Source organism: Benincasa hispida, chromosome 12, assembly GCF_027475165.1.
Source record: "Benincasa hispida cultivar pf3 chromosome 12, pf3_genome.v1.1, whole genome shotgun sequence".
NCBI lineage: Eukaryota > Viridiplantae > Streptophyta > Magnoliopsida > Cucurbitales > Cucurbitaceae > Benincasa > Benincasa hispida.
Window position 1 is genome coordinate 71,489,999 of NC_143489.1, and position 72,089 is coordinate 71,562,087.

General features: G+C 33.5%; 2 protein-coding genes across 2 annotated transcripts; both read left to right on the top strand.

Annotated features, from left to right (window-relative positions):
- Positions 1–24,110: 24,110 nt before the first annotated feature.
- On the top strand, positions 24,111–28,180 carry LOC120092777 (uncharacterized). Its single transcript, XM_039050979.2, has 7 exons — positions 24,111–24,761; positions 24,968–25,061; positions 25,148–25,839; positions 26,038–26,146; positions 26,245–27,029; positions 27,455–27,553; positions 27,653–28,180. Exons 1-7 carry the CDS (start codon positions 24,231–24,233, stop codon positions 27,719–27,721), a joined length of 2,379 nt encoding a protein of 792 aa, XP_038906907.1. The 5' UTR covers positions 24,111–24,230; the 3' UTR covers positions 27,722–28,180.
- A 6,744-nt stretch (positions 28,181–34,924) lies between these two features.
- Positions 34,925–36,979, top strand: LOC120068541 (DUF641 family protein (DUF641)). Its single transcript, XM_039020355.1, has one exon. The coding sequence runs from the start codon at positions 35,096–35,098 to the stop codon at positions 36,608–36,610; it is 1,515 nt and encodes a 504-aa protein (XP_038876283.1). The 5' UTR covers positions 34,925–35,095; the 3' UTR covers positions 36,611–36,979.
- The last annotated feature ends 35,110 nt before the right edge of the window (positions 36,980–72,089 follow it).

Below are 72,089 nucleotides of genomic sequence, written 5' to 3' on the forward strand. Positions count from 1 at the left end.
GGAGTAGGAGTAGGATTAACATAGCAACATTCCTTCCATTCTTTTATTCAGACCGTCGCATGCACATCACCGCATACATATAGCTACAAGTCCCTGTGTTCGATCTCGGATTACCCGAGAAACTTGTGTTCACATTATATTTGGTGTGAGCACAAGAAAACTTATGGCAGGATGCATGGTCATCACATACATTCATTAACACATTATTAATCCAACGCATGACCATCGACGCATGACTATCAACGCATATCTTAGGAACATGCATCGCATACCGCATCCACGGGATTTTGGTTGTCGAGTAAAATTGACTTCTAAATTTCCGCCACCAAGGCACCATGATCCCACTATTTTGTGTACTCGACAATTATCACGCTCAATACTATGATAGTGTACTCCATTGATAATACATCCACTGTATGAACGCACTTCTGAAGCCGGCCCCCATCGCTAGTGAATATATATCATCAGATATATCTCCATTTTCACACAATAAAGAACCTTTTAATTCAATATAACACATTAGATCTTAAAAACTAATGTCACTCATATTAATTCAATGGAATTGTTACTTGTCTTTTAATATCATACTTATATGAGATTTGAAGCAATCAGGAAAGCCTCGTTGGTGCCTTCCATATAAATCATCCTGACTTTGAGCTTCATGTCGAATTAGTCTCAAATATTGCCTATAAGAAAGAGACATGTCTCAAATTTCTATTTCACGCTTTGTACCAAAATCATCAATTACAATAGAATGTTCAAAACATACTTTCGATAAGATTTTATTTCCATGCAATTGTTCAAGATGTATCAATGTACACTGCATTTCTCTTCTCTCGATAATATTCGTACTCTTAATGGTCCTAATGGTCGTGTATTTTGTTTCAACATTGAAAATTCACCATATATCTCATTCTCCTGGAGTTTATCATCATTTCTTTCATCTCTATTGAACCTTGTCTCAATTCCAATTACGTACAAAGAACAAAATACCAACGATTCATTCATTATATATGCTTCTGCTATAGAACCTTCAAGACGTGCCTTATTTCTTACGTATTATTTCAATGTTCGTAAACTTCTTTCGATAGGGTACATCCAACTATAACTAACTGGATCTGCAACTTTTATTTCATAGGGCAAATGGATTATTAGTGCACCATTACATCAAAATGCTAGTGGAAATATTTTTTCTAACTTACAAAGTATGATTATAATGTCTCTTTGTAATCGATCCAAATCCCCTATAGATATTGTTTTTGAACATAGATCATAAAAAAATTTATATAACTCAACAACAGTGGACACATCTTTTTTTAAGTATGTTTGAACACCAATTAGAAGAAGCCTCTGAAGCAAAACACGAGAGTCGTGAGTTTTTAGCCCCCATAGTTTTCCATCTTTCTCACTCACACATCTTGATATATTTGATACAAACCCATCAGAAAATTTGACTGATTTCATCCACTTACAGAATGCAACCTTGTCACTAGTAGTCAATGTGTATACAACGTGTGGCTTTACAACTCTATCTCTACCTTTTGCAGGTGTAGTTCTTTTTGTATATTTAGATCTTCTAAATCCAAACAAGCATTAGTTATATTCTTATTCTTTCCCTCAATATTTAACAATATGTCTACCAAATTATCACAAATATTCTTTTTGATATGCATAATATCCAATTTATGTCTCAATAAAGTTTCAACCAATATGGAAGTTGGAAAAATATTTTTTTTTTTTATTCCAATTTAAACTTCATTTCTATTTTTTTACATTTCTCTTGATGTTTGCTAAGCACGAAAAAGTTTAACAAGTTCACCTCTCGTAATATATTTTCTCCATCCATGAAAACTAAAAGAGGTCTCCATTCTACTTTTCCATTATGTTGTTTACTCTTGCACCAACTATGATTATCTAGAAGATAGTGTCGATGTCCCATAAAACATTGTTTTCCTCTTAGCCTTAATGATGATGTATCCTATTTATAAATAGGGCATGCTTAGTAACCTTTGGTACTCCATCCAGATAGGTCACCATATGCAAGAAAGTCATTAATAGTCTACAATAAGCTCATGCGTAGTTGAAAGTATTTGTTGCTAACACAATCATAAGTATGTACACCATCATTCTATAACTCTTTTAACTCTTCAATCAATGGTTGTAAGTAAATATCAATTTCTTTTCCAGGAGATTCCGGCCCAAGTATAAGAAGGGAGACAATGAAATTTATCTCTTTCATGCATTTTCAAGGTGGAAAATTGTAAGGAATGAGCACCACTAGCCACATACTATATGAAGTACTCATATTCTCGAACGGATTAAAGCCATCTAAAACTAGTCCTAAACGAACATTCGTGGGTCTGAAGTAAACTGAGGAAACTCACGATTAAAATGCTTCTACCCTTCTGCATCAGTTGGATGTCGCAACACTCCATTAGTTTCAACAAGTTTATCTTTATGCCACCTCATTTCAGTTGCAATATGTTTAGATGCAAATAATCGTTTTAATCTTGGTGTTAAAGAAAAATGTCGTAAAATTTTATGTGGAATCTTTTTACTTTTTCCATCTTCAACTTTTTACTAAGACTCATCACATATTGGACATCGTTGCCAATCGATAAATTCTTTCCAATATAGGATGAAATCGTATTTGCAAACATGATAGACTCATAACCTAATTCTAAGTCATGTAACTTTCTTTTAGCTTCATAAAATGAACTAGGTATAGATGCTCCAATCGAAAATGCTTCTTTTAACAATTCAAATAACAAATCAACCGACTTGTTAGTCCAACCGTTAAAAACCTTAATATGTATCAACTTGACCAAGAACAACAATGAAGAGAATTTTGTACAACCAAGGTACAACTAGTTACGTGTTTCATTTATTAAGTCTTCAAATAAGCTTGAATTGTTATCTCTTTCTTGGGCAGTGATATGCATCTCATTCTCGTTATCTTCTTCATTTACATCGGCAATTAGACAATATAGATCATTTATAATATTCAAAATTTCATTTTTTTTTCATCTTTAACATTCATCTTTATCGTACTTAATCCATCATCATGTGTCGATTGAGATGTGTGACTCTCGTATCCCCTAGACAAGTCGACTGGGTCTCTATGATATACCCATTGATAATACGATGGAGAAATTCTATTAATGAATAAATGTCGTTCAACTCCATCTATTGGCTCCCACATTGCATTTATACGTTTTTTGCATGGACATCTTTTTTTTTCCCGAGTTATGTACATGAAGTTTTGCAATTTCAAGGAATCGGGCTACTCCTTCTATATATTCAGTTGATAACTTGTTCCTAATCTTAATCAATTCTTTATCTATCCTTAATAATATATGTGATAAGTTAAACATGTATGATTTAGACAATTAGTTATATTAGAACACATAGTTCCAATTTCTAAATATTAATTTTTTGTTAAAAGAGTTGTTTTCCTTAAGAACAATATTCGATCACAAATAATAAATCCAAGTTAAAATATATATATTAAGACTTTTAATTTCATTTCATTTCTTTCTTGTTTGTGTTTTATTTTTGGGTGAATTTCCCCAATCATCCTTCAAAATAAAGTTTCTTTTAACGGTCTTTTTTATTATTATTAGTATTATTACAAGGGATTGCTATTTCTATTTAAGGTGTGTTTTTTCTTTCTTTTTTTTTTTCTTTTGTTCTTATCAATTGCATTGTGGTTTTTATATCTCAAGTCATTGGTTTGAATTTTAAACTGAAGCTAAGTGGAGCTAAAATTTCAAATGCAAAGTCTTTATCACATGTTGACAGTAAGAACTTAAATAAAAACTGAAGTACTAAATAGACAATAACAAAAAAATGAAAGAGAAAATCACATACAATAATTGAATTCGTAAGAATAAAAAAAAAAAAGCTAAGTGGAGCTAAAATAATTTGAAAGAACATGAGGTTGGTTCATTTGGTTTTTTCTTAAGAGAAAATGGCAATAATCATCTTAACTCTTCTCTGAATTGTGTTATAATTTGAAAAGGGTACCTTTAGTAGAAAAGAGAGGGATTAGTGATGCTCAATTTTATGAAGTAGAAATGTGGGTGATATACGTTGATGAAATTGTGTTGTGCACTCAAGTTTCCTCAGCAGAATCCAAGTGTAAATTCCACTGAGTTTCCTAGTAAGTCCAGGGTTGAACTCAGGGACTTGTGAAAATAGGTTGCGTTGGTAATTTTTATAAAAACTTTGCGGTAACCGGTAACTCAATTAATTGTTGGTTTATTGTTGATTGCGTTAATGAAAAATAACAAATGTGGTAGATTTTAGAAAAATCAGTTGTGTGATAGATGCACTGAGTATGCGATGAACAGGTTGAGAAGATCTTTAGCTAGCATTACTTGGGAATGCGTCAGACTATGTGATCATGCTACAACCATACACAGCAAGTCATTTTCCAATGCAAATACGATGCTCCTAAGTTTAGGATGCTTGTGTTTAATACAAAAGTGTCCATAGAGCTCATCCCTAAGTCTCTACTCTTGTCCTATGCGATGATGCAAAATGCATAAAAGCAAGGTGACCGCAGACAATCATATCCTATCTCTAGGATGCATGTGATGCGTTGATAACAAATAGTGCTTATTCCTAAGCTCCTATCTCTTGATTATGCGTTCTAACCTGACTCTCTCGAGTCTAAATTCTAACCTGACATTCTGAAGCCTAAATCCTATCCTTAGACTACCTTCCCGAGTATCTCTAATGGACGAATGAAGCATACATAATACAAAATAATCGCATAGAAAAAAGATTCCTTAGTTGTGCTAGCTAAATAATTTTCACCTCATTCAACTGATTTAGCTACTCATGCGTAAATAACAGAGAGTGAACATATATACAGAAGTAGATTCCATTTCAATAGATGAGTGGAGTACAAAATAACAATGGAAGTTAAAGGTAGAGAGCCTGGTAGCAATTCCTTGCTGACCGAGGCTTTTACATTGTAATCTCTATTCGATTCTAAAGATGTTCCTTCTTCCGCAGGTGTCGACCTTCTCTCTATCCTTAAAGCTTCCAGCGCTCTCCCAAGCTTACCGAAACGACCTATCGGCACAACCTTCTCTCTCGCGTCTACCTTAAAACGAAAGAAAACTATGAACGGGCGTATGAAATTTCGAACTAATGAATGGTGAACCCTTTTCTGAAGGAGGCCTCTGGTATTTATAAAACATCCAAGGTGAATGACGGCTTCTCTCTCATGATTGTACAGATGGGGCGGCTTTAATCCCTGACTGATGCGCCGAATATTTGTCACCGAAAAGCTGAATGTACTTGTGATCGTTATCAGCTGTAAACTTAATTCAGATTCGATTGTCATCAACTTTCTGTCTCATCGTAATTAATTAGCTTTTCACCCAGATGCGCCCACTATGTTACGCTGATCAAGTTGCGGCGATCCTTCTCGAGCAAATGTTTGCAAGCACAATCATCACAAAGCCTTGCGGTGAAGTTGCGCTCGATCAATGATTTCCTATGATCGCAATTTCCACCTTGCGTTCACTCATAATCTACATAAAAATAAAAAAAATCAATTGTTCTAATGCGATGAACGCATGCGACCACAATATTATGAAATTGATGCTTAATGGACGCAATTTAACATATTTTATCAACACAATCCAGCATTGTTTAAGAACTTAGTACTATGATAACGTACATTTCTGCCTGTTATCACACCCCTAAATTTAAACAATGCTTATCCTCAAGCATAAGCTAAAGATTCCTTTAGCAAGTCAACCGCAATGTTCTTTTCCCAGATTTCTCAAGGATACTTCGTCCAAATCCTATATACCAAAGTTTCCTTAAGTCTTGTTCAAGTCTCCTCTCAAAATATTTCTAAGACCTAGGGACCGCAAGCTTAACCTTCAAAAAGACTTTACTAACTTCCGGAACATCGCATGATTTATTTCAAAAAGAAAATTTTCCACCGGGGTGTCAAATGATGTTATCCTTGCATATTTCTTGACATTATTATTTTTTTCTGGCCTTGCGCTGATCCTAGTGACTTACTTTCGTTTTGGCTTGCCCCCACGTGTGTCATGCGAACATCCAATTACGGGTAAGTGTCTTTCACAACTTAACTCTTATCAACATGGGTTTCCCATTGCATTGACAGTGGAGTTGTTACTCTCAAAATTTTGTTGACAGTGGAGTTGTTATTCTCAAAATTTTCCTTCTCTCTTTTTTTTTTTCAAAATAGCAAGGTCGAAAATAAATACCTCACCCCTAAATTTAAAATGCGGCAATGTCCTCATTGCCATAAGATTGAGATAAGTCATACGATGTTCTTAGAATGCTTTGTAAAGAGAGTTTGAAAGAAAGCTGGCAAACCCATAACTTCTAGAAATGTTTCATGAGGTGACTATCTTAAGATTAAATTGACTCTAGTATATACGAAAGAAATAGGAGCATGTTTTTCATCATTAAAATCATAATTGGCAAAGAGACAGCATGCGGTAACCTACTAAAGTTATCCATGTCAAATGATTGCGGTAATCAAAGAGGATGCGATGATAAAACTTTTAAAACTAACATGCGATGTGATAGCGCAAAATTTGAAATAGAGATAAGGAAGAATACACCCCCAAATTTGCGTTGTCACCCGCATTGTGTATTGATGCATCCAACTTTGCGGTGATCTCTCTTCTTTGGATTGTGGTGATGGAGTGAGATAATTTGCTGCTTTATGTAACATCTCCGCAATCCAGTGCCTTAACCGTTGTAAACAAACAGTGAGAGGGTCAAATGATTTTAAATAAAACAACAAGTTTTTTTTTTTTATATAGAAGTAATAATGAGTAAAATGAAGATAGATAACAAATGATTAAAGTGACGAAGAAATGAGAGTTCAAGGATCAAACAAAGGGTATTCCAGGTTTTTCAGCTTCATGGAGGTCTTTTCTGGCTGGAAACCACCTCCGCAATGTGCCTTAACTCGTTGTCCATTAAACTTAAATGTACGGCTTCCATCCTTAGTGATCAGCTCAACCGCACCATGTGGGAATATTTCTTTAATGATGAAGGGTCCGGACCAGCGTGATTTTAATTTTTCCGGGAAGAGCCGCAGACGTGAGTTGAAGAGTAAGACCTTTTGCCCGACTAGAAGGTTCTTTCCGCATATGCGTTTATCATGCCAGTGCTTGGTGCGCTTTTTGTAAATCTTCGCGTTTTCATATGCGTTAATCCTCCATTCTTCTAGCTTGACCAGTTGTATTTTTCGCGCTTCTCCTACTTTCTTCAAATCAAATTTTAGCTTCTTTATCACCCACAGTGCCTTATATTCCAGTTCCAAAGGCAAATGACATGTCTTATCAAATACCAACGCATATGGGGACATACCTATGGGTTAAATGCAGTCTGGTATGCCCACAACGCTTCGTCAAGCTTTGTTGCCTAATTTGTTCGCGAAGGCCTTACTACCTTCTCAAGTATCAACTTAACTTCTCGATTGGACACTTCAGCCTGACCATTTTTCTGCGGATGGTATGCGGTGGCCACTTTGTGGAGAATGTTGTATTTGCGTAGTAGCTCCTTGATATTAGATTGATAAAGTGAGACCCTTCATCACTTATGATGGCATGAGGAGTGCCAAAACGAGTGAAAATATGTTTCTTCAGGAACTGAGAGACTACCGCCGCATCACTTGTGGCGCATGCTATTGCCTCTACCCACTTGGATACATAATCGATGACTAATAAAATATAATGCTTACCATTCAAAGGAGGGAATGGTCCCATGAAATCAATCCCCCATACGTCGAACAATTCAAGCTCCAAGATGGTGTTCATTGGCATTGCATGTTTCCATGAAATGTTACCTATGCATTGGTACCGATCACACTTCATTGCGTAGTCTGCTTCATCCTTGAACAATGTAGGCCAAAAGAATCCACTCTGTAAGACTTTGGTTGCGGTGCGTTGCCCTCCAAAGTGCCCACCATATGGTGAGTCGTGACATTGTGATAATATGCGTTGTTGAGCAGCATTTGGTACGCATAATCAAAAAATCTGATTTGCCCTCTTTTATACAGATTCGGTTCATCCCAATAATAATGTCTACATTCATGTTTGAGCTTCTTCTGCTGGTGGTAGGTGTAATCTTCAGGAAATGCTCGCAAATCAGATAATTAACTATGTCCTCATACCAAGGAAATTCTTCAATATGGAACAGCTGCTCATCTGGGAATACCGCACTCACCTCAGGCTCATTACGGTTAACCTCAGGATTTTCCAGTCTAGACAAGTGATCCGCAACTTGGTTCTCTGTCCCCTTCCGGTCAATTATTTCTATGTCAAATTCTTGAAGGAAGAGAACCCACCTGATCAACCTCGACTTTGCGTCCTCTTTGTCATTAAGTACTTTATTGCCGAGTGATCAATATGGATGAGTACCTTTGTTCCCAATAGATATACCCGAAATTTTTTCAATGCAAAAATTACCGCCAGAAGCTCTTTCTCTGTGGTGGTATAATTTGTCCGAGCAGGATTTAATGTTTTACTCGCATACGATGCAAGATTGTTTTTCTCTTCTGCGCTAAAGCTGCTCCCATCGCATACCTTTGACAAAGTATCTTTAGAATCCAGCATGCCCCAAGAAGCTTCGTATAGCCTTCACACTTGTTGGAGGTGGAAGTTTCTCAATTGCATCATTTTTTGCTTTGTCCACCTCCAACCCATCCCGGGAAACCTTGTATCCCAACACTATGCCCTCATTCACCATGAAATGGCATTTTTCTCAGTTAAACACCAGATTCGTCTCTTCGCATCTTTTCAATATTTCTCCAAGTTGGCTAGACAAACTTTATAAGTGTTCCCATAAACAGAGAATTCGTCCTTAAAGATTTCCACAGACTCCTCGAGATAATCTGAAAAGGTAGCCATCATGCACCTTTGGAATGTGCTTGGCGCATTGCAGAGGCTAAACAACATGCGGCGAAAAGCGAAGGTCCCATATGGGTAGGTGAATGTGGTCTTGTCTAGATGTTCTAGAGCTATCATAATTTAGTTGTACCCAGCATAACCATCTAGAAAGCAGTAAAAGTCATTTCCAGCTAGACGGTCTAGCATTTGATCAATGAACGGTAGAGGGAAATGATCTTTCTTTATGGCTGCGTTCAGCTTGCGGTAATCCATGCAAATGCGCCACCCAGTGATGGTCCTTTGCGATATTAATTCATTATGTTCATTCGGGACTACCGTCATGCCACCCTTTTTTGACACACACTGCACGGGGCTGACCCACGTGCTATCTACTATAGGATAGATAATGCCCGCATCTAGCCATTTAATGATCTCCTTTTTAACGACTTCCTTCATCGCAGGGTTGAGTCTGCATTGATGTTCGATCGTTGCTTTGTGGTCCTCTTCAAGATGAATGCGGTGCATACAGTACGCTGAGCTGATTCCTCTAATGTCGGCGAGCATCCAGCCAATTGCTCGCACATGTTTCCTTAAAATGCTCATCAACGCATTCTCCTAGTCTTCGTTCAGCTCAGAGGAAATAATAACAGGTAGCTTCTCATTTTTCCCCAAAAACACGTACTTCAAATGGTTTGGTAGGGTCTTTAAATCCAGTGTTGATGCTTCTACTAGGGATGGTTGCGTTGTTTTTCTCTCTTCTTTTTCTGTTGGCTCTTCTTCTTGATTTGCGATCATTTCTTCTTCCTTGTTTGTTTTCATCATGATCGCATTACAGGCAGCAACGGATGCGCTGGCATCCTCTTCTTCATTCTCTTCATCAAACTTTTCTTCCTCAATCAAATTTTGGTCATCATCTGAGCCATGCAGGTCTTCTTCATCTGGAAACTTCATGGCACGATTATGTTAAACTTGAGCTTCTGTCTGTTGATACTCAAAGTGATTTTTCCTTTATGCACATCAATCTGAGCACGACCTATTGATAGAAAAGGTTGCCCCAGAATGATGGGCACATCTTTATCGACCTCGTAGTCCAAAATGATAAAGTCGGCTGGTAGGATAAATTTATCGATGGTTATCAACACGTTCTTCACCTTTCCCTCTGGATGCACCAGAGATCTATCGGTCAGTTGGAGAGTCACAGTTTTCGGCGTGCCCCAAGAAGCTTCGTATAGCCTTCACACTTGTTGGAGGTGGAAGTTTCTGAATTGCATCATTTTTTTCTTTGTCCACCTCCAACCATCCCGGGAAACCTTGTGTCCCAACACTATGCCCTCATTCACCATGAAATGACATTTTTCCCAATTAAACACCAGATTCGTCTCTTCGCATCTTTTCAATATTTCTCCAAGTTGGCTAGACAAACTTCATAAGTGTTCCCATAAACAGAGAATTCGTCCTTAAAGATTTCCACAGACTCCTCGTGATAATCTGAAAAGGTGGCCATCATGCACCTTTGGAATGTGCTTGGCGCATTGCAGAGGCTAAACAACATGCGGCGAAAAGCAAAGGTCCCATATGGGTAGGTGAATGTGGTCTTGTCTAAATGTTCTAAAGCTATCATAATTTAGTTGTACCCGGCATAACGTTCTCTCAATCTCCGGGTCGTAATTCACTAGAGATTAAGAGTCTGCAAAGAAATCAAAAAATTATCGTTAGCACTCTATTTTGTCGAAGTCCCCGGCAACGGCGCCAAAAACTTGATGCTCAATTTTATGAAGTGAAAATGTGGGTGATATACGTTGATGAAATTGCATTGTGCACTCAAGTTTCCTCAGAAGAATCTACGTGTAAATTCCACTGAGTTTCTTGGTAAGTCCAGGGTCGAACTCAGGGACTTGTGAAAATAGGTTGCATTGGTAATTTTTATGAAAACTTTGCGGTAACCGGTAACTCAATTAATTGTTGGTTTGTTATTGATTGCGTTAATGAAAAATAACAAATGCGGTGGATTTGAGAAAAGTCAGTTGTGTGATAGATGCACTGAGTATGCGATAAATAGGTTGAGAAGATCTTTAGTTAGCGTTATTTGGGAATGCATCAGACTATGCGATCATGCTATAACCATGCATAGCAAGTCATTTTCCAATGCAAATGTGATGCTCCTAAGTCTAAGACGCATGTGTTGAATGAAAAAGTGTCCATAGAGCTCATCCCTAAGTCTTTACTCTTGTCCTATGTGATGATGCAAAATGCATAAAAGCAAGGTGACCGCAGACAATCATATCCTATCTCTAGGATGCATGCATACGTTGATAATAAATAGTGCTTATTCCTAAGCTCATATCTCTTAATTATGCGTTCTAACCTGACTCTCCCGAGTTTAGATTCTAACCTGACCTTCCCAAGCCTAGATTCTGTCCTTAGACTACCCTCCCGAGTATCTCTAATGGACGAATGAAGCATATATAATACAAGATAATCGCATAGAATGAAGATTCCCTAGTTGTGCTAGCTAAATACTTCTCACCCCATTCAAATGATTTAGCTACTCATGCGTAAATAACAGAGAGTGAACAAATTTAGAGAAGTAGATTCCATTGTAATAGATGAGTGGAATACAAAATAACAATGGAAGTTAAAGGTAGAGAGCCTGGTAGAAATTCCTTGCTGACCGAGGCTTTTACAATGTAATCTCTATTCGATTCTAAAGATGTCCTGCTTGCGCAGGCGTCGGCCCTTTCTCTATCCCTGAAGCTTCCAACGCTCTCCCAAGCTTACCGGAGCATTCTGTCGGCACAACCTTCTCTCTCGTGTCCGCCTTAAAACGAAAGAAAACTATGAACACGGGCATATGAAATTTCGAACTAATGAATGGTGAACCCCTTTTCTAAAGGATGCCTCTGGTATTTATAGAACATCCAAGGTGAACGGCGGCTTCTCTCTCATGATTGTACAGATGGAACGACTTTAATTATTGACTGATGCGTCGAATATTTGTCACCGAAAAGCTGAATATACTTGTGATCGTTATCGGCTGTCAACTTAATTCGGATTCGACTGTCATCAGTTTTCTGTCTCATCGTGATTAATTAGCCTTTCACCCAGATGCGCCTACCATGTTACGCTGATCAAGTTGCGGCAATCCTTCTCGAGCAAATGTTTGCGAGCACAATCATCGCAAAGCCTTGCTGTGAAGTTTCACTCGACCGATGATTTCCTATGATCGCAATTTCCACCTTGCGTTCAAGCATAATCTGCATAAAAATACAAAAAACAACTGTTCTAATGCGATGAACGCATGCGACCGCAATATTATGAAATTTATGATTAATGGACGCAATTTAACATATTTTATCAACGCAATCCAGCATTGTTTAAGAACTTAGCACTATGATAAGGTGCATTTCTGCCCATTATCAATTGGCTTAGCCCCTATAAAATTAAAGAGAATATAAGAGTTTTGTTATTAAAAAGAATGGAAATGAACCTCTTAATTTTTTTATTAAAAAAAAAGAGAGAGAGAGAGAACTTTTCTTTTTTTCCCCTTTTGGCTCTTCCAATTTTCATCCCCAGGACAAAAAAAAAATGTCATAAACACAACTCAAAGTTAGGTTTCAAGAGTAAACGACCTGAGAAATACCTTTTTATTTTTTGAATAATTGTGTTTATTAACCCATTCTTAGGTTGAAAATTCATTTTTAAAAGCTTTACATAAATCGTGACAACTTTTTTAAAAAAAATCAAAAAAATCAAATTTTTTTATCTTTATTTGAGTTTTGAAACTGGGCTAAGACTTCATAATCTTATGCTAAGAAGTATAAAACAAGTTTTAAAAAAAAAAAATAGCAACAACATTCTTTTTTGTATGCAACTCTTTCTTTTATTCTGAATGAAATTTTGGGTTTATATAAAATGATGATGATGATGAACATAGAAAATAGTAAGAGGGAGAAGACAAATAAAAAGAAGCAGAGAACCATTAACAGGAGGAATCACAACATCAAATATCTCCATGCCTCAAGTCTCAAGGGAAAAAAAATATGCTTGAAATTCTAGGTTCTAAATTAGTGGGCAATGGTAACCCTGATAATCCTCCAATATAATATTCATTCATAAACCATAAACTATCCCATAATTGAATTAAGTGCTTTGAGGAGAAATTTACACAACTTATATAAAAAGAACTTTAGGAGATTATGAAGCATTAAAATGCTCGTTTACAATTATGTTAGCAACTTAGGAGATATTCTATGATAGTGCAAGAAGGGGGAAAAAAAGAGTAAATCTCAATAGTTCTAAACTTTCAGTATTAACTCCTAAATTTTCAAATGTCTATTATAATTCAAAACTATTATGGTCTTTTACATTATTCAACTACATAATATCCTCCCACGTAATACCAAACGTCGACCAATTTTAACTGCAATACATGCCCACATTAATATACATGCATGTTCAAAGTCATGTTACCATGTGCAAAAATAATAATAATAAATAATAAAAAAAAGGGTTATGGCAAGAATCAAAATAATTGTTTTTTAAAAAATCAAATATTAACAAAAACATTTTGAAGCTTTGGAACCAAAATGGAACTAACCAAAAAGTAAGTTTTAGAGGGATTTGTATAAAATCTAACAGCTAATTAATGTAACCATTTTGAAGTAACTAAACAAAACCTACAAGCAAAAAGTAACCAAAATGGTATTTATAGGTTTTAGACCCTCCAAAATGGAACTAACCATCAAACAATTTTGCAGAGCTCTTCGATTAAACGAGACCATTTTGAAGTAAGATTTTACATTAGACCCTCTTGTTCGCACGAGACTTCCGGAGAAACTTGTTCCGTGGAGTTGAACTTGAGTTGGTGTTGATATTGGTGTTGATTTGATGCGATGGATCGTTTGATTCTCTCTCGGTTGAATGAATGTGTCTGACTTCAAGAAGAAAAACACCGAACGTTATTGATTTTAGGAGTCTTCTGTTTATTGGTGAATTCTCTCTGGCCTCTCTGAATGTAATTGTTGACCACTTGAAATGAGAAGAGTTCCTCTATTTATAGGGCTCTCTGATAGGCTTCATGGGTTTGGGCTTGGTTGGCCCATGGGTTTGAGCTTAGTTGGCCCATGGGCTTGGGCTTAGTTGGACTTGGGCCTGGTGTTTGGGCCCAATTAATTGGATTTGGGTCTACTTTGGCATTTAGGCCCAAATTGTCCATTTTTGGGCGTAACTAGACCAAAGCCCAAATTACAACGTCAAATTGGGCGAAATTAATTTTACTCAATCCAACGCTTGTGATGAAAACACATGACGTTATCAGAATTTGTCTTCAACTTCAATTTGGGACACATGTCAACTCTTAATTGGTCCTAAATTTGATAATTTTAGAATTTTTTCATTAATTTAGTAAATGACGTGGCGATTTGTGATTAGTCCGAAATTTCTTCTCCGACAAATGCCTCCTTTTCGAGATTTGTGCACAGATGTGGGTGGATGAATCTCGAAAAAGATAAAGCCGACATCGATATGAAAGTAACTTGGTCTTGACTTCGATGCTCCCAATTTAATTAAACTATGAATTTAGTGCACAAGTTTAACTAAAATTTGTAATTGAGGATGACCAAACTTTTAATTTTAAAAAAAATCTCTAACTTTTATCTCAGACTTAATTTAATTTGGAGAGACAAAACGTAGAAATTCAAATTTTAAAAAAGAAATTTAGGTTTCATCCCTATTTTAAATTTTATTTGGAGACGGAACTTAAAAATTTTGAATTTAAAATGAAAATCCAAGTCTCATCCCCAATTTAATTTAATTTGGAGACAAAACTTAAAATTTTTTAATTTAAAATGAAAATTCAAGTTTCATCCTAATTCAATTTGATTTGGAGACAACTTAAAAAAGAAATTTTAATTTAAAATAAAAATTCAAGTTTCATCCCTAATATAATTTGATTTGGAGATGAAAGCTTCTTGTTTTAAGAAATAAATTTGGAATATGGCCAAATTTATGAAAAACTTTTAGCTTTGTCCCCAATTTAATTTAATTTTGAAGATAAAACTAAAAAATTTTGAATTTAAAATAAAAAATTCAAGTTTCAACGCAATTTAATTTGATTTGGAGAGATAAAACATAATTAATAAAAATGTTTGGTACATGGTCAAAAGTTTTAGAAAAGGAGGGAAAGAAAAATAATCAAAAATAAAATTTGGGGTTTGAAATAAAATTTTTAAAAAAATATATATTTAACCATATCTTGGATTTCCTTATTTGATTCTAGATTCAATGAAGTCTCTATAAATAGGACTCAAGACCTCCATCCCATCAATCTACAAGGTAAAAAAAAACTTCTCCCTATTTTTTTTTATTCCCGAGCCACCGAGCCTCCTCCAGAAGTCTAAGCCGCCAACCTGCCCTTGTTTAGACGAGCCGAGACACGCACCGCAGACGGAGCCGAGTTGCGATCCTCGAGCTGCCAGTGGCGAGCGCCCCATCTTCTCTACACACATTGCCAACCTCCTGATGTTGTTCGACCGATTGCTCGCACTGCCGCTCGTGCCACCGTCTGCCGTCATTCATGTCACCGTGTCGTCGAGCTATTCGCCCGTCATTCATCCGCCGTTGAACGTCGCTACCATCGTTAGGGGGAGGCACCCCTAGGGTTTCTTCCTCTGTCTCCCCCTTCTTCATTTTTTTGTCCTTTTCTTTTTTTTTCTGTTTTTTTCTTTTTCTTTTTAGCAAAAAACAAAGTTCTTTCTGTTTTTTTTCTGTTTTCTTTCTTTCTTTATTTTTTCCTTTTTTTTTCAACATATTTTTTTTGTTTTCTTCCCTGTTTTCTTCCCTTTTTTTCTTTTTTTTTTTCTTTTTCTTTTCAGCAAAAAAAAAATAACAAAAGGAAAAAAAAAAGAAGAGCTTTTTCCTTCCCTTTTTCTTTTCTTCCCTTTTTTTTCACTAACCTACCCCCTTATTATTATTTTTTTTTACAAGAATCAAAGTGATTCACAACTTGCATTTGAGGGAGCATCAATTTTTTTTTAATCTCACCGACCTGCCAGTAACTTTAAAGGGTGGCTTTTTTCCTCACAAACTGTATTCTGTGATTAATGTTTTTTTCCCTTCTTTTTTTGTTTGTAGAAATGCCCGGCCACGTGACTGATTCCTTAGTATACATAGGGATGACCCCGAAAAGGTTTACCTATTGTATCGCCACTCGTATCTGTGGGGGGGGGGAGGGGGGGGGAGGGGGGGGGGGGGGGAAGGAGGGGCCTGAAAAGACTTACAACAACTCTATTCGATCAACCTAGGGATGACTCCAGAAAGGTCTATCTATTGTATCGCTACTCATACTCATGCTTCCTGATCGTCATGGGGGGCTCGAAAAGGCTTACAACTCCCCCATTCGAACAACTTAGGAATGACTCCAGAAAGGTCTAATTTTGTATATTTTGATCAATATAAGGAGCCCTCGGAAAGGTTTACAACTCCCTCATTCGATCAACCTAGGGATGGACCTGGAAAGATCTATCCCATTATACTTTGATCAACATGGGGGGCCCTCCAAAAAGGCTTATAACTCCCTCATTCGATCAACTTAGGAATGACTCCGGAAAGGTCTACCTTAATATACTTTGATCAACATGGGGGGCAGGGGGGAGGAAGAGAGGGAGGAAACGCTTAAAACTCCCCCATTTGATTAACCTAGGAATGACCCCGAAAAGGTCTACCCCAGTATATCATTCTTTTCATAACCCTCCTTTTTTGTTATTCTTTTCTTTCCCTTTTGAGGAAAACTTCAGTGGGGTCGTATGGAAGAACATTGATTCCTTTGCGACACTCTTCACAATATTTTCAGCGCCCTTCATCTCCTTCTTTCTTTCTTCATCTCAGGGATCATGAAATACTTCATCCCCCTATTGGCAATGCGCAGCTCTATGTCGTGGGCACGAGTCACCAATTCTTCAAAGGTATGGGGCTTTATTCCCTGCAGAATATAGAGGAGTCCCCAATGCATACCTTAAGTGCACGGTGAGTCGGTCTTTGTAGTCCAGACTCATAACCCTCCATAAGTTGATGTAATCGATGACCGGTTTCCTTTTCCATTGCTTGCCGTTTATTAGCTCCATCATGCTGACAGTGCGTCTAATGCTGTAGAAGCGATTCAAGAATTCTCTTTCAAGTTGCTCCCAACTGTCGATCACCTCAGGCTTTAGGTCCGTACAATCAAAAGCATTTCCTTTGTGGGTTCTGACGAACTGCTTGACCAGTAGATCTCCCCTGGTTCCCGCGTTCTCGCATGTTTTCCACAAAAACCGGCATTATCAAGTTGACGATCCTCTGGGAGTATGGCTTGGAATACATGAAAGAGGTCTAAGTCGGGCCTCCATATTGAGCCTTTATCGAGGTCGTGATCATGTTTTATAGCTGTTGGATCACCAGAGAGGCCACCAAAGCTGATTGTTGCAGCTGATTTTCTTACAACACGATCTTCCCTTTGTCAACTGCTTTAATAGCGGATGCCTGGCTTGATTCAGCAGCCTCTCGTGACCAGATCTGTTTTCTTAAGGCGAAAATCTCATGATCTTGCTCCTCGACGGCTTTCATCAGAAAATTTATTTTCCTTTCCATTTCCGCCATGGCTGCTTCGGCTATTACATCAGCCATTATGACAGAAATCACCAATAGGTGTGATTCTCTTTTCGATTTGTTGGGGACAGGAGCAGAGCAATCAAACAATGGATTCTCCCTGATGATAATCCCACCTTTAGAGGACTCTGTCATCTGCCACAGGATGTCGTACGCGACAACGGAACCTTGCTTCTTTTGGATAACTTCCTTTGAACGGCTGCGGGTGACAGGTCTCGTGTAGAGGTTGCTTGTGGAGAATGTTCCGGATGTGGCTTTCCTAGATGCCATTGAGTTGCTTGGATGTTGAGAGAGAGATGAAAGGTAGAGACGTCCCACTGGATGTGTTAATTGTTTGCACGAGGCTTTCAAAGAAACTTATTTCGTGGAGTTGAACTTGAATTGGTGTTGATTTAATGTGATGTGGTTTAATCTCTAGTACTTGATCCTTCGATTCTCTCTCGGTTGAATGAATGTGCCTGACTTCAAGAAGAAAAGCATTGAACATTCTTGAAGTAGAAGTTTTGGAAGAATCTTTGTATCTTCAAAGTTCTTGTGTCTTCAAAGGTTTTTAGGAGTCGCAAGAGTCTTCTGCTTGTTGGTAAATTCTCTCTGGGCTTTCTGAATGTAGAATTGTCAACCCCTTAAAATGAGAAAAGTTCCTCTATTTATAGGGTTCTCTGATAGACTTTATGGGCTTGGGCTTGGTTGGACTTGGGCCTGTGTTCGGGTCCAATTAATTGGATTTGGGCCTACTTTGGCATTTAGGCCCAAATTAAGCCCATTTTTGGGCTTAACTGGACCAAAGCGCAAATTATAACGTCAAATTGGGCAAAATTAATTTTACTCAATCCAACGCTTGTGACGAAAACACGTGACATCATCACAATTTGTCTTCAACTTCAATTTGGGACACATGTCAACTCTTAGTTGGTCCCAAATTTGATGATTTTGTACCCCCATGACATGGTGATCGGTGATTGATCCGAAATTTATGTGATTCATTTTAGTAAATGACGTGGCGATCTATGATTCATCCGAAATTTCTCCTCCAACAAACCCTCTAAAATAAGGTTGGCAATAAGGCCGGAGCGGGGCAGGGGCGGGATGGGCGGTGATTGATCCGAAATTTCTGTAATTTATTAATTTAGTAAATCACGTGGCAATCTGTGATTGATCCGAAATTTCTACTCAATAAACCCTCTAAAATAGGGTTGGCAACGAGGCCGAAGCGGGGCGAGGGGGGTGGTGGGAAGGGTGGGATTCCTTATCCTCGTCCCCGTGGAGGGTATTTTCCCCCATCCCCACTAGGGGAAACGGGTTCCCGTGGGGACCCATCCTCGGTTTTTTTAATATATATAATTATAAATAATTATATAAATATTTGTAAAATTAATATATATTTATACGGTATACATATAATTATATATTATATATATTTATCTATAAAATTAATATATATATATATATATATTAAAAAATAAAAAAGTACCCCCTATGTCCCCGCCCCATCCCCGACCCAGGACCCGGTTATAATCCTTGGTTCAACCCCATTCCCGGTCAAACTAGGGATTTTCCGCCCCGATTGAAGCGGGAACCTGCGGGGATTTTTGCCAACCTTACTCCAAAATGGAACCAAACTTATAAAATCTTTAGAGGGTATTTGTATAATTAGTGTAAAACAAAACCTAAAATGAAGAAACACCCCACAAATATATCCAACAGCTATAAAAATTAAAATTTAGGTGCATGCATGTGTAATTTTCTATAAGGCATATTATTTTTTTTTTCTCAAGAAATTAACTTATCGTGGGCTCTCTGGCAAGGATGGCATGGGTTGGCCTCTCCGACAAGGATGTCGTGGGGTGGACTCTCTAGACGACTGCTGAAAAAGAAAGAAAAAAAAAACAGGGGAAGAAGAAAGGAACACTTGGGCGGCGGCTGCTGATAAAGGAAGAGGGAAAAGATGAAGGTTTTAATTGACACTCTCTCGACACTCTTAAAACTGTCAAGCTAAGTACATTATCCTAATGGCAGTTTGAACCACCATTGGGATAACTTTAATCAAATTTCTGAAATCTTTCGTTTAAATTCACCCTCTCCTGACGCTCGCAAAACCGTCGGCCTAAGTACATTATCTCGAAGGTGGTTAAACTACCTTCGGGATAACTCTAATAAAATTTCCCCAACCTTATTTTTAAATTGACGCTCGCAAAACCATCGGGTTAAGTACATTCTCTCGATAGTAGTTTGAACAACTATCGGGAGAACTTTAATAAAATTTCTGATTTTTTTTTTAAATTCACCTTCTCCCAATGCTCGCAAAATTGTCAGGCTAAGTACATTATCCCGAGGTGGTTCAAACTACCATGAGGATAACTCTAATAAAAATTTTCACTTTTTTTTTTAAATTGACCCTCTCCCAATCAGGTTAAGTAGACGCTTGTAAAACCATCGGGCTAAGTACGTTCTCCCGATGGTAGCTTGAATCACCGTGGGGAGAACTTTAATAAAATTTCTCTAACCTTTTTTTAAACTCGACACCTCGTCTATACTGTTGAGATATGCACTATCTCCCGCCGTTGCAATCTTAGCGTTGGGAGAGGCCAACAAATATTTTTCTTAATGTGGTTTATGCCGACAGATCTATTAAAATTTTCATCGGGAGATTATCTTTTTCCCGACACCATACAAAAGCGTCGGGAAAAATCTGCTCTCCCGATTCTTGCTTTGGCGTTGGGAAAAGTTTTATCGAGAAAATCCAAAATTCTTGTAATGGGCTCAAACAGGAAGAACAAGATGCGGTTCTACAAATAATAGGCCTCATAAAAGAAATATCTTAGCCTGAACTAAGCGTTGAGTTGGGTTAGGTTAAACTTTTTATATTTTCGTTGGGTTGGGTTGGGTTGTGGGTTAGGTCGTGGGTTGTCTAACAAAAATTAGGGTTGATCCAACACAACCTGAATTTTATATATACTAATATATATATTTCTCTTTGTTTAAAGTTTGATTACCTTGTATTGATTAATTTGTGATTTTTTAATATTTTTCTTTGAAAATTGTTATGATATCTGTCTTTGTTTAAATTTTCCAATAAATATCATAGATCTTTTATATTTAGCATTTAAGTTTTGCGAGATTTTAGTTATTAATAGAGTTGGATTGGGTTGGATTGGAGACTTTATTTAGGTCATTTAGGTTGTCAACTCAACTAACCCGAAATTTTCGGGTTGGCCAAAAAAACACCTTCAATCTAACCCAACCTAACCCATGTACACCTCTAGTCTCAACCTTGACCTCAGACATAGGGGCAAGGGGAGCACGTGCCCCCTCACTTGGTTGCAACCAATTGGATTATCAAAAACGGTAGTTGGTTGAGTTGGTTGAGTGTTTTGACTTCCATGCGGGTTTTTTTTTTTTCATTTTTATAATTTGAAGGTTTTAGTTTTCTTCTTGGGATTTTTTAAATATAAAAAATATTTAAAAATATTTACACTTTATAGCAAAAAGTTCAAAAAGTTCAAGCTTTTTGAACTTTTTTCTATAAAATGTAAATATTTTTGAAAATTTTCTATTTATAAGAATATCTCTTTATTTTTTCTTTCATTTTTTTCAATTTGTGATTGCCTTTTAATTATAATTTATATATTAATTTTATTTCTATCACATATATGCTTATACATTTGTATATGTATATTTATTTCCAGAACAAATCAGAAAAAAATTTAGGATTAGGAAAATTAATTATTTTAGTTTAGTTTTATTTTAAGAAAATTTTATAAATATTTCAAATTTCATTATTTGCTTATACTTTTAATTGGATAATTTTTTTAAGGTTTATTATGAATTTTTGAAAGTAATATTACTTAATTCAAATGTTATATCAATGTATTTTATACTTATACTTATATGAATATTGAATTACAAGTTTCATCTATAAATTGTTAATTTTGTGTCTATAAATCTCTTACAAATGCTTAACATATTCATAAACTCTCCATTTCGTATCCAATAAGCAATAAGTTTAGGATATATTAAAAGAATTAAAATAATTATGTTATTTGATAAAATGATTAATTTTGTATCTAATCAAGCCTTAAAATTTCATTTTAGTAAATAATCGACAATATATTAATTTTTCTCCCAAAAAATGTCCAATAAAACCTATTGGCCATTAGATACAAAGTTAAATTTTATATAACATACAACAATTAATTTTTAACAATTGAATATATATGAAAGAGAATTCTATTGGATAAAAACTAGAAACCATCAAAATTTATTAGACACAAAATAAAATATTTAGTTATATACATTTTAAAGTTTAAGATTAAGAACGATATATAAATACATATTTAGAGTTTCAATAGCGAACTTCTACTCTAAAATTATGCCGTTAATCTTAAGTTCTAGATACGTCATTGCTTCACCTTCCATATTAAAGAGGGCCAGTTGAGGTCGGGCGGCCCGACTGCAACATGTTGGCCTCAACCTTAGCCAAGGCCATATGGGTTGGATACCTCATTTGACCCATTTATTGCACGTTTCTTAACCTTAGTGTTAGTTGTTTTGTTTCATATTCTTTTTCTAGGTTCAAAATTAATTGTGTAACAAGTTTGATTATCTCCTTCACATGGCTTACTTATATATTTGGTCTTATTCCAAACCAATGTTAATTGGACTGTACATATTTTGGCTCGTGGGGATGAAGGAAGAGAGGGACCTTATAAATTTATTATTCAACACTGAAGAATTAGAATGACTAATTTGGTTTTTGTTTTTGTTGTTTTCAGAATTAAGCCTATAAATACTATTTTTAACTCCAATTTTCTTTTTTACTATCTACTTTTTATCTACTACTTAAAAAATTAAGCTAAATTTTGAAAACTAAAAAAGTAGTTTTTAAAAACTTGTTTTTAGAATTTGACTAATAATTCAACCATTGTACTCAAGAAATATGCAAATCGGCGTAAAAATTACAAGGAAATAGATTTAATTTTCAAAAACAAAAAACTATGGTTATTAAATTGGGCCTAAATGCATGATTTTTTAAATTTAAAGATTTTTTTTTCAAACATAAATAAAATAAAATAAAACTAATTAGTTTTACTAACTTTCCATGCAAGTGTTTAAAAAATAATAAATAAATAATTAGTTTGACAAAAATAAAATGTTTCATTTTTAAAAGTAGCAAAAAGAATTTGAAATTAAAAGAATGGCAAATTGATTTTTAAGATTATTAATTATGAATTAAAATTTTACAAAAATACACCCAATTTAGAAATCTAAATTTCTAAGTGTAACAAACAAGATTTTATTACTTAAAATATCAATAATTTTTTAATTCTACGAAAACAGTGACCAATTTAAAAAAATCTAAAATTCAAATATATAATTGTTGGGATTCTATTAACAATTGTTCTAAAATTAAGAAGAAAAAAAAAATTATTGACCATTTGAAAAACAAAATAATCTCGAGCCCCCAGAAAAAATTGTAAAACTCATATACAAACATGTCTTTGCATTCAGAATAAACAACTACTAATACGTATTTGCATTCAGTTTCAACACGATGAATCACAATACACAAACACAAGCAATAAATGATATTTTGGTGAGACATTATCAACTAAAATTAGGAGCCAAAATAGGAAAGATATCGAAACCCACGTAGAAGGATAATAACCTAGGGCACAAGGAGCGATTCAGACCTGGAATTGAAGCACTCAAATACTCGCTCTGGAAACTCCCCGTGTTTTACCCTCATGTACATTGATAAACTCCCCATGTCGACCTCCATTTTCGCCTTTGACGTCTCATTGCCGTTACAATCCCCATCCAGTACGAACCATCTCTGGGAAAAGGAACCAAAGTCAAGTGCAAGGATAACCGCTCTATTCGCCAGGAGCCTGCTTGAGATTCCTCCTTCATCGTCCAATTCGATTCTCTGGTTGATGCCATCTCTCCCACGATGATCGCAAATTCCTGGAGAAAAGAGATAAAGCTACCTACCAAAGGCAGTTGGTTGTCGTTCATCTATTCATAATCCTAGATTTGAAACTTAAAATAGTATCTACATAGGGAAAATTTACGGGATATAAATTTTTTTAAATTATTTACAAAAATAGTAAAAAAAACTATCCCTCATAAACACTGCCGATCTCTATGAATTATAATATATATATATTAGAAATTTAGATTGGATTGGGTCAACCTCAATTTTTAAAAATGCAACCCGAACCCAATCCCAATCCCAAAAAGATATAAAAAATTCAACCTAACCTAACCTAAAATTAAAACTAACCCAACTCAATTCTTACAAGTTACAATTTAGGTTGGATAGTCTACGTTGTTTGAATTGTCGAGTGATTTGAACATCTCTGGGAGAAGAGGGGAGGGTATTTGCCATTATTCTTATTAATTTCTGATTTTGAACATCATCCAAATAAAACCTAATACTTTGCTATACTCTCCAATTACCCAAAATGGATTCCCATGTGAGTTAGGGTTGGACACGGGCCTGAGCTTCTCTCGGCCCGGCCCAATAATGAATCATCATTTACCGGCAATTTCCCGCCATTTTAAACAATGCAGCGCGGTTTTTCCCTACGCTTCCCGCCATTTTCTCTTGTTCCCGCTTTTCCTCTTTCCCTCTCTTCGTCTCCATTCTACTATCACCGCCATCGATTCCAGAGCTTCTCAATAGAATTCTCCATGGAATCAAAGCTTGGCGCTATGGCTTCCAAGCGCTCTTCCATTACTCATCAACCTCGAGCCCTACAAGCTGGATTCCTCCACTTACCTCGTAAAAAACCCAAGACGCTCCCCCAACCGCCGCCGGATGGACTTCCTTCGAAAGATGGGAATCGGGTTTCGGATTCTTTTGCCAAAGATCTACGCATCAAGCGAGTCTTCTCCCCCAATTTAGAGAATCGCTCCTCGGTGCCATCCGGAGAGCCAATAACCGCGAATGGATCTTGTCCTAATGAAGACAGTGGAGTCGGTAAAATCTCCGATACTACAGAGGTACGGAATGACAACTTTCACAATTCTAATGGCCATGTCGAATGTGATAAGGATCGGAGATGTAATGGGAAGAGTGAGAAGCTGGTGCATTCTACTCCTCCTGATGTGGACAGCCTGACTGGGGGTTTTGTGGCCGCTTCTTCAAGAAATGGAGGTGTTTTAGGGGATACTTGTGCGAAATCTGACTGTAGAATTGACTCTGTTGCTAGAACCGGATCGGTAAATATCTCGTTTAGTTGAATATTTCACAATTGACTGGATTTTATTTTTCTTGGGTTGATTTCTTGCAATTGTTGTGCTCTTGTTTCATTTATTAGGTCTCATGGGATTATAATTATGACTGTGTATAGTCAACCCCACTTGTATAATTCTTGATATTCTCTTGGTTGTGTTGGTCTAATTTGTTTCTTGAAATGATCAATTAGGTGCTCAAACCATGCTCTAAACGGAAGCTGTTCAAAGCTCCTGGCTCTATTGCCTACAAAAGATTGCTACCTTTTTTGCTGGATAGCGATAATTGTAACTTCTATACCTACTACATTCATTATTGTCTATCCATGTTTGTTTTTAGGACTTAACTTATTTTTATTGTTTATATACTACAGACATGCTACAAGATGATCCAAACTCTAAACGTGAGAACAATTTGGAGAAGAAGGCAAATACTGAATCTAATCCGTGTAATCATGCCAAGGGTTCATCTTTTGTTGATTCAGACATTTGTGTAAAGGATGCAATTTTTGCCTCCCGCATGTCATCTAAGACTATGAAGCCAAATTTACCACCTCCTGCTAATGGAGATACTAAGAATTTTCAGAATGGATGCGATTTAAACAATAGCCAGAATATAATAAAAAAGGATTCTGGTTTGACAAAAGATAGTGTAGTTTGCATCTCATCTCTTGAGGAAAGGCTGACAGAGCATGGAGTTCCCACAAAGTATCAGACAGAGGACTGTTCTTCTAAAGAACAATCCAAAACCTCCGGAATGGAGAGGCTTGATGGTGGAACTTCATTTCCATCAGAAGTAGACAACTTTAAGTCTCATGCTTCAGAGAAGTTGTGTAACAATGTTTCTGAGGATATCAAAAGAGAAGATCATTTCAACGAACTCAAGATGTCATCATTAAATTCTAACATTGTTTGTAATCCATTGAAGGAAGAAAGGAGGGATGAAAAAGTGGGATGTGCTCGAGGTGCAGATCAAAAACTTGGTAGTTCTACTGTTGGTGAAAATCATTGCAACATTGCTACAGAGAGTGACAAGAAATATGGCACTTATGTTAGAAACAAAATGGTGAGATACATGAAATGGTTTACTTTTATGCGTTTCTGCTTACTCCTTTAAACATTATATGCATGATTACTTTTAGCGAGTGCATATAATTTGGAAATGAATGTTCTACAGCTGTTGGTAATGATATCCAATTTGATCATCAAACTATTGTTGTTTTATCTTTGTGTATTACTACTAATATAATTAACAACTCATTAGGTTTGCAATCCACTTGTACAACTGAAGTCAAAATACAGCCAAGTTTCAGTTAGCTATAGAAGGATGCTTCCATTCCTTGAGGATCTTTTCAAAGATAATCCAGAAAACTGTACGCATCCACTCCCGCAATGATAATCTTTCTTCCATAAAGTCATGCTTGTTGTCAACGTTATTAGATTAGTTTTCATAAATTTTTTATATTTCCAGATGCCTCAGGAAACATCGACTGTTCGGTACAAGAGAAAGAATTGCCAACTATGAATTTGCAACCACCAAGTTCAAATTCTCACAATTCCCAGGATAACTCAAAAGACTTGGTAACTTGCAACATGCCATTCAATGGAAATTCAGATACTCTCTCAATGCCTGTGTTGAATAGTATGAACGAAACAGTTTGTGAAACAGATAAAGTTTTATTGCCTGATGGAGTCAATGATAAACTTCTGTCACCTCCAAAATTACAGCTGCACTCTGAACAGGAGATGTTGGATAAATGTAAGTTAATGGGCCCTCAGCTGCCTGGTGCAACACTTTTAAATGATCAAGCAGTCTCGTCATTGTATCCTGCGGCTAGTTATGAGCCTCTAACTGAAGAAGGATCCAGATTGACCTCTGAACAATCACCAATTACTTCAGAAGACTGCACAAGTTTGAAAGATAATATTTCTGATGGTGCTAATATCTCTGAGGGAAACAGCCTAGAACCATATTCTTCATGTGTCGAAAAATGTATTCTGCCAGAAAGTCACATAAATCTTAGAAAGGGAATTCTTAAAAGAAACCCACGAGGATGCAGAGGAATCTGCAATTGTCTGAACTGTTCCTCTTTTCGTCTCCATGCTGAAAGAGCATTTGAATTTTCTAGAAATCAACTGCAAGATGCTGAAGAAGTTGTTACAGATTTGATGAAAGAATTGTCGTTTCTCCGTGGTGTTCTAGAGAAGTATTCTGATGGTGCTAAAGGGAATGCTGAATATCATAATTCAAATAACGTAAGTGCTCAAAGTAGATATTGATTTTTCTTATGCTTTTTCTGTGAAAGTTGGCTTGATTTAAGCTATTGCTATACCATGTATGAACTAACAAAAAAAGCTTTTGCTGTGTTTTTGTTTTACATGCTAAAGCTAATTGATTGGCAGTCGTTTTATTCCAAAACTTCAGGATTTCATTTGAGTAGTGGTGTGCTACTGTAATACACACATTAGACTGGTAGATATCATAAGAGAATAATTCATTCTAAAATCAGGAAGAAAATAATTACTTTATTTTTTTTCTATGGTTGGAATTTATCATAACACCAGGAACGGGGGAGGGAACTTTCTATTTCTATTTTTTATCAAAAAGCTTCCATAATCCTCCTCAGCCATTTTTATCACTGTCTTTCAAAATATCTAAGCACTATTTCATACTTTTACAGGTGAAAGAAGCTTGTAGGAAAGCATCTGAAGCAGAGTTAATTGCGAAAGACCGCCTTCTACAAATGAACTATGAGCTTGGCATTCATTGCAGAATCACGGTATTCCATTTAAAAGTAGTAGAAGTTTTTCTATCTTCAATTTTAATCCTTAAAAGTTTTATCTTGGCCAAGTCCTTGAAAGTTCATTGCCTTTGACAGTGCTCCCAAGGACCAAATGTTCCACTTTCTAGTGAAGTCGAGAATATAGAGATTGAAGATGGAAAATAGAACAAGATGATGAAGACTGCAGATCTGGTTACTGTAATAAAAGTTGCTGCCTTCACTCCTCCGCTTATGTGAGGAGAGAATTTCATGGATGAAATGAAATGTATGATCTTTCATTCCATTTGGGATTCCCCTTTGATTGATACAGAAAGGGATTTGCAATTTGCATCACATGGGGAAAGGATTGCCTCTGTATGACGAAGGAAGCAAAAGGTTTCATTCTAGTTGATCCCTACTTAGTATGTGGGACAATGACAATTTTTTAGACTTCTGAAATTGAAGGTGTCAATACTTATCATTTTCTTGTCTTTTCTTTTCGATTTTTCTTTAAATAGAGCAACAGAGTGGATTATGTATCCTGTAGATTATTGGCTGTCACGTGTATAATAACTTTATTTGTGGGATCTTCCTTTCTGCTAACTGAAATATTTGGCTGGCTAAAATGGATCATGTTTGGAGGTACCATACTCTTTTTTAGTGCAGAAAGACCAGTTGAGTGAAACGATTCGAGCCTCAAAACTCTTGGATGAGAGCATATGTTTTTACTGATTGTCAAAGTCGGTATACATGCAGCTTTCCTTGTCGTGATAGACATCAGTTTTAACTTATTTTGATACATTAAATTGATGCTATTGCTACTGCACATATGTTTTTGAAGCATATTGTGTAGAGCTTAAGGAAAGATCAGGCTGCAATTTGCTCAACAGGGTTTGGATGTAGAATATAAGATGATGGAATTATGATATAACTCACCAAGTATTTGAGGTACTTGAAATAAATCTTTCTCAAGTCTTAATTCATAATAATGTATAACGTCTTCATTCTCTCTATTTATAAGTATTTTTTTATTTTCCTTTTTTTATAAGAGGGAAAGGAGGATTTGAATCTCCAACTTCAAAGAAATGTGGATTATTGTTGGACAACCTTTATATTGGTTTGAGTCAATCTATTTACAACTTTATTAAAAATAGCCAAAAATATTAGAAAGCAATGATTCTATTTGCCTATCTTTGAATTTTCAAACATTGTATTCAAATTAGTACCTTGATTTATTTTATTTATGTAAATTCTTCTTTAAGCACTTGAGAAATCACTTCTCAAGAATTACTTGTGACTAAAATAATTAGCAAGAAATTGAAGAACTACAATCAGTTGTTTATGAGTGATTTTAAACTGTATAGCATAATCGAAATAAAACAAAAACAAAAGTGATAGTACTGAGAAAATAACAAAATTCGAGTTAAAAGTAACACATTAAGACCAAAAAGAGCCTAGTGAAAATCTAATAGGAGTTGCCCCATAAGAGCATTTCACCCAAATAGACTGATTAAACGAATGCTCGAAGAATAAACACTCACAAGAGTCATCCATCCTACAAAGAACATAAACAAGGAGGACAAAGGAGTTCCAACTACGAAGTTAGTCTTGTGTGTGAAGTCAGAACAACTCACCAGCCAAGCTAGAAAGAAATGCTTAAGTATATTACCTCCAAATCACACAAGCCTTTACCATGACACCTTCAAGCTTCTAAGATTAAAGGCAGTCTCAAAGACTGACCACTGAAAAAAATTTCAAAATGACAAGGGAGTCAAACCACCTGATCTTCCTTACCAATCTCTGCCACAACAGACTGCACAAAGCTAGAAAGCTCTACTAAATAACCTAACCTGCATGGTGATCGCCAAGAACATCTAGGAGAAAAAAAATCATGCACCTTAATATGCAGACAACTATCTATGTTAAAGATAATCATTGTGCTACATTGTTTGAGAATATGGCCATACATATATATGTATATGGTTAAATAACATTCATTCCATTTCAGTGTGTACTTTCAAATCTCCAAATTGAGCGTATGTACTTTCAAGAAATCTAAAAATTATTCTTTATTTATTATTTTAAAGTTAATTTGGATCAAACTTGGTGTTATGGGTGATTTTAGATCGTGGGGTATAATCACATAAAACATGAACAAAATTGACAGAGCCAAGAAAATAACAAGATTCGGATCAAAAGTAGTACCCTAAGACCAAAACAAGTCTGAGGATGAAGGTTAATTTGGGCCTTGGCCTAGGCTAATGTGCTTGGCCATACTTGGCCTTAGCCTTGACTGTGGCCAAGCCTATTAAAATGCTTAATGAGAAGCATGCCTACACATGCCCCGACTCAAGAATATTGTCCTAGGACCAAAATGGGCCTAAGAGGAGGTGTTCAGTCTTGACCAAAGTCGAGGTCAAGCCTTGCAAAATGGCCAATGAAGCATGTCTCAATCCAAGGAGAAAGAGTTATCCTAATGGTAGTTTCAAAACTCTATGAAAGAGAACTTAGATAACTTATTCCTATTAAATACCTCGTTATAGTTTCTAAGAAGGTAAATCCATTATCACTCATATATTCTAAAACTTCTACATAGTTTCACTCTATGATTTAAGCATTGAAATGCATGTGGTAAGTACTTACCGCACCAAAGTGCTGGTTTCCCTTTATCTGATAGGTCATGTTATTTCCACCTCTAAATAAATTTGCTGTTGTTGTCACGTAAATGTCAGTCTTCTTTTCCTATTCGGATTTTGACATCAATACTAGGTAAAATAATAATAACAATTTTCGAAAAAAAAAAAAAAAAAGAAGACACGATACAAATATGTTTCTAAAATCTATAGAGTGAAGGTTAATTAGAAAATAGAATATTTTGGAAAAGTTGACCAAAAAGTGTTCTAACACCCCCTCTCTCTATGTATTTATATAAGCATAGTACCAAAAAAATCCAAGGCCCCATTTCCAACTATTGCATGGAAACAAGGCCAATGTTTACTTGGTCTATGTATATGTTTAATTGGCAATGATTCTCTCTTTTCCACACTTTTCCTTTTTCTTTTTCCTTTTTTTGTTTGTTTTTAATGTGTGGACAATTTGTTTTGTGGTGGGAAAGGAAACTAAGGTTGGTTTTTACTTACACTTGTCTTTATAAAAGCATTGCATTCCCACTTTAAAAGCTGTTTCTACGGCCTTCCCAAAATGGGACATCATCAACCTGCCCTGCCACAAACAACAGTTGAGGAAAAAGATAACTTTTTTGCCAACAAACTATTTCACTCAATCATAGTACCCAAAAATAAAAAGATCACCATGTCTTATTCTTAGTAGTGGCTCACTTGTTCTGACCTTTATGTGAATTGGGAAGAAGTTTAGGTGAGCTCTTATTTTTCATGTCAAAAAGAAATAAAAGAATCCTATGTCAACTCTAGTCTCTTCAACTTTCAATAATTGTTATTGAATATATAGAAATTATTTATTTAGGTCTCTAATACCATGTACATCATAATCTAATAATAGTTTCTGTATATTGTACTGATATTTAGATAGGAGATTAAGATTTTAGCCTAATTTTCTAATTTATAACCTAAATTTATAGTATATGGAAGAAGACATAAAATATGGTAACCATTTTTAAAGTTTAACTTAGTCTTTGACAACTTTTAAAAATAACCTAACAAATAAATAAGTAGAGAAATATAGTAAACTTAATTTTTAAATTTATAAGTCAAAAATAAACTCTTTTAAGTTAATCTAACAAAGAAATAAGTGAAGTAGTGTTTTTCAAAAATTTAATTTTCAAATTAAGAAGAGAAAAAACATGTTTATCAAAATGGAATTTAGTTAATTATCCTAAAAACTCTTATGTAAATTTAATAAGACTCTAGCTAACTAATTACAAAGATAAACATAATTTTCATCCACAAGGTTTTATATAGTGGTGGTATATGTTTAAGAATTTAAAATTGAAGGCCATATTTATCTACTCGTTAAAAATTTTCATTTATATTTTTTCAATTAATTAGTATTTTAATTCTGTTAAGTTGTTACGTAATACAAGTAACATATAAGGATGAAACTTGAGCAAATAGCTCGATCGGAGGTCGGCGAGTGTGGTTGACTCAACGATATATTTATCATCTACCCTTTCCCTTGAGGACAAATACTTAAATCCTATGTACTCTACATTTGTCGTATTAAGTGTTAGTCATCAACAATATAATACCCGCATTAGAATCGTTGTGCCATAGAAGCCACTACCTTGAAAACAACTTTGGCATGACTTCCATGCAAATTAGTTTATGTTGGCTGCTCTCTAAGGTTTATACAACACCCACCTTGAATGTGCACTCTTCGGAGGGAGGGTTGGAATCGACAAGAGAAAATATTGGTTTTGCTCAGAAATAGGGGAAAAAAAAAAGATGAAGATGAAATCTATGTACAGAGGAAATTCGATCTGATTTTTTTTTAAGTATAAAATGAAAACATTTAAAGATCTAGAAGAAAATAAATTTCCAAATTTTTTATAATGGTCTAAAGTAAAAAGAAATAAAAGTATTTCTTAGTTTTGTCAAAGCATGATTATCCAAACCTAATTTCACACCGATAACTCATGTACCACTTTGTCCACTATTATAATATTCTTGGAGAGCTCTCATATTTATACCCTCCTCTCAACTCTTAAACTTTCAATGTGGGACAAGTATATCTCTCGAGTGTGAACATACTTTAAACCATAAGCTTATAATTGTGGGTCATTCCCAATAAGTGGTAATTGGTATGACTTTACACCCTAAAAGTTGGGGTACAATTCCTATATAATATACTTATGAATGTTCATATCAAATAAGAAAGTAAAGATATTTTCGTATACTTAAAATTGTTCAAATCTATTTTTTAGTGAGTAAATTGTTTGATCTATAATATAGTAAAAGTAATCAGCTCTAAAAGAATCTTTAGGTGATCGTGTATTTTCAATGTCAATATTTGCATAAATAAATAAAAAAATCCTTTGAATCATTCTTTTTTTTATGAAGGTAGTATATCCATATCATTTGTAATTTCTTTAGCTGAAATCATGGCCTCTGTAGATCCATTTTCTTTATACCTTTCTAGAAATAAAATTAAACTTTCAAGTGGTCTAAAGCAACATCAATACACATATCTTTATGTTGTAAGACTTTATTCACAGAATTTATAACAAATAAGATATCATACTATATAGTCATGCCTAACAAGAATTCAAAATTTTCAAATTCATAAGTAGCTAAACAGTTAGTTTCACTTTTCACTTTAGGATCTTTATTAGTTTCTCCTAATTTTAATAAAGCGTCCCCTATTTGAGGCGCTTGAAATCTTATTGCTTTTAACACTTTCAATTCGACTTTCCCATCGTGTTTGTGACAATGGTTTGATAGTCAAGTTGGTTATGTGATCTAGTAAATGTTTCCACCGTTTTGTAGACAAATAAAATAAAGAATAAATACATTTCACAAGTTCTAAAAATGTCATAGCTCTCTAAGATATGAACTAGCCATGTCAGAAAGTACAAGATTGAGATTATGACAACCACAAGGTGTGTAAATTAAATAGATACCAATATTATAATACTATAGTATAGTATAGTGTATATATATACATATATAGGGGCCTTAAGTGATCATCTCACTTGCCTATAATTTAAGTTGGCCCTGCCACATTTTGGAGATTAAATTTTCTTTTGGTAGAGCATAAGAAAATAGGTTTGAGGGTCTTTCCAAAGAGGACAATAGGGTGTTCGTGGATTGGGTTTGAGGACTTTTTAGACCCAATCTAGTTGTTCAGGTAGTAAATTTCTTCAACCCAAATAACCCTCATTAAAAAATAAACCCAACCCAACCCAACCGTAAAACATTTGAATTTGGTTGGTTCGGGTTACTCGGATCATGTATTTAGATTTTTGTTCTAAAAGGAAGTAAAAGATTAATATGTAAAAATTTGATTTAATATATATTGAATTAAAACTAACACATCTATTTCAATTTATACAATGTAAAATCTCTTTCCAAAGTACTAGAAAAAAAACTATTTTTAGGAGTTGTTGGAGATTAAATTATCAAAAAACTAATGAAATTAAATAAAACTAAATCCACGTTGGAAGGACATCATACCAAAGTCGTACAATTAGGACCTCGATATGGTTTTATTTTGTTTATCGTATCGGAGGTTATGTTCCTTTTTGCTTTTTTTCGGGCTTCTTCTCATTCTTCTTTGGCACCTACGGTAGAGATCGGTAAAAAAGTATATATTTTAAAGTTAATAATTAAATTCAGGTTGGTTTGGGTTATTTCAAGTGAACCCAAAAACCAATCAACCCATACAATTTTCATTTATTTAAACCCAACCGAAACGAAACCACACAGACAAAAGAGGGAGGAGAGAGAATAGGAGATGTGAGGAGGAAGAAAGAAGAGAGAAGAGCGATTTTTGTTCCAAATCATCTTGCCACATCATCCATTTAATGGCTTTTATATTTAAAGTTATTTGTTGTAACTTCTATTAGTAGAGAAACCTTTTAAATCTATTCTTGAAAACTCAAGGACTAAAAAGACTCATTTGAAACTTTGGATACCAAATATACCCATTCTTGAAAACTTTGGAATGAATCAGGATATTTTTCTCAATTTTATAGATACTATTAATATGGTAAATAAGGAATCAAAGTAGTAGGATTTTTTTTTTTTTTTTTTGGATAAAATACATTTTTGGTCCTTGATTTTATTTCAAAGATTTGGGTTAGGTTTCTATTTAGCTTCTAAGTTTCAAAATGTTACATTTTTTCCCTTAAATTTTGAGCTTAATTTCCATTTGGCCTAGGCTTCAAGATTTTACGTTTTTACTATTGAATATTCACTCATGTATATCTCTAACCCTTGTGATTAATTTTTTATTGATTAAATTTAATTAATTATAATTAAATTATTTTTCATTAATTCTTAGTCATTATTAAAATTAACTAAAAAAGTTCACATCATAATTATTTAAATTAACTAACTGAAAGTTAATACGAAAGACGAAAAGTAAGCATTAGTTAATCAAGGATAAAATTGTACCAGAAATTTATAGAACAAATAGAAACAAAATTCAAAATTTAAAGGTTAAAATATAACATTTTGAAACGTATGAACCAAATGAAAATTAAATTCAAAACATAAAAATAAAAATGTAATATTTTAAAACTATACTCAAAATACACCTCAATCCAATTATAATAATGGAAATTAGAATTAGGGCTTGTCGGAATTGCTTTACATTTGCTTACATAGCTGTAACGTTAGGCCTTTCTCTCATTACCGTTGCAAAAGGAGGAAAAAAAAAAAGAATAAATAAATAAATAAATAAAAAAGTGCGAGTGGAAATGAAGGCCCAGTGTTGTGTTTGTGGCAAAACCCTCCACACTCATACCTTGCTTCCAAGTCATTCAACGTATATCATTCATTCTCCCATTTCTCTAAATTTCTCTGAATTCCCTAAACCTTCAATAAATCTTTTACTTCTTCCAATTCCTTCCACTTCCCAATTATGTGCGACATGGATGGTTCTTCCAACTTCAAGACCCCACAGATCTCCGAGATGTTTCAGAAATTCGCCCTTGCTTTCAAGACCAAAACCTTCGAATTCTTCGCCGACGACGACCACCCCCACAACAACGCTCCTGATGATTCCGACGGCTTTTCCCTCTTGGACTCCGCCGAGGAGGTTATTACCGACCAGAAAGTCGTCGTCATTAAACCCGATTCCGCTTTCGATTTCTTTCCCGCTCTTCCCTCTAAGCCTATTGTTAACCCTTTTCCGCCCAAATCGAATCAGGCCCTGGAGACCCAACTTCAGGGAGGACCAACCCCAAACATTCCCATTCCTAATTTGGAGATGATGCACACTCTGGTTTCCTCCATTTTCGCTACGGTTTCTTCTTTTGAAGCTTCCTATATCCAATTGCAGACTGCCCATGTTCCGTTTGTTCAAGACAAAGTCACGGCAGCTGATAGAGTATTGGTATCGCACCTGCAGCAGCTTTCTGATTTCAAACATTTTTATAAAGATTTTCGTACAAATCCTGAGGTAACTACTTCGATTCCGGTTGGTTCTTGTTTGGAAGCGCAGGTGCAAGAGAATCAAAGCAAGCTTCGAATGCTCGGCACCGTCTCCGACCGGGCTCAGTCGGAGATTGATCGGAAGGACTCTGAGGTAATGACTCTTAGGAAAAAGTTGGGGGAGTTGCAGAAGTCTAATTTGAGGTTATCGCAGAAATTATCTGTCAGTTTGAATGCGCTTTCTGATGTTTTGTTGTCTGTTAGAGTATTCGATTCAATATTACATGATGCTTGTAGAGCAGCGTACAATTTTACTAAAGTTTTGATGGAATTGATGAAGAAAGCTTCGTGGGATATGGATTTAGCTGCCAATTCAGTTCACAGCGAGATCAGATTTGCAAAGAAAGCGCATAGTCGGTATGCCTTCTTATCATATGTTTGTTTATGGATGTTTCGAAGTTTTGATTCGGAAGTTTTCGGTGTCGTTGAGACTGAGAGTTTGTGTACTGAACAATCTCAGAGTTCGGATAGAATTAGCATGTCTCTTAAGCAATTACTTGAGCATGTTTCGAGCAACCCAATGGAACTGTTAAGTGTAAATCCTCAATGTGCGTTTTCAAAATTTTGTGAGAAGAAATATCAAGAACTTATTCATCCTTCTATGGAGTCATCAATTTTCAGTAATTTGGATAGGAAAGAAGCCATTCTGAATTCATGGCGGTCGGTCAGTGTGTTCTATAAGTCGTTTGTAAAAATGGCTAGCTCTGTGTGGATGTTGCATAAGTTGGCTTTCTCTTTCGATCCCATCGTGGAAATTTTCCAAGTTGAAAGAGGTGCTGAGTTCTCAATGGTATTCATGGAGGACGTCACAAGAAGATACATTCCACCTTTTAAATCCCGGGCGAAAGTCGGGTTTACTGTGGTTCCTGGTTTTAAAATTGGAAAGACAGTAATCCAGTCTCAGGTCTATCTTGAGGAACTTTGTGCTCCCGGTAAAGGATGAAAAACAAAAGCTTCCATTGAGATTTATAACGAGGAAACCGACTCTTCTTTTTCGTGTTATCGCTTCGAAATCTATGGTGGTTGGAATTCATGAGGCTAATGAATGCCTCATTACCTTGCTGGAACTAGAAAAATGAATGAACTATGCCCACCACCCCGACACGGATAAACTGCAACCTCAGCAGCCACCTTGTAAATCTCTCTCTCGTGCTCTCTTTCCCTTACTGTGAGTATTGTGCAGGGTCAATTTTATAGATCTTTTTTCTCCTTTTGAGTTCATCACTCACTAATATACATAACCAAATTGTGTATTTAGATCAACTGATTACACTCATCATATCATTAATGATTAATATTTTGTTTCCTTCAATTTGTCTTATTGGGAGACACCCAATTGCTGTCATGGAACATGAATAAATTAGCTATAGAATTAACTCAGTTCTTGAAATTTGACAGTCTGCTGTGTACCATGTTTACTTTAGCAATAGAATCATATTTGTTGGACTTTGTTAGTTAATGCTAATGTTCAGCTAACTCCACATCTTCTGCAATCGGCACAAAACTGATTCTGACAACTTCATCTTTCTTTATTTTATAGTTCAACCACTATATGTTGTTTGGTAATGGTTAAAAAACTGTTCTTGACTTTTTAAAACAGATTTTTTGTTCTTTAGTACGGAATGTAGGTTTGGATGGTGACTTCTTGAAAGTTGGAATGTAGGTTTAAACCTGGTCTTGAGAACTAACTTGATGTGTTTGGATGTACCAACTGTAAACTTAGTTTTACAAAGCAGCTTTAATTAAGATGGTTGAAACCCATATTCCATGCTTCCTTTGATTTTCTACTCTGGGTTGTCTCTTGTTCCTTCACTGCTTGTTTTGCTGCTCTTTGTTTCTTCTGGGTCATTGATAGCATAAGGAAATGAAGACTTTACTCCATCTAGTAGGTGGAATTCAAATCATGGTTAGGTAAGTTGGATTTTGATATTTATAGCTGCTTTGTTTTCAGGACTAAATCTATGTTTTAGTTACTAATGTTTGGGCTAAATATATGATTTTGATATTGAAATCCTGACCCCCACCTACAGATGTTTACGGGTGGGATCGGGGATGGCTTCCCAATCCCCAATCTTCACTCTCCATTCCATTCTTCAATTTTACAATATTCTCTATGTAATTTTGAGGGGATTGGGGCGGAGATTCTCCTAGGATTAGATTCCTTGCGACGAATTACCCACTATTTTATTTTTTAAAGAAAAAAAAATGACTTAAATGAATTTCTTGAAATGTTTTAATTAAATAATAAAGTTTTCACTGATTTTTGTCTTTCAGAGCTTGAATTCATAAAGAAATTATATGATGCCGGTTATAGGTTGGCAATCCGTGTTTTTAGATTATTGACTTCAGCAAATCTACGTATGATAAGCGATCTAGATTCTATTTTCAAAAATTGTTAAGATTTTGTGATAAATTCTAAAAACAATATTTTTAAGTCTATTCAAATTCTGAATTTTAAATTTTAAAATGTAGAATTATATTAAATATTAAATAAAAATGTTTAGAAATACAATATTTTATTTTATAAATCTAATTCATCTTTTAAAATTTAAAATGTGTATTGTGTAGTATATTATAAATTATATAATATTGCAAAAAATTAACTATACACAATTTTTTAACATAAAACATGTCAAAAAATTAATGAATAACATAATATTTGTAAATGCAACGGACTAGTTTTATGGTTTGTAAATATGTGATCAAACACATTACTAAATATATGTTGTCTAAATTATAATCTAATTTTAGAATCTTTTGCTAAACATATATTTGATAATATGAAATAAACTCTATTTTTTTTTTTAATAAATCTCTTGTTCTCAAAATTCTTATCAAACATACTATTACGTTTTGGGTTGTTTTCAAATAAAGAAAAATGAGTCAATTTATTTATAAATATAATAAAATATCACTGACTACCATGATAGACTACAAAATCATTGAGTGATAGATTGTGATAGAGACTTCTATGATTGAGTGATAGAAGTCTATCACAATCTATCGCAGTTTATAACGGATAGACAGTAACATTTTGCTATACTTAAAAATATTTTAAACAGCTTTATCAATTAAAAAAATTAACCTTAATTTTTTTAGTAGAACAAAATAATTACATATTCAATTCAAACATATCCTTTTTTTTTTTTTGTTGTTGTTAAACAATAAAGCTTAAAATCTAAATATAATAATAATGATAATAATAAATTAAAAAAGAGGCAAACAAGGCGAGGATTCTCTGCCATCATCTTCCTTTCGCTTACGTGGAAATTTTTTTTTCTAGTCACTCTCCTGTTCCTCGCTTAAACAGGAAATTTCCACGCATATGGTTGATCTGCATGAGGGTCGTTCCTATGGAATAAGTGAATATCTCTATTTCCACGTAATATTTTTCCTTTTTATTTATTTTTCTTTTATATATATATTTTTTTTGATTTTGGCTTTTTTTTTATTGTAAAGTGTGGCCAATAGCTAGTTCTAAATATTACTCATATCCCGAAACCTGATGAATGTCACCCTTTTGCAAACAGTATATCTGAACTTTGTTCAGGTTGATATCTCCTTAATTTATGTTTGTTAATTGTGACAAATAGTTAAAACAAAAAATGGCTATAATATGTCAATATTTAAATTTCTAGCTACCTCATTTTTAGAGGACTAGGGTAGAGACTTTTATTTACTGCCCGGTCTTTACTAGTATTTGCACCCAACACATCGACCCACCAACATTCTGAATATATATATATATAATCAAATACAAATCTTCAAAAAAAAAAAAAAAAAAAAAATCTTTAAAATGAGGAATTGGTTTTAAATTCAATTAAAATTAGAATGGTAAAATTCTTTTTTAGCGCAAATTTGTAAATATCAGAAAAATATTTATAAAAATGGTGGTAGTTTCTCCTGTTTCGTTTCATTTCTATTTTATAGAGCTTAAAAAAAAAACTAATTATGGTTGGTTGGTTGCCAAGTGCTCTCCAGCACATCCAGAGCTTCACAGTTCATGATGGTGGGTTCGTTTCCAAGTAATACAATTTTCATTTCTTTTTTCTTTTAATTTTTATATTTCTTTTTTCTTTTAATTTTTATATTTCTTTTTTCTTTTAATTTTTATATTTCTCCTTTTTTTAATTTTTATATTTCTTTCTTATCAATATTAATTGTGATATATTTCTTTTATTTTATTTTTATTCACTTTCTTTATTAAATTTCTTATATTTATATGTTAATTTAATGTTGAATTTCAAAATTTTCAATATTTAGATTCTATATTATTTTGATTTTCAAAATTTAAAATTTTAATATATACATTTAAATATTTTTTTAATTTTGAATTTTAAATTTTGCAATATGTATATTTATATATTATTTTAAATTTAAATTTTTTATTTTAACTAGATTAGAATTCTACTATATATGAATTTTGTTCACTAAGATATTCATTTAGTTCCACTTTACATAATAATATAATGGAGTTGACTTCATTTAAGATGAATGATTCGAGTGAAAAATAATATTGAATATCAAATATAAACAATATTTTGAAAGATAGAAACAAAAATTGTATTATTGCTATTAATTTTGCATCGAAACTCATTTGTATTTGACAATGTAAATTTTTCATAATCATTTTTTTGCATTTTAATGCATGTTATATATTTTTATTTTATAACATTAAATTATTTATAAACTATAAATTAGGAGGAAAAGTAAGGAAAAAAAAAACGAGAAACAGGAATGGTTATCAAACAAAACTATGTTTTTGTTTTTGTTTTTGTTTTTTTCCTAGAAACAAAAAATATGAATAGTTATCAAATATATTCTTGTTTTTAGTTTTTAGAAAATAGGATAAACAAGAAATAGGAATTAGAATGTTATCAAACGGACCCCAAATACTACTCACTTTTCTTTCTTTTCCACCACTAATTATGATTTCAATTTGAGATTTTAATTTCTTTTAGGAGTAGAAGGAATATAGGCACGAGGAAGGTATTGTGGAGGAATTTGAAGTTTTTAGCTGTATATAGGTTTCATAGCACCACGTTCAAAACAGAAAAGCCAGTGACGTTTGTGGCAGCATAGGCCACATCATAAAAAGATATATTATAATAATTTACCTAATTATCTTATTGACTAACCATGTTTAACGGCGACATGACCGTTAATTAGTCAACTAATGGTCCAAGGAACCCAATAGCCATTTTGAATTATTTCTCAAATCTTAGAATTAAAACCAAATGTGCATTTTGTCCCATTATTTACCTTCATTCACGCATAAGCCCCTTACCATTTTGTTTCTTTTCTTCCATGAAACAAAAATTGTCATCTCCCTCACTTGCACTCAAGAAAAAGAAAGAAAGAAAAACCAATGTTGTCAATGTGAGATAATATTTTCAATAAAGAATGGAAAGCGTAGATAATATAAGAGTTTACCTAAGCAGGTAATCAAAAGGTAGATGAACAATAAGATGGGCAGGTGGAGACGGCTGAATGGATCGATTTCACTAATAAGGAAAAAAAAAAAACAAATAAACGAAGAAGGGAAGAGATATAATTTATATATATAAAAAAGTATAATTTAATAAATAAAAATAATTAAAAAGAAAAAATTCCAAATGATAAAAGAATCCGAAGAGAAAGTATATTTAAAAAATTATTATTATAATTAAACAAGGACCGCTTTGGAATGACTTTAAAAAAATTACTTTTCAAAAATTCATTTTCACTTAAATACCTTTGATAAAAAAAAAAAAATTAAAAAAACTCCTTGAAATAAAAATAAGCATGTGCTTGACAATTCTTTCTTAGAAGTATTTTTATATACAAATTTATTTGGTTTGTTATATATAAAAGTGTTTTTATCAATATTTTTCAAAGTCGACCAATGACGGCCGAAGTTTGGCCAGAGTCGATGGCCAGAAATTCATCGATAGGGTCGACGAAAGTGGCGACCGAAGGTTGGCCCATGGCGATCACCAAAGATGGTGTCCGAACATTGGAAATTAAATTAGAAGAAAAAAAGTGTAATCCATAGTTACTATTCAAACCCATGAGAAAAAGTGTAGGAAACTTGGTTTCCTAAATCCTTACCCCAAATAAGGGTTTGGGCTTAGGATGCTTAGGATGTCTAACCCATCCCAAGCCCAACCCTTGAAATAAACATCCCCTTATAGCCCGTTTGGTTCATGGGAATAAGAAGTGGAAATGAGAAATGATATACTATCATCATGTTTGGTGCAACTTTTTAACCTTGAGAATGAGAATATCTTATTCCAAGACATTTTATATTCTCATTCATGAAGATTTTTCATAACCACCCAAATAGATGAGTTTTCTCCATTTTCAACTTTTTTCTCTCTCTTACGTTTTATCTTTTAAAAAAAAATGATGAATGTTAATAGTAAAACTGTAGCAAATAGTAAATACTGAGCAAATGTGAGTTTTTCAAATAGTGTTGATGGTATTTAATTGTGGATTACAAAATAAAAAAAAATTGAAAACAAGTATACGAGTTGGAGATTTTCAAAAATAGAAAAATAAGGGAACTATTTACACAAAATAGCAAAATTTTGATTTTTTTTATAGAGACTAATAGAGGCCGGTAGAAGTCTACCAGTATTTTTTTTTATTATTTCTGTAAATAGATTGATATTTTATTGGTGAAAATTTGCCAATAAAATTTTAGATTTTTTTTTCTTTGTTATTATCCCTCAAACTATTTTCACAATGGTATGATATGGTCCACTTTTGTATAAACCCTCATGGCTTTGTTTTTTGTTTTACTCAAAAGGTTTCATACCAATAGAGATAATCATCCTCACTTATATACCCATGATTCTCCTCTTATCTAACCAATACAAGACTTTGGTCGCATTCCCAACAATCCTCCCCTCGAACAAAGTGACTTTGGTCGCATTCCCAACAATCCTCCCCTCGAACAAAGTGGACAATAGTATGACCAATGGAGGATCATGGGTATATAAGTGAAGATGACTATCTCCATTGGTATGAGGCCTTTTAGGTGAAACCAAAAATAAAACCACTAGAATTTATGTCCAAAGTAGACAATATCATGGAAATAATTTGAAGGTAATTATCCCTATCACTATTGAACTAAAAATACATAGAAAAAGAAACTCAAGCAGATTTTGCGTGTGTTTTTTTTCGCTGCTAAATTGATCAAATAGAGTAAAGGAATGTGACATAGACATGTGAAATAAGGTCAAAAAAAATCTGACAAAGGAAATTAAAATTGAAGGATTTAGGTTGGAAGAGGAAGTGGATGATTTCAATAAATTCTAATAATGATGTGAAGCCGCATATTTAGTCAAGTTGGTTTACAAAGCTACGCAAACAATTAATTATTTTGTACTCTCCTAAGTCCTATACACTTCAATTTCACCCTCTACCTTTGAATTTTTATCCCATATATGATTTTATTATGAAATATATATATATATATATATACACTTTTCGTGCTTTCGATTTGACTTAAATTACATTTCAGTCCCTATACGTTTCCAAATTTGATATTTTAGAAATTAAGGTTTAAGATTTTTTTTCCCTTTATTGTTAACACTTTGGAAGTGTTTAGCTCACCAACATGAGTTGAATTGATATAATACTTAATGCATGACCCATCAACTTTAAATGTTAGTGGAGTTGAGTTGGTATATTTTACCAACTCACCCCAACTCACCCCAACCCTTCCTTCTTCTAATGCTTTTAATGGTTCCACCCATCAATCACTGTCGGTGACTATCATTGCCACATTCTAGGAACCAATAGGCTCCAACAATCACCACCGATGACAATTCCGACGATCAATTCTACACTCTAGCAACCACCTCCAATGACAACTTCAGTGACCTAACTCTGATAACCACCTTCACGCGACCAACTTCAATGACCAATTGTGGGCTCCGACAACAAACTCCAATGACTAACTACGACAACCATCTTCATAGGCTCCGAAAACCATATCCGACTACAAACTTTAACAAAAATCACCTTCGATAACCACCTTCGAGTGAGCAACTCCAACGATCAACTCTAGGCTTCGACAACTACCTTTGACGATAAAACTCCTGCAACCAATTCCAATACCACCTTCAAACTCTTACAACCTCATCCGACTATAAACTCTGGTGAAAATCATCTTCGATTATCGACTTTGAAGACCACCTTCGTGCGACCAACTTCGGGTTCTGAAAACCACCTGCGACGACAAATTCCAGCTACCAACTCCAATACCACCTTCATGCGACCAACTTCAGGCTTCAACAATCACCTCCAACTACAAACTCTAGCAAAAATCATATTCGATAGTCAACTTCAACAATCACTTTCGACTAGTGTAAGACCAATAACTGTTAAAGTATGTAGTAGAGTGGTTGATTATATAAATAATAATATTTTTTTCTACATTAAATGCAAAATTTATAAGTAAAAATTTGTAAAATATATTTTTATTTAATTGAATTCACATATCAAATGAGTGTTAATAATATTTGGGAATGCATGTATGTAGGTGAATAATATGTAACACACAATAAAAAAACCATAAAATGAAGATTTTTTACCTGAAATATTTCCGGACAAGAAATAGTGAAAGACGGAGATTTGTTTGAAATAATAGAGTAAAAATACAAAGTAACAACGGAAAGAAGAAGAAAAGAAGAAAATGATGATGAAATTCATTGAGAAAAATTAGGAATAAAAAATTTGATTTTTATTTGGTTTTCCATTTTATTTAACTATATTCCTACCAGAAATGTAGTGGATTAATTCTTGTTCATTACTTAAGGAAAAAGAAAGAAAGAAATAAAAACTTTAAAAATTAAAAGAAAAAAATTACATCCATATTTCATTCAACATAAAGATGGATAAAATAATTAAATAAAAAAGTTTCAAAACAAAAATAATCATCATAAAAACATATTATTGAGAGTTCAAAAAATTTCAGCAAATATCCATACATATGAACCAATTCTGCATCCTAAACATAGACATATAAATTTAAACTAAATAACTCTATACATTATATCTCAACCCATCTTCCCAAATAGTCCCTTTAGGTCATTCTGTTAACTTTTTGTTACATTGGACTAATAGGTCAGTCTTTTAAATTATTTTGAAATTGACGTGACTAAAAGATAATAATTTTATATTTCTGTGACAAAAAAATATTTATTATTACTATTTTAAAGTAAAAAAAAAAAGAAATAATATGAATATTTTTTTTCTTTTCTCTTCCATTCTTCCTTCGCCTCTCTTTTATCTTCTTCGTCGTTTGTTGTATTTTTTTCTTTGTCCTCTTTTCCTTTTTCCACTTCATCAATTTTTTTTTAACAAAGTTAACAGAAGGACCAAAATTGTTAACAGTATGGACCAAAAACGAGATTATCCTAAACCTGAGGAATAAAATATTGAGTTTACCCAAATACATCCCAAGTAAAAACTCATAAACCAAACGGATAATTTTTCCTATAAAAATATAACTTTGTTTTTCACTTGAAAATGTTTTTGTTTGAGAAGCTACCCAACTAATGTATATATAATTACAAATTTAGTCTTTAAACTTCGAAGTTTGTACATGTTTGGTCTTCTAAACTTTCAAAATTACAAATTTAGTCCTTAAACATAATTTAGTATTCCACTAAACATAAAATTAAAATATATATTTATAGGTCACTTAATTCTAAAAAGTTTGCATTTATTAGGTGTTTATTAGATATTTTTTATAGTTCAATGACAAATTAAACACAAGTCTCACGGTTCAGGAACAAAATAAATACAAATCTCAAAATTCAAGAACTAAACGTAGTTCAACCTTTATTTTCTCATATCTTTTCAGCGAACGTAAAAAACATATTTTTAATATAAAACTAATAAGATTTCAAAGAAAATTGACATTACAACTCAGGGCTAAAATCTATGAGTTTTGCCATAGTTACGTTATTGAATCATTAATTTATACGTGAATGACACTTAAAAATGTATCAAATTTGAAAATATTGAATAAATATTCAAAATTGTAACATTTATGTATGTATGTAATTATTAAGTTTTTTGTTTTTTATTTTTTAAAATTAAGCCTATAAACATTACTTCTATTTCTAAATTTCTTCGTTTGTTATCTACCTTTTACCAATAATTTAAAAATCAAACCCAAATTTGAAGACTAAAAAAATAGCTATTAAAAACTTGTTTGTGTTTCTGAACTTTGACTAAAAATTCAACCATTATATTCAAGGAAGATGCAAATCATTGGAAGAAATTGAAAAGAAATAAATTTAATTTTTAAAAATCAGAAAACCAAAAATGAAATACTTATCCGACAGAATCTTAACTATTTACACCTAATAAATGTACCTTTTAATTTTTACGTGATTTTATGGATATTTTGACGAGATGAACATAGTTTAATTGACATACAAAATTACTTCTACTAAGTTCATGGTTCAAATCTTCGAACACTTTGTAAATTATTAGAGTTTTTTTTTTTTAAGAGCTTTCACACCATTTTATTTCTTGGTAAGTCAATTGTATAATTGTATTATTGATGAGATGGTGGTGGGTGCCAATTTACTTTCATGTTTGACACATTGTTTAAAATTTGAACCAATTAAATTTATTGACTATATCCAAATTTAGGGGACTAAAAGGCCATGTGAGCCCAAAAATTTTATTTCCTTAGAAATATATATGTAGTAATTGGTATATAGTCATTTTATAAAATATAGGACAATAATAAGACATGCATCCTATTTTTTACATAGTAAAAAAAGTAAAAATAATTCAATTTAAAAAAAGATCATATGATAGATTTTATTAGGATGTTGTCTGGGTTGCAAAAGAAAGTTTTAATTCTAAAATATATATTATGTTTGATATTATAAATCAAATTGTTTGGTTGTTTGGTAGGTTAGACTACATTGCACGTTGTTTGTTTTGGGATAGCCATTCAAATCTTATATTATGTTTAGTTTAACTTTTCAAGTGTTTAATTTTAAAAATAACTTATTTTGAAAAAAGATTGAAGTGTTTGACAACTACTCAAAATGGTTTTTGAAACACTTTTAAAGTGTATTTTAAACGATTTTTATCAAAAGAATTGAAATAAAAATGACTTTTTTGATAAAAAAAATTCAAGTTAATCCAAATAAATCCTTGTTGATACAATTGCTTGTTTGTTTTTTTACCTTTTAATTTTGCCATATATATTTATATATTGTTTTAATTTTTAGTACATTTTGTAGTCATATAATGAATATATATAGATATATATATATATTTAGTACATACAAAAATGATTTTATCTTAAAAAGTTTTTGATAAATATTTCTAAGTATTATTATTTACTTATTTACTTATAATACATATTACTTAAATCGATTTATTATTGATTAATGCATTTAATTTATATTTATATGAATGTCACATTATAAGTTTATTCTCTCGATTTTCAAATTAGGCCTATTAAATTTGTAAATTTTTTATTTTATTATGTCTAATGATTTCATTTAAGTATTGATTAACTTTAATCATATGAACCCTTAGTTAAATTATATATTGATCAACAATCATACTACACCAACTAACTTATGTAACTTGTACTAAAAAAAGAAGAAAAACAAACTAACTTATATAAGATGTTTGGTTAATAGTCATTGAAATTCGAATTTATTTTTAATTTTCCTTGAAGTTTGAAAATAGTTTTTGAAGGATTTTTTTTAGTAGAATTAACTATTAGTTGATATAATAGAAGATAATGTTAGAACCTAAACTATTATCAGAATTCGATCTCTCCAAACTATATTATCTAGATCCGCTCTTGTGTGGTAATTAATATAACAACAAAATTAAATTAAAATTGTTGACTCAATCATAGGTCAAACGTTTGATCATATACTCTTGAGAATCTCTCCACTTAGTATACTTTTATGATTCTCTACCTCATTTATTATTTAAACTAAAATTATTAGAATTTAATTCATGGACTAACAACAAATCATACAGATATTTATACTAATAAAACATTTAAAATAACGTCAAAGAAATTTCAAGCCCAATCACAAAAATATACTACCTTAATTACAAAATTAACTAATTAAGAATCAAAATGTACTATCAATCTCGAGAATAGAGGTTCGAATCTTTCACCCTCTATGTTAAACTAAAAGAAAGAAAAAAATGAAAAAAAAATAATAAATAAAAAACGTTCAAGCTTCATGCTACATTGAATCAATGATTTTTGAGGAATAAGTTGATATGTGATTTTTGTTAGTGATTGACCGGGAATCAATCCCAAAATGACTAATCTAATTCAATTTTTGTTAAAATATTGTTGGCTAGCTATTTGTGAAATCATTTTTTTAATTTAACTATTGAAATAAAAGATGACAGAAACTGCATGTCATTAAATTGTTAATAAAACAAACAATTATATTATGTTTTGAATTTTTCAATATCTATTATAAACTATTTAATACAAAATATCTACTATGCATATAAAAATTTAACGATAAAATAAATAGAAATAGATATTTATCATAATTATTTAGTTAAATAATAATTTCTCAAATAGAAAATACAATTTTGAGTAATTTAGTAACACTAAATTCACTTTTAAAATCAAACATAATAATTCTAAATCAATTCTAGATATATGAAAATCAATTTTAATAATTTAGTACCAGACATAAATTTGATTATTTAAAAGTCAATTTTACAATATCAATGATACTTAAATCTCTTTTTTTAAAATCACTACTCCAATTATCATTTCCAAACACATCCTAAATATCTTAGTTTAATGAACTAGGTGGTTTTTGAAGCATTATTATAGGGTTAACATTCTAACATTTTTCAAGTTTAGAGTTTAAACTAATTAAACTAGGAGATAATTATAGTTAGAATTGACCTAGGCGTAGCTCTGTTAATGAAAACAAATTAAACTTTTCTCCGTTACAAAAAAAGTTAGAACTATTTTTAGGGTATGGTTGGCTGACAATTGTTTTATATTTTTTAGTTTAGTAAATATGTATTTGAAAAACAATTCAAATTTTGTTTTTGAAAACTGTTTTTAGATATTGTAATCCAAATAGTGTAAAATATGAAAACAACATTTTTATATTTCATTATATGCAAATTTTGATTTTTGAATTTTTAAAATGTAGAGTTAAATTAAATAGAGATAGAAATATTTAAAAATACAACATGTCATCTTATAAACTCAATTCATTTTAAAGAAGTTAATATATATACATATATATATATATGTATGTAGGTATGTATTATGTAATATTTAATAAATTATATAATTGACTGTTTTCAAATAAAAGAAAATGAGTCAACTTATTTACAAATATATTGTTATACTTGAAAATATTTTCAACATTTTACCATTTAAAACAAATTTTCTTATATAATATTACAAAATAATAATTATACATAATTTTTAAGTATAAAACAGGTTCGTCAATAAATTAATAATAGTTTACGGTTAATTAATATTTAATGGGAAACTACAACTATATTTATGATTTATAAATATAGTAAAAAAAAAGTATTTTGAGTAATTGTTGAAATTGGAATTTAATTTCTGACTCTACTACCAAGCACATATCTAAACACAGGAAAATTATCATAGGTCCATCTCGGGCGAGATCTACAACGATATTTAGATTAAAAAAATATTATGTATTCTTATACCAAATCTTATATATTTTTAAATTTTCTTCAAATATTATATCAAAATCTTATGTAGTTCTTTTAATTTTTAATCTAATTTTTAATTTCCAAATCAATTTATCAATTATCCAAATGACTTTTTTACATGGATCTCAAGGAATTGATTTTGATTTTTAAATTTTTGGAAAGATTAAAAATCAAAATTAATACCGAGATTTTATATGTTTTTTATATCTTACTTTTTTTTTTTTTTTTTTTTTGCAAAATTTAATCTCAAAATTTAAAAATCAAAATGCAATCATCCATGTGAAAAAATATAATTGGTAAATTCATTTGGAAATTTAGAAATTCATATAATCATGGAAATAGAAATTGACCAAAAATTAAGTAAGAATTGAATATAATATATAATCGAATTTGGTGAAAATTTAAAGATATATCAGATTTGATATAAGAATTGGTATAAACCATTGACAAGTTAGAAAAAGTGAATTTTTTAACTAAATCTCGGTGGTCGATTTCGTCTGATATCCACCGAAAAAGTTGAGAGTATTATTTTTGACAATTTCTCTTGAACATATGAAATACAATTCTATTTTCATTACGAGACATGTCTTAATGAAAAGTTGATGTAATACCGAATGGTTGTTTCTTGAATTATTCCGTTGATTTCTAATAGAAAGTTGATGTAACACTTTTAACTTTGATATATGTCATCATCCTCCTCCCTCCTGTCAAGTTCTCCACCGTGGCCTAAGTAATTTTCTTCTACTTCTTTCGTTTTATTGTCTCGTCCTCTTCCTCCTCACTCCTCCATTTTTTTAAAATGTAAAATGGAAAGGGAGAAATGAGGAAGGAGTTTAATGACATGGAAAACAAAAAAAAAACGGACAGAAAGAGAAAGAAAAGAAAAATCAATGGTGCCGAAAGCGGTCGGCGTTCAATGGCGATGGTAGCAATGAGAGAGGGTGAAGTTGGGAGGAGGGAGGGAAAATGAGAAAGAAGAAGAAAATGGAGAAAAGCTATAAAAATTACATTTTAATACTTTTTCCTAACTTTTAATCATTACAAAAATTAAGAACTTTATTTTTTTTAATAATAAAAAAATGGTGACACATCAGCGTTTTTTTTTTAAAGAAAAATAAAATATTAACGGAATGGATTGATGATAAAATTGTTGAGTTTAAAATCTTAGGACCAAATACAACCTAAATCAAACTAAAATAAAGTATTTTCAGTAGGGCACTTTCATTTAAATTTTTTAAAAACGATTAAGAAATAAAACACTAATATATTATGTTATATTTATCTAAGTATTGTATACACAAATTTGTTTGTTTGTTTTTTCTTTATCAACATTCAATATGCTTTCGCAAATGTAAAATTACTATTAACGACTACAACTATTAAACATTATCATATAAAAACTTCACATTTGTATTTAAAACGCTATAATTGGTTGAATTGGTCTGTAGCATATATTTTTTAATGAATTTGGATTAACATGTAATTTGATTTTTTTTTGTTATTTTAATTAAACCTAAATTTCATATACATGTTGATTTGTAGAGTTTTTTGTGATTTTTTTTTTTTTTTTTTTTTTTTTTTTTTTTTTTTTTTTTTTTTTTTTTTTTTTTTTTTATAGTTTGATTAGAATACCTAGTTTAAATATGGAAAAAAGAGACAAAAAGAGTAAAATTTTGAATTGGAATTTGGTTAGCCTAAGGCTCCAACCCATTTTGGGTTCAAGTTATTTTCGTTAAAATGTGAAATTTAAAATAAATCTAATCAAAAGAAAAAATACAATTGTAGTAATGTTTTGTATTTTATAAACCATCTTTCTCAACCAAAAACCCTACCTTAGTATTTTTCAACCTCTTCCTCTCAACAAAAACTAAGAGCAAAAACATCCCTTTTGTTTTTCTCTTCTAGTAGCCAAAATCCTCATCTTTCTTATAAAAAAAATATTTCACTAAAGATCAAAATAGAGAGCATAAACGAAAACCCACATTTAGTTGGAGGTTGCATTTTAAGGATCCGCATCCTCAAACAATGACGAGTGGCTTTATGTTTTTTTTCCGTCTTATGTTTCATCTCTTAAATTTCACTTTTTCTTCTTTTTCGATGTCCGAAAAAAAGAAAGAGAGCAAAGGTATTAGATTCTTTGTTGTATCAAATGTTCTTTTTGTTGCTATTATTATTTTTCTCTATCATATAGTTGTTATCTAGCCTTACACGCATTTTCTATAGATCTATTATTACTATTTATTTTATTTTCAATTTATTCATTTGTTTACTTTTTTTTTTGTTCATCTCTTTCCCTAGGTTGTCTTAGAGTTTTTTTTAATCTTGCTTCAAGAAAAAAACAAAAGAAATAAATATGTATAGTAAAAAATAGAGATGGGGTTAAAAAAAGGGGGGGGGGGGGGGGAAAGGGACATATCTTAGGGTGAATGTTTGTACTCTTGTTTTGTTAAAAAAAAAAATAATAAAATTAGCTAACTTGCTAAAGAGGAGTGCTAAAAAAATGAGTTTAGATTGGGAGATAATAGAGTAGTAAAACAAAATAAATGGAAAAAGTGATGATTTAAATAAAAAACAAATAATATAAAATAAAACTTTATATATATACATGTATTGCGTTGCCACCGACGCATGTTCTAGTGGCTACCAGCCCACATTTCATATGTATTTTGTAAGTTTTTTTTCTTCCTTATTTCTTTACTATTTTTATTTTAGTTTAGTATTAAATTTAGTTTATTTTTTATATTTATTTTTTATATTTTCTGTTTTATTTATATTTTTACATTTTTAACATGAAAGTAATATATAATTATCTCTATAATTAGCCTTTTGATTTGATTTACTTAATTTTTTTTTATAATTATAGTGTTGCTTATTGTGTCATTAGCATTTTCTTTTTTTTATTTTTTTATGCATATTTTCTTATTCTCTTTTGTGCTTAACTTAATATTTTTGACAATATTTATTAGAATTTTGTTAATTTTTTTTGTTTTTTTTTAAATTTATATTCACTTTTTTAAAAATAAGAAATCTGATGATGAATTTTAGAAATATTTGAAAGTCTGATTTTCTAGAATCTCGAGGTGAGGAAATCGATCCTTTGGAGTCTAAGATCAACCTCTAATATGTTTTATTAAATTTTGAATATTCTTTGTAAATGTAATTGTTTGTTTGTTGGGTTACTTTAAACGTAACATTAAATTGTATATTTTGCTAATGTAAATTTATATATTAATTTGACATTAACTTTTTTTTGGTAATATTAGTTTCAAAACTTTTGTTTATTTTTCAAAAATTAACTTCTTTTGAGTTTTATTAAATGAGTTTTAATCTCTTTCCTTAAAAAATTATGTTTTCCAAGATCTTTTTCTTTAAACTTGCTAACAGAACCTTAGAAATTTAGGAGTCCAATTTTCTAAAATTCTTGAGGTGAGGAAACAATTCTTTGGAAGTTCGAGATTGATCTCCAATATGTTTTTACAAAAATCATAATATGTTATTTTTATGTTTACTTAACTTATTATCATGTTTCTTAAGTTATCTTTTTCTTGTGTAATGTTCATATTAAATCCTATTTGATTTCTAATCTAAATTTATCTAAGTTTTTTAAAAAAAATTTCTAAAGCCCTTTTTAAATCATAAAAAATATCACATATTTGAGAGTCCGAGATTTGATCCTAAGAAAAAATGAATTTAATTAATTTTTTAAAGAAAATCTTTATTTAAAGGCCATTTCTACGACATATTTTAAAGAAATTGTAATAATTTCTCACATTTTCAGGTGAAGACTTTTTCATCAATTTTAATATAGCATAATCAATGGAATTTATTCACTTATTTTAATGATCATTATTTCAAATATTGGAGTAATGAGGAGTAAAATAAGACACTTTTTTTTTTATTTTATTTTCTTTTAAAATTAACCATTTTTAAGGACATCGGCCACTCCATGTGTCTCAGGCATGTGGCGACAGCTTGGCGACTCCACTAAGGACTTGAGGTTCCACCTGGAGAGTTTGGCCATTTTCTTTCTTTCTTTCTTTTTCTTTTTTTTTTTTTTTAAATCTTGAATTGATTTAATTTTTAATTTTGTTTTAATTTATTGTGCGTATTTCTTGAGTATTCTATTTTTGCACACACATTCACAAGCCTCCACCTGGGCTTTACCTACTAGGATTAGAATTGAGGACGAAGTAGTGTTGACCTTCGAGGAGCTTATGCTCTCGTGCAGACACACGGAAAATCCTCACTCAATTTGGTCATTATGTCGCGCACGACTTTGACTAATTTGAGGCCTTTTTTCTATAGGATTTTAGAGAAAATCGCTTTGCTTGGAGCCTTTATTTTTGTTTTATTAGTTTACTTCACACACTATCACAAGCCCCCTACCTGGGTTGAACCTATAGGTTTAGATTTGAGAACTAAGTATCGCTTTGCTTGGAGTCTTTATTTTTGTTTTATTAGTTTACTTCACACACTATCACAAGCCCCCTACCCGGGTTGAACCTATCAAGTTTAGATTTGAGAACTAAGTAATGTTGACCTTCAAGGAGCTTATGTTTCCATACAGGTATAAGAAAAGTTCTCGTTCAATTTGGTTGTGTGATCATCAAGTATGACTATATACCATTTTAGAGATCTGTGTCAACTAGGGTGTAATTAGTATCAACCTTATTAGCTTGTTTGAACCTTCGCATTATTTGTTTGTTTCTTTCCCACATCATGCATTTACATCTAAACTCATCTTTATTTACACCTGGTCTTAGGATGGTAGACACTCGACGATCCCTAATGAAGACTTATGAGAAAGCGTATCGCAGTGGTCAGAGCAACTTCAACAAGAATCAAAGACGATTTGGCCGAAGAAGATGAAAGTTCCACTTCTACAAACATGTCAGATAGAGTATATCGATAACAACTTAGAAGATTTTGAAGGTGTACGTCAGGCTTTGTTACACTTCTGGGATCCTATACTGAAGTGTTTCACGTTCAGCATGTTTTACTTAACTCCTCCTATGGAAGAATATCAAGCTTTGATCAACATACCATCTTGCACCGGAAGTAAGGTACATGTGTCTGACCGAAAGTTAAGACTCTACAAAGGTCATTATCCAACTTTCTGGTTGACGTTCATGCATCTGATATAAAAAGGTAGATGAAGGCCAAAGAGGGAAGAAACTGTATCCCCATAGACTACTTAATTTGTCTTACACGCGAGAGTTTGCCATAGAGGAAACGTCTGTCTGTTTTGGTGTTATGTTAAAATTTTTGTTGGAATAGAGCGAGAAGTAAATCCTATCATCCTAATCCTGCCCGAAACCTTTAGATCACTAAGTTATTATTGAGTTCAAGCTAAAGGAAAGTTCTTCAGTTGTACTCCAATGATTTTTATATGGATTTCCAGTCATTTAAAGTATCCAGTTGAGTTTGGGTATACTCCAATAAAATTTAGCAGTCATTGGAACAACATGAGGAACACCTTTAGAGACTTTAATGATGCACTTTGGAATCCAAATACTTTAGATTTTGCAGTTTGGATGCAATTCCTAGGTCATGTGATGTTGGAAATAATGGTATGGAGAGCCCCTAGGTCCCCATGAGCCCTTTGACATACCGATGTTGACAACTAATATTTGTCCCGTTATTTAGCCTATGGGGAGGGATCACTTACTCTCTTTTATCAATATTGCGCCAAGCATGGTCAAAGGAATTTGCACCAGTGGTATATGGGTTAGAAGATTGTGACTTCTCGTACAAGGTTGATGCGACAATTGTCAAGGAGCAGGAAGCAGTTGAAGCACGAAAATTTGTCAGAAGAATAAAGAGTCCGTGACATTGCGAAGGAACTACAAGTCTATATGAAAATTGGAGGGCAGCCAGGAGCAGGATTGTAATTGCTATTATACCACAGTCATTGGATCCAAGTACAATTTTTACAATAGGTCGTAATGATCAAGAAAATGATTTAAAGCGGTTAAAGGAGATGAATCAGGTCTTAGCAACAGAATGAAGCTTTGAGAGAATAGGTTAAAAGATGGGTCTAATAAGCTACTAGAACCCAGAGGCAATTGGAGAAGGCAAAGCGATGTCTCCAAATGTAATAAGAATTTTAAAAGGAAAGAGATTATTTGAACTTTGAAGCGATTCAATGAAAAAGAATAATAATAGAGTAATAAGAGATATTGCTTCCTTGCACAATGAGGTAGAAACACAAAAAGAGTACATCAAAGAATTAAAACAAGAGTTAGAGAAGGTGAATAAGGTTGCTTCGAAGTTCCAGAGCACTTTAGATGAGCAGGCCACATCATCCCAAAGAATTGTTGTAGAGATTGAGAATCTACAAACTTCAGCCAAAGAGTACAAATCCCAACTTATCGAGGCAGAATGTAAAAACGTGTTTCATCAAGAAGCTGTTACATGTTTTGAGCACCAATTGTTGATATACCGCAATGCGCGATAAATGGTAACTGACGACTATATTCAGTTGAAGAAAAAATATCAGGAAATGTCGACAGATTTTGCGATATGGAGGGATGAGTATAGTATATTAAGGCATAACTATGACAACATCAGAAGGAAAATAGAGCAAGAAGCTGATAACTTAAGGCAAATAGCAAAGATGGCAGATCGGTTCTCAGCACAGGCTACGACCCTCAGACGAGGCATCGTACCCATGCGACCATTAACAAAGAGTTGTCTCGTTTTCTAGGGATCATAGGGCAATATCTTGGACGCTTTGGGTGCTACCACTAGAGTTTAGAGTCATTAGTTTGGGGCATTTAATTCATATCATACTTTCGTAGGACTTTTGCATTAAAATTGGAGTCAATCCTTGATGCCTGTCATTTTGCGTTAATCTTTTCTTGAAATGAAAGTACTTTCTCTTTTTCTTCCTCCCTGTCTCTGACTAATCGAATCATTATTTATTTCTCTTATAAATACGAAAAGGTTAAAAGTTTACAAAAATAGCTCGAAGTTCACCGCCTCATCATCCTTATTGGATAAGAAGAAAGGCGAGAATAATGGATGATCAAGATAATGAACAGGTCCAAGTAGTGAGCCAAGATGTAGAAGAGTTGAATGAACAATTGACAAAGATCTTAGAATTATACACCGTTAGAAAAGGAAAAAATTTTTGTTGGAAGTTCATCACAGGTTGAATTTGGTATGAATCAGACGTTAGAAGTGATGTCTGCTTACCCCCCTGGGTTTACTCCCCAAATGATGTCAAGCCCGCACCTGTTGGGAATGTCATATCCTACATCATCTCCCGCACAAGATTCTAATCACACCTCGCAGCAAGCAGTCCACACGAATGATTCCGTTGTTGGTTTGTATGTCCTAAAACTCGTAATTTGTCATGTTAAACATATTCTATTATCAATAAAGATGTTATTGACGTTTATTCAATAATACAGTTATTGAATATGTGAATTGCACTTGTAAAGTCTGAATCCAATAACCTAAAGATCCATGACTTATATGAATACATGAACTTTATGTGGAGACATGAGAGTGAATCAAGTTCAATAAATAATCAAAATGGCTTATAGTATACGAATAAAACTGGGTACCTTATTCTGGTAACAGTATTGGATGCGGCCCACTCTATAGTTGTTACAATTTGTTGTGAAGTGCTACAAACAAAGTGATCCTTATTCGTTCATGTATTGACATGAGCAGTGGGGGCGTCTTATCTTATCATAAGATTGGACAAAAAATTAAGTCACTCTTACTTTATAACGCTGTTTACTGTTTAAGACTGACTATTTCAAAGCGATGGCCTAGGTAACTTGACCTGAATCCTGAGCTAACTATAAAATCCTATTTATTCAGGATTATCCTTAGATTTTCATAGGTGAGAGTTGACTCAACAACGCCGGCTCAATAAGCCTCCCATTTCAAGGATAAGACCAGGTAGATAGCTGAGGATATAGGGTGCAAGACGGAATTAACTCCTACCCGCTTTTAGGGATAGTGGAGAGTTTGTTCCCTTAAGTGTTGACTCTGGGTCTTAAACAAAAGGCCCCATCCTCTCCTTGACTCAAGAGAGACTCAGTTTAGTGATTAGATCACAAACCTATTGTTCATTAGAGGATCGGTGGGACTTAAGGATCAAGATTCATCTCGGGGGTAAAACAACTTTTAACTCAACCGTTATTACGCACAACCTGTGAAGGGTTGACTTACTTATCATGCTTATATAAAATGGACACATAATATATCTAAAGTGAGGGGAGTGCAACTACAGGCTATAGTGGACAATCCTGTTATTTAATGAATGTTGATTAACTAGGTTAAAGAGTTTAACCAGTTAGTCTCGGATCGTTGGAGGCCATGATGGTTCATCAGGTCTCCTTGCTAGCTCACTATGAACAAAATTAAAGAACTAAATGAAGTGAGAATTTGAAATGTTCAAATTCGGGTTTAAGGAAAAATTGTATTTTATATGAGATATAATTTACAATTAAATAATTAATTTATTAATCTATTATTTTTTAGAGTATTCTTGAACATTAGCATGATAGTGTTTTTTAAACTTGATTAATATGATTAATCAAAGTTAGGTGTCAAAAACAATTTAATATGTGATATTAAATTTGTTTTTAAAATATGTTCTAAATTATGAAAATATTCTTTTTCATAAAAATTGATTTATTTATTTTTAAAATTAGTTAGTGGAAAAATCCAATTGTTGGATTTTTCCACTCACGAAGTTGACTTAGAAGTGGCACTTCTAAAGCTTGACACCTAAAGATTACATGCTAGTGAAGTTTGAGGTGGAAGACATGCAAGATAGGATTTTGCATGTAATTTTGTCTATAAATAGTTTGGTTGTTGAATTTCGTAAGAACTAATGCTTCTTTGACTTTTCACTTGACTCTTCCACCAAAATCTCTTTACTCTCCACTTTTCTAGAGTGAAATTTCCTTGTCTTCACTAACAAAACGATCCCACCTCCATGTTTTTCAATCAGATAATAGCGAGGATTTTTTGTTGGTGGTGTCAATCGAGCACGGAGAGGAAGATTGCGATGGATTCTATAAAGGTTGTATTTTCTAACAGTTTATGCATGCTTATTCTAAGTTTTATATAATTAGAACATTATCAATCCTTGCTTCTGCTGTGCATGTTGTTTTTTATATTCCAACAATTGGTCCCAAAGCATGCTTATAACGTTCTATTACATATTGGTGGTTGTTTTTTCATTTATTGATTGAATTGTTAGCTAAAGTGGATATATTACGGTTTTGGCAAGAGTTTTATTTTGATTTCTTGTTGAAATTTGTAATTGCTCACATGTATATGAGCTTTAATGTGTGGCAAAGGGTCTGTATATTTGCTTGAGTCATTAGAGTTGTTCTTAAGCTGTAATTGTTCGGTTCCGGGAAAGAGGACAAGATCAATTTTGGAGAAGAAATCAGTACAGACCCGAAAGTCACCTCCTAAACCCGATTTTTGTTTTCAGACCCACTACCAGAACCGAGAACCCGGTGGCCCGACCCGATTTGATGGCTCCTTTGTGCGTGCCTGCTTCAACTCACTCCAGCCAACCTGCACGCCTTCTTTCATTGACTGACCCCTGCGTTCGTTGACGGTCTAGTTGACTTGGTTGAGCCTGTTTGACTAGTTTAACCTGGTTTTTGAAGTTTCTAAGCCTGTTCGAGTGTTTTTTGGCTGACTCGGGTTGGTTTAAAGAGTTTGAAGCCGGTTCGAGGGAGCTATTTGCTGATTTTTGTAATAAATTTAATTGCTTGTTTGCTTTTAATGCCAAAATCGGTCCACTTTAGTGTTGTTTAAGTATTATGCATGTGATGTATGATATTATTTTATTATGTGTGCATAAAGTATGCCATATAGTTTTTTATAAAGGCCCAACATAGGATAAGCATGTGGCATATATTGGATATATATTATAAGTGTTATAGTGTATATAGTATGCATCCTTAGTTTTAATATAAGTGATATATAAAAGCTTATTTCTTTAAGGAAGCATGTTATAGATGAATTTTCTAGGGTTATAATTGTTATAAAATAACCTAGAATTTTAAAATCTATAACAAAAATAAGATGCATGCTCACCTAGGGTTAACCGATGCATTTCAATCATCTTTTTTTAAGAGTTAGAATAGGTCGATTACTTGTAAAACAAGAGTTTATTACTTACCCGGGGAGATCTTGTCTAAGGTTGGGGTACTTAAATTGACGGTTTATGGAACACCTCCTACCTGGAGATCAAACTAGCATCTAATTCAATAACCCTAGTTTTATAAGCATGCATGAGTGGTGTAAGATAATAAAATTGGTTTATCACCTAGACATCATAGGTTAATATCGGTATAAGAGTTATACTAGGAAAAATCACCTAGACTTAGGTTGTTTAATTAGTCGAAACATTCCTAAGTAAAGATTTACCCAAAAACAAGAAGAACATTTCAGTGGGAGTTTAATAACATATATGATATGTTGTTGGAACGCTTCAGTGGAAATAACGTATATGATATGTTGTTAGAACACTTCAGTGGGAGATTAATAACATATACAATATGTTGTTTTTTAGCTCTCGTGTCACTAAGAGTTCACATTGAGATTCATGCTTCATTTTGTGTCACCTTGGAAGTAACCTCCATTCGGAAAGTGTTTGCATGAATCAAGATCTAGATGAATAGGGGAAGTTGTTCACAATAAAATCAAATATATAATGTTTTGATTTTAATTCTCACGTCCTTAGAGAGTTCACACTGTGAGATTCATATTACGAATGTCACCTTGGAAGTGATCTCCATTCGGAAAGTGTTTGAATGAATCAAGATCAAGGTGAATAAAGGAAGTTGTTCATTATAAAATCATTGATTTCAACTCTCACGTCCCTAGAAAGTTCACACTGTGAGATTCATACAACGCTTCGTGTCACCTCATTTGAAAAGTATTTGAATGGATCAAGCTCAAGGTGAATGGGGGAAGTAGTTCCTAGTAAGTGGGTGAAGGATATGTGTCGATGTGTTCTGTGATCTCTTCCGTTGGTTTAGACCATGAGATTCCTATGTTGCACCTGTTGGGTAGCTTTAAACGACCCTTGCTAGTCGTTTAACGATGGCTATCCCATCGGAGGGTTGTAATATGGGATTCATAACAACTCAAACTCTAGAAATGGATAGGATTTCTTAGGTCGTTTCCCAATTTTGACTGTCCAATTGGGTAGCATCGTTGGAGCCGCTAATCTCTGAGATCTGAAAATAGAGGGTTACACTTACAGAATTACTAAGTGTTAGTAAGTTCTTGACTGAAAACGGTAGCTAAATGACTATCAAAATATGAGTTATGCTGGAGATAGTATTTAGTCAAGAATGTCTTTCTTTAGTGAAGGAGTATTTGATTGCAATGTCTTTCTTTAATGAAGGAGTATTTGATTGCCCCTCGATAGCACTTATTCTGACTCACTATAGTATTATTGCAAATAAAATAATGAGATTTGGGTACGTTATTACTTTGCTAAAATCTGATTGGATTTAAAAGTAATTCTCTAATTAGAATTTGTTTATAATTTCAACATGTTGAATTCTTCAAATTTACTCATTTCCAACACTTTTAACGGTAAATCAACATGGAAATCGAATATACTAGTAGTTGATGATTTAGACTATGTTTTAACAGAGGAATGTCCTTTATCTCCCAATTCTGCTACTTACCAGAAAGCACAACAAAGTAAATATGATTTATTTGTCATTAAGATGTGCTTGGTAGAAAATGATATGTTAACCTGTATAATGGATTCAGGAGCCACTAATCATATCTATGCTTTTGCTCAGGAAATCAATTCTTGTAGACAATTTACAGAAGGCGGAGCAACCTTTAAGGTAGGGACATCGGAGAGGTTGTTTCGGCTAAAGCAATGGAAGATATAAATTTATTTATTGGAGATAGACACATTTTACTTGAAAATGTTTATTACATTCCTTCCATGAAAAGGAATTTGATTTCTATCTCATGTTTACTAGAACAAAATTACAAAGTTTCTTTTGAATATAATGAAATGTTCATTATTTCAAAAGGGAATATAGTATGTTCTGCAAATCTAGAGAATAATGTATACGTGTTAAAACTAACTGAGGTAAAAGCCGTTTTAAATATAAAGATGTATAAAACAGCTGAAACTAAAATAAGAAATGAAAAAAAATTCTCCAAACGCCTATCTTTGGCACTTAAGACGAAGTCACATTAATCTCAATAGAATTAAGAGATTGGTTAAGAATGGACTTCTAAACTATTTAGAAGATAACTCTTTACCGCCGTGTGAATCTTGTCTGAAGGGTAAGATGACAAAAAGATCTTTTACTAGAAAAGGTTTTAGAGCCAAAGGACCCTTAGAGCTGGTACATTCAGACCTCTGTAGTCTGATGAATGTTAAGACGAGAGGAGGATATGAATATTTCATCAGCTTCATCGATAGGTATGACTACATTTACCTAATACATTATAAGTTCAATACACTTGAAAAGTTCAAGGAATATAAGGTACAGGATGAGAACCAATTAAGTTCAATACACTTGAAAAGTTCAAGGAATATAACACTTCGATCAGATAGAGGTGGTGAATACATGGACTTAAAATTCCATGACTATTTGATAGAACACGAAATTCAGTCACAACTCACAGTACCTGGCACACCTTAACAAAATGGTGTTGCTGAAAGGAAAAATAGAACCCTGTTGGATATGGTTCGTTCTATGATGAGCTATGCCCAGTTGTCAAGTTCTTTTTGGGGTCACGTAGTAGGGACTATGATGTAAAGGTAGTTCCCTCGAAAAGTGTTTTAGAAACACCTTACGAGTTATGAAGAGGATGTAAAGGTAGTTTACATCACTTCAAGATTTGGGGTTGTCCAGCATATGTGTTGGTACAAAACCTAAAGAAACTTAAACATCGTTCAAAGATATGCCTATTTGGAGGCTATCCCAAAGACACAAGAGGTGGTTATTTTTATGATCCTCAAGAAAATAAATATTTTATGTCGGAAAATGCAACATTTCTAAAGGAAGACCACGTTAAAAATAGTCAACCTCGCAGTGAGATAACTAGAGAAACTACAGATAGATGAGCAAGAGTTGTTGATCGAGCAGGTCCTTCAACAAGAGTTGTTGATGGATCTGGTATTCCACATCCTTCTAAAGAGTTGAGAATGCATCGACGTAATGAGAGGGTTGTGCAATAGCCTGACTGATACATAGGTTTAACTGAACTCAGGTCGTCATACCTAATGATGGCTTAGAGGATCCATTGACTTTTAAACAAGCAATGGGTGATATGGATAAAAACCAGTAGATAAAAGCCATGGACCTCAAAATTCAGTCTCGGATCTTATAGACCAACCAGAAAGGGTAAAATCCATTGGTTGCAAATGGATCTACAAGAGAAAATGAGACCAAGCTGGTGAGGTAAAGACCTATAAAGCTAGACTCGTGGCAAAAGGGTTTTCTCAAAGAGAGAGGATGGATTATGAAAAAACCTTCTCTCCGGTTGTCATGATCAAGTCTATTAGAATACTCTTGTCCATTACCACCTTTTATGATTATGAAATTTGACAAATAGATATCAAGATAGCTTTTTTGAATGGCTATCTTGAAGAGAGTATCTATATGTCTCAACCAGAGGGGTTTATTGCACAGGGTCAAGAGAAAAAGTTTTACAAGCTTAATAGATCCATTTATGGGTTAAAACAAGTGGCTCGATTCTGGAATATGAGATTTGATACTACGATCATATCTTATGAGTTTGAATGGAATGTTGATGAACCTTGTGTTTACAAGAAGATTGTCAACATTACTGTAGCTTTTCTGATTCTATATGTTGATGATATTCTACTCGTTGGGAATGAAGTAGAATTTCTAGCTGACATTAAGACATGGCTAGCCACGCAATTCCAAATGAAGGATTTGGGAGAAGCATGATATGTTCTTGGGTTCCGAATCGTTCAGAACCGCAAAGACAGAACGATAACCTTGTCTCAAGCATCTTATATAGACAAGATGTTATCTCGATATAAAATGCATGATTCCAAGAAAGGTATGTTGCCTTTTAGGCATGGAATGCATCTATCTAAGAAACAGTGTCCTAAGACACCTTAAGAGGTTGAGGTTATGAAATGAATACCATATGCATCAGCATTAGGGTTTTTAATGTTTGCCATGTTGTGTACTCGTCTCGACATATGCTATACACTTGGAATTGTTAGTAGATTTCAGTCCAATCCTAGATATGATCATTAGACTGCCGTTAAAAACATCCTCAAGTATTTTCGGAGAATGGGGGACTATATACTCATGTATGGTGCTAAGGATCTAATCCTTGTTAGATACACTGATTCTAACTTTCAGACCTATATAGATTCTAGGGAATCTACTTCGGGGTAAGTATTCACTCTGAACGGAGGAACTATAGAGTGGAGGAGTATCAAACAAAGTTGTATTGTTAACACCAACATTTGAACTGAGTATGTAGCTACCAGTAAAGTAACTAATGAAGTGGTATGGCTCAGAAAGTTCTTGAACAATTTGGAAGTTGTTCCAAATATCCATTTGTCTATCACTCTTTATTGTGATAATAATGGTGTAGTTGCTAACTCAAAGGAACCTAGATGCCATAAGCGCAAAAGACACTTTAAGCGCAAGTACCATCTCATCAGGGAGATCGTACACCAAGAAGACGTGATTGTCACGCAGATTCCCTCTGAAGACAACTTGGTCGATCCATTTATAAAGGCCCTCTCGGCTACAGTGTTAGAGGGAAACCTAGTGGGACTAGGATTGCGAAATAGATAGAACTAGGGCAAGTGAGAGAAGTAATGGGTATCTGATGCCCTAGTTTATTGTTTTTATTCTCTCATTACTCAACATTGTATATATACTTGTGTATATATATGTAAAATCCATTGGAGTTTTAGTCCAAGTAGGAGCTTGTTGGGTTATATTTTCTAAAACTTGTAGTTTGTCATGTTAAACATATTCTATTATCAATAAGGATGTTATTGACGTTTATTCAATAAAACTGTTATTGAATATGTGAATTGCACTTGTAAAATCTAAATCCAATAAACTAAAGATCCATGGCTATTATATGAATACATGAACTTTATGTGGAGACATAAGCATGGATCAAGTTCAGTGAATAGCCAAAATGATCTATAGTATACGAATAAGGCTAGGAACCTATTCTGGAAACAATATCGAATGCGGCCCACTCTGTAGTTGTTACAATTTGTTGTAAAGTTCTATAAACGAAGTGATCCTGATTCGTTCATGTATTGACATGAGAAGCGGGGGTATCCTATGTAATGAGTTTGTATAAGACCAGACCAAAAATTAAGTCACTCTTACTTTATAACGTTGTTTGCTGTTTAAGACTGACTATTTCCAAGTGATGACCTAGGTAACTTGACCTTATCCTGAGCTAAATATGAACTCCTGTTTATCTAGGATTATCCTTAGATTTGTATGGGTGAGGGTTGGCTCAACAACGTCGGCTCAAGAAGCCTCCCATTTAAAGGGTAAGACCGGGTAGATAGTTGGGGACATAGGGTGCAAGACGAAATTCACTCCTACCCGCTTTTAAGAATAGCAGAGAGGTTATTCCCTTAAGTATTGACGCTGGATCTTAAACAAGGAGCCCCACTCTCTCATTGTCCTGAGAGGAAATCAATTTACTGATTGGATCACAAACTTATTTTTCATTAGAGGATCGGTGGGACTTAAGGATCAAGGTGTAATCTCGAGGGTAAAACATGACCCAACTGTTATTACAAATTTACTTATTGGATCACAAACTTATTTTACTTATCATGCTTATATCAAATGAACACAAAATATATCTACAGTGAGGGGAGTGCAACTACAGGCTATAGTGAACAGTCCTGTTAGTTAACAAATGTAGATTAACTAGGTTAAAGAGTTTGACCGGTTAGTCTCGGGTCGTTTGAGCCCATTATTTGTAGGTCTCATGGATCTCTTGCTAGATCACTATGGAAAAAAATTGAAGAACTAGGTGAGTGAGAATTTGAAATGTTCAAATTCTGGCTTGAGGGAAAATTGTATTTTATATGAGATATAATTTATAATTCAATTATTTATTTATTAATTAATTATCTTTTAGAGTATTCTTGAACATTGGAATGAAAGTATTTTTAAACTTGATTAATTGTTGGATTTTCCCACTAAGTGGACTTTGAAGTGACACTTCCAAAGCTTGACACCTAAAGATTACATACTGGTGGAGTTTGGGGTGGAAGACATGTAAGATAGGATTTTACATGTAGTTGTCTATAAATAGTTTGGTTTTTGAATTTTGTAAGAAATAATGCTTCTTTGACTTTTCACTTGACTTTTCCACCAAAATCTCTTTACTCTCCACTTTTCTAGAGTGAAATCCCTTGTCTTCACTAATAAAACAGTCCCGCCATTGTATTCTTCAATTGGAGAATAGCGAGGATTTATAGTTGGTGGTGTTGATCGAGCACATAGAGGAAGATTGTGATGGATTCTACAAAAGTTGTATTTTCTAACCCTTTATGCATGTTTATTCTTAGTTTTATGTAATTAGAACATTATTGATCCTTACTTCCACTGTGCATGTTGTTCTTTATGTTCCAACACCTGTGTCCGCCTCAGTTATGGAGGGTGGTAGGAAAGCTTCAGAAGATCAGGGTAGCAAAAGAAGACTGGAGTTGGAGGAAAGATTACGAGCAATTAAAGGTGCGGATATATATGAGGATGTTGATGCAACAAAATTATGTTTAATCTCAGGTGTAGTGATCCCATCTAATTTTAAGACTCCGAATTTTGAACAGTATAACAGAAGCATGTGTCCAAGAAGTCACCTGGTTATGTACTGCCAAAAAACGTTTGGCGTACGCTCATTAGGATAAACTATTGATACATTGCTTCCAAGATAGCTTTGTTGGCCCAGCCTCTCACTTGTATATGCATGTGGATGATTCACAAGCGCATAAATGGAAAGATCTCACTGATTCATTCCTTAAGTAATAAAAATATAATATCGATATGGCACCAGACCATTTAGACATCCAACAAATGGAGAAGAAGAGTGTTGAAACATTTAAAGAGTATGCACAGTGATGGAGAGAGATGGTCGCACAAGTGCAACCCTCTTTTACCGATAGAGAATTGATAGTTATGTTCATAAATACCCTTCGAGCCCTGTACTATGACAGGATGATTAAGAGTGCCTCACCCAACTTCTCAAATATCATAGCAATAGGACAAAGGATCGAGTTTGGGATGAAGAATGGAAGAATTACCGATTTCGCTTCAGGATTAGGGAAAATGACGACTCCAAAGAAGAAGGAAACAGAGATGCACGAGTTGAGCTCGACCAGAAGAACAACACATACCCTGATCAATTGTTGGACAAACAAATTATTTTCCTAACGATCAGAATTGAGGACAAAATCAATTTGTTCTGTCAAATCAAATAAATACAAGGAATAATTGGAAGCAAACCCACTTTGATCCTTTACCCATGTCATATACTGAACTTTTTCCACAATTGTTAAAGAATCATCAAGTAGCCATTATACCTCAAGAGCCACTACAGTCACTGTAGTGTAAGGTGTGAATATCATGTTGAGGCAGTAGGGCACTCTATTAAGAATTGTTATACCTTGAAAGCTAAAGTACAAAGTTTAGTTAAGGTCGACTGGTTAAAATTAAAGAAGACCAGAGAAGAACCGGATGTCAATCAAAACCCACTCCCAAACCATGAAAATCTTGTCATAAGTATTGTTGATACACCCTTAAAATGTTGTAAGGATAATGTTCATTATTGGACTACACGGATGGAGACTCTTTTCCTAACACAAAGCTGGTTATATATTGATGAGAGTCAACAGTAATGACGTGAGTAGAATGGGCTGCATTGGTAAAAAGGGATGTTTGCTTCACTTTGGAATAAATGGACATTCTATATAGAATTGTGTAGAATTCCAAAGAGAAGTACAAAAATTGATGGATGCAAAAAAATTTGATGGTAAACCAAGTAAACATGCAGGAAGTCGAGGTTGATATGATTTTTGGCACTTCATCTTCAAGAGAAACTACAAAAAGAGCATCATCTATACGAGAACCATTAATCATTCATGATGAAAAGAAGTCCAGGATAGTCCCTATATCCAAAATTCAAAGGGTAATGACTATTGAAATACCAAGTCCTTTTGCTTACAAGGACAGTCAAGTTGTACCACGGAGGTATGAATGCCAGTTCATTACAAATAGCATTAATTCTATAGCAATTGGAGGAATGACTCATAGTGGGAAATGTTATAAACTAGATAGTCTGAAAATAGTTTAAAAGAAGATAAGGCCCACCAGCGAATGGGTAAAGCTGATGAGATGACGAATGAGAATGATCTAAATGATTTAAGCAAAGTTTTTGTAGAAAAAGCCACAATAACTGGAAAGAAGACGAATCTCGAGCCCATCTCCGAAGAAAAAGAGCTCAAGTTTCTAAAGTTTATTAAACAAAGTGAATATACAGTAATAGAGCAGTTACATCGTACTCCAGCTCGTATATCGATATTGTCATTATTCATGCACTCTAAACCACACCGCAAGGTTATGAGTCATGACATTTCTGTGAATCCACTTAGTAAAATTGTAAAGATTATAACTGCTACAAATTGTATCTCCTTTACAGATGAAGTGATCCCTCATAAGGTACGAGGCACACAAAGGCTTTGCACATATCAGTGAAATGTAACGTTCACCATGTAGCCAGAGTCCTTGTTGATAATGGATCATCACTAAACATAATGTTGAGATACACTTTGATGAAACTCCCCGTAGAACCCCCTACTTGAGACCAAGTTCCATGGTGGTTACAGCCTTTCCCGGAGCTCGTAAGGAGGTGATATGAGATATAGAAATGCCACTAAAAATTGGACCTACCACTTTCAACGTGTCATTTCAGGTTATGAATGTTAACTCTTCTTATACTTTTTTGCTCCTGCGATCGTGGATCCATTCGGCAGAGGCACTCCCATCTTCACTTCATCAAAGGGTGAAGTTCAGTGTAAAGGGTGGTTAGACCATTGTTTATGGAGAAGACATGTTTATCAAAAAAACTTCGACACTTTCCTATATTGAAGCAACATAAGAAGCTTTTGAATGCTGAACCAAATCATTTGAAGTTGCGAATGCTATTCTCTTTCCGACGGAAGGTTTGGATATTGGTCATTATATCTCTCGAACATTCATGATGATTGCAAAGACAATGATAAAGAGTGGTTATCAGATACACAGAAGTTTGGAAAAGCATAATTAAGGAAGCCCATAAGTGATCTCTCTTCCTAAGGCTAAGGAAAGGTTTGGATTGGGATATAAACTGACAACTTCTGAAGGGAGAGGGTTTGAGTGGAGAAGAAGGAAAACAGAAGTGCATGTCTCGAAGGACATAAGGTTGAACCAGGTAGAATTCATATATCTAAGTTGTCTGAAACTTTCAAGCAAGGGGAATTACTCTTCGACGATAAGCAAATAAGGGAATGCTCCAGGGATTTGAGGCCTTGATTGTTGTTATCTTTGAAAATACTCATTCATCTTGTCAATTGGTTTATACTTGTTCGCCAGAATTTGAGTTGAACAATTGGGAGATCAAGAGGATGTCAAGCGTCACTAAAGGATTGCCAAAGTAATGATGTTTTTTATGCACCCTATGGTTGTGCCTAAAGCCATAGGGATTCCTTTGTTAATGAAGGCATCTTTTAGCACTTTTTGTCATAAGAAGTTTTATTTTCAATGTCTGGTAGCAATATGTACTTTTGTGGTTAAAGAAATTAAAAAATGAGCGAATCTATTTCTATCCCAATCGTTGTGTCTGTTCTATTTCGCTTTAAAACATATTTTTTCCACTTCTTTTTGCCTCTTTTACCTTTTACCAATACAATTCAAGGTCAACAATAGGTATGCTGGAGATGAAAACAACGTTGATGTATTTGTTGATTTTGAAGGTCCAATCTGTAATCTTGAATAGAGTATGAAAGATGAATGCGAGGTATCACCCGAATTAATAAGGATGATAGGGTAGGAGGAAAAGAGAACTATGTCATATCAAGAGCCTTTGGAGATTATTAATTTAGGGACACTGGAATAGGTGAAAGAAGTACAAATTGACACTTTGGCTTTGGACAAGATCGTTTGAATCTTATGGCTTTGCTTCTTGAATATAAAGACATATTTGTCTGGTCCTACTAGGATATGTCAGGTTTGGACACAAAGATTATGATGCATTGATTACCACTCAAGCCTGAGTGTAAGCCTATACGAAAAAAGCTTCACAAAATGAAGCTGGAGATGTTGATCAAGATAAAGAAGGAAATTAAGAAGCAATTTGATGCAGGATTCTTAGCAGTGACTAAGTACAGAAAGTGGGTTGCAAATATTGTCCTGGTCCCAAAAAAGAACGGAAAGTTAGAATGTACATTGACTAGAAAGATCTAAGTCGTGCAAGTCCAAAAGATAATTTTCTCCTCCCTCACATTGATGTACTAGTAGATGATACTACTGGGTATTCTACTTTTTCGTTTATGGATGGATTTTTAGGATACAATCAGATAAAGATGGCTCTAGAAGATCAAGAAAAGACAACGTTGATCACCTTATGAGGGATGTTTTGTTATAAAGTCAGGTCTTTCGGTTTAAAAAATGTAGAGGCAACTTACTTGAGAGCTATGGTAACGTTATTCCATGACTTGATGCATAAAAAAAAAAATTGAAGTCTACGTGGATGATATGATAGCCAAGTCTAGACCTAGAGAGGAACATATGGTCACCCTTCGCAAGCGTTTCGAGAGACTACGAAAGTTCCAGTTAAAGTTGAATCCAACGAAGTGCATATTTGCAGTATCGTCCGGAAAATTGTTGGATTTCATTGTCAGTCAAGAAGGTATTAAAATAGATCCAGACAAGATTAAGGCAATAGTGGATTTGAAACCACAGAAAACCAAAAAGGAGTTTAGAAGTTTTTTGGTGAGATAAAATTACATTGCACGATTTATTTCACATTTAACTCAAACCTGTGAGCCAATACTAAGACTTTTTCACAATAGTGAAATATGTCCTTGGAATGAAGATTGCCAAAATGCTTTCGATAAAATCAAAGATTATTTACAAAGTCCTTTAATACTCGTCCCACCAACTCTAAGATGACCGTTAATCTTATACTTAACGATAAAGGAAGAATCCATAGGATGTATGTTGAGGTAGCACAACTCTACAAGAAGAAAAGAGCAAGTTGTTTATTATTTGAGCAAGAAGTTCACAAGCTACGAGTCAAAGTACTCATTGTTAAAAAAAAACATGTTATGCCTTAGCATGGATAGCTCAAAGACTAAGACAGTATATGTTGTACTATACGACATGACTTATCTAAAAAGTTGATCCTACATTTTCGAAAAGTTGTCTTTTTCTGTGAGGATAACCAAATGACAAGTATTGCTATCATAGTATGATATTGTCTGTCACTAAAAAAGCCATTAAAGGGAGTGCAATCGTCGATTGCCTAGCTGAATTACCAGTTGAAGACTATGAGCCAATGAAATTTGAATTTCTAGATGAAGACATCATGACGGTATCCACATTGAATGTGACACAAGATCCTGACACATGGGCAATGTTGTTTGACGGAGCCACGAACAGTAGGGCATGGTATATGGGCTATTTTAATATCTTCTGATAGGAAGTTGTATTCTCTAACTGTAAACTATAGTTTGATTGCACGAACAATATGGCTGAGTATGAAGCATGCAGTATGAGGGTTCAAATGACTTATGTCATGTTTATTAAAAATTTGAAGTTTATGGGGACTCTCTTTTGGTTGTACATCAACTAAATGGGGAGTGGGAGACGAGAGGCTCTAATTTGATTCCCTATAATAAGGATATCCTTGAATCGACCCAAGCTTTTGAGTTAATCACATTGGAGCATGTCCTATGCGAAAAAAACCAGGTTGCAGATGCATTGGTCGCTTTATCTGCCATGTTTAATGTGGCTTATAATGAAGAAATTCAACTTATAAGTATTGAAAAACGTTAAGTGACGGCACACTACATAAGCATTGAGCAAGAACCCGATGGGAAGCCTTGGTACTATGACATTAAGCACTACATCACATGTCGAGAATATCCCCCGAGAGCATCGAAAAATAGTAAGTGCACCATTAGAAAGTTGGCCATGGGTTTCTTTCTTAATGGAAAAATGTTGTACCAGAGACATTATGATATAACCCTCTTGAGATGTGTTGATGCTTTGGAGGCCAAAAGAGTTCTAAAAGAAGTTCCTGAAGGAGTTTGCGAGACATACGCAAATGGGCACATGATGGCAAGACAAGTTTTACGTGCTGGTTATTATTGGTTGACCATGGAATCAAATTGCATCAAATATGCAAGAAAATGCCACAAATGCCAAATATATGCAGATAAAGTACATACTCCAGCTTCCTCTCTACATGTGCTAATGGCCCCGTGGCCTTTTTCTATGTGGGGCTTGGATGTAATTGAGCTAGTCGAGCCAAAGGCGTCAAATGGTCACTATTTCATCTTTGTAGCCATAGACTATTTTACTAAGTGGGTGGAGACAACGTTGTACAAAAGCATTACTAAACAAGTTGTTGTCAAGTTCATAAGGAAAGATATCATA

Coding starts and splice junctions, on each gene's coding strand:
- LOC120092777 (XM_039050979.2), top strand. CDS start 24,231: ATGGAATCAAAGCTTGGCGCTATGGCTTCCAAGCGCTCTTCCATTACT. Junction 26,147..26,244: donor CAAAGATAATCCAGAAAACT/GTACGCATCCAC, acceptor TTATATTTCCAG/ATGCCTCAGGAAACATCGAC. Junction 27,554..27,652: donor GCATTCATTGCAGAATCACG/GTATTCCATTTA, acceptor TGCCTTTGACAG/TGCTCCCAAGGACCAAATGT.
- LOC120068541 (XM_039020355.1), top strand. CDS start 35,096: ATGTGCGACATGGATGGTTCTTCCAACTTCAAGACCCCACAGATCTCC.